Source organism: Mytilus edulis, chromosome 4 (assembly GCF_963676685.1).
Source record: "Mytilus edulis chromosome 4, xbMytEdul2.2, whole genome shotgun sequence".
Taxonomy (NCBI): domain Eukaryota; kingdom Metazoa; phylum Mollusca; class Bivalvia; order Mytilida; family Mytilidae; genus Mytilus; species Mytilus edulis.
The window spans coordinates 85,192,914-85,253,861 of NC_092347.1; the positions used below are offsets into that span (position 1 = coordinate 85,192,914).

Consider the following 60,948-nt stretch of genomic DNA (forward strand, 5'->3'; position numbering starts at 1 on the left):
GACTTGGTACAATCAAAAACCTGATAAAAATTTGTTCAAATAAGGCCTTTGAAAATAGTGGAATAAATTACTTTTGGAGTGTCAAAATTGGTCCTACATGATAAATTGCATGCTTATAATTGGTGCTTTTGATTTTTCTACCCTATATATATACAACTTTGCCTCATAGTCTTATTCAGAAAAATTCACACACCTCATTAAATGGGCATTTAAAAAAGTCAGAATGCGAATATATATATTCAAACTCTTTTAGGTCATTTTTTTAATAGCAAAAAACACAAGAACTATGTCAATTGGACGGACCTACTTTGATACCATAACTGCCCTTGAATTTTTACTAGATATAATTTTTGTCTCTTTGACATATTCCTCATTTCCATTCTCAATTTTAGTACACATTATTTAAATTACAAACATGTGTGAGTGTCGATATTTGTACAAAAATAAATGCTGAAAAAAGTATTCCATATAACAAATAAACAGCTACGCCATGAGTGCATGATACGCCCGTCACCTTTTTGAAACATTCGATAACTTCTCAATGTCATATCAGATATTTATAAAAATCAGTCAATATATATCATGTATATAAACAATACATCAAGGTTTCATGAGAACTGCAGAGAACATTTTTGAGTTATTGTCCGAAAACTGGAAAATACCATCTTTTTTAATGAGTAAACCCCTTAACTGAATAACATTAAATCGGAAATTAAAAAAATCGAAAGCGCGCTTACAACAATAGACATAAACTATTCAGCAAAGTTTCATGAGAACTGCTGAAAATGTTTTCGTGTTAATTTCCAACCAGGTGCTCCGCAGGGCGCAGCTTTATACGACCGCAGAGGTCGAACCCTGAACAGTTGGGGCAAGTATGGACAAAACATTCAAGCGTGATACAGCTCTGAATTCGGATTGTGATCAAATTTTTGACATTACATGGTTTTTTTTACACAAAACAAATGTCAAGATTTTACAAATCAATTAAGATTTCTTCTTCAAACTTATTTAAATCTAAAATTAAATAGTTGACACAGCATAGGTTTCTGACATAGAATGAAAGTGGTCTAATGAACTTAAAATTTTTTTTTTGCCTTTGAGCAATTCACTATGCTGTTGAATATTAATCCTCTCAAAAAAATGTTTGAAGAAATTTTCTTTTTATTTATGAAATCTGAAATGAGAAAAATTTAACCCCCCCCCCCCCCCCCATTTTTTTCACATCCCCGTTTCTCTTTTTCCAAAACTGATATCAATTCAAATTTCTAATGGAGTTTGCAACAATAACTACTCTTTTAAATACATCATAAAATATTAAAATGTAAAATAAAGTGCTTGTTATCACTGAATGGTAAAGATTAGTTGGTAGTAAAAGTGAATATACATTGTTTATTGTATAAAACAATAAAAAAAACTTCATCAGCAACATTTTATATTGGCAAATTTCCAATGAAGTTATTTACATAAAGTTATTTGCAAATAAAAATAGAAAATGACATCATAGTCATGTCTGGCAAATGTCCAACATACATTATCTAAAAACATTTTAGATAAGATAAGGAAAAAAAGCTTCATCAGCAACATTTTATATTGGCAAATTTCCAATGAAGTTATTTACATAAAGTTATTTGCAAATAAAAATAGAAAATAACATCATAGTCATGTCTGGCAAATTTCCAACATATATTATCAACTACTATTCTATACAAAGAAAGATAACTCCAATTGAAAATTAATTGCTATTGCACAATATTGTGCAATTAGATATTTCTTGCTATTGTGCAATACTGAGCAATTGAAAATTTCTTGCTATTGCACAATACTTGATATGGAACCCTGATTTGGACCAACTTGAAAACTGGGCCCATAATCAAAAATCAAAGTACATGTTTAGATAAAGCATATCAAATAAGCCCAAGAATTTAATTTTTGTTAAAATCAAACTTAGTTTAATTTTGGACCCTTTGGACCTTAATGTAGACCAATTTGAAAAATGGACCAAAAATTAAGAATCTACATACACAGTTAGATTTGGCATATCAAAGAACCCATTTATTCAATTTTTGATGAAATCAAACTAAGTTTAATTTTGGACCCTTTGGACCTTAATGTAGACCAATTTGAAAACGGGACCAAAAATTAAGAATCTACATACATAGTTAGATTCGGCATATCAAAGAACCCCAATTATTCAATTTTTGATGAAATCAAACAAAGTTCAATTTTGGACCCTTTGGGCCCCTTATTCCTAAACTGTTGGGAGCAAAACTCCCAAAATCAAACCCAACCTTCCTTTTATGGTCATAAACCTTGTGTTTAAATTTCATAGATTTCTATTTACTTATACTAAAGTTATGGTGCAAAAACCAAAAATAATGCTTATTTGGGCCCCTTTTTGGCCCCTAATTCATAAATTGTTGTGACCTCAACTCCAAAAATCAATCCCAACCTTCCTTTTGTGGTCATAAACCTTGTGTTTAAATTTCATTGATTTCTATTTACTTATACTTAAGTTATTGTGCGAAAACCAAGAATAATGCTTATTTGGGCCCTTTTTTGGCCCTTAATTCCTAAACTGTTGGAACCATAACTCCCAAAATCAATCTCAAGCGTCCTTTTGTGGTCATAAACCTTGTGTCAAAATTTCATAGATTTCTATTCACTTAAACTAAAGTTATAGTGCGAAAACCAAGAAAATGCTTATTTGGGCCCCTTTTTGGCCCCTAATTCATAAACTGTTGTGACCTCAACTCCAAAAATCAATCCCAACCTTCCTTTTGTGGTCATAAACCTTGTGTTAAAATTTCATTGATTTCTATTTACTTATACTAAAGTTATTGTGCGAAAACCAAGAATAATGCTTATTTGGACCCTTTTTTGGCCCTTAATTCCTAAACTGTTGGAACCAAAACTCCCAAAATCAATCCCAACCGTCCTTTTGTGGTCATAAACCTTGTGTCAAAATTTCATAGATTTCATTCACTTAAACTAAAGTTATAGTGCGAAAACCAAGAAAATGCTTATTTGGGCCCTTTTTGGTCCCTAATTCCTAAAATGTTGGGACCAAAACTCCCAAAATCAATCCCAACCTTCCTTTTGTGGTCATAAACCTTGTGTTAAAATTTCATAGATTTCTATTTACTTTTACTAAAGTTAGAGTGCGAAAACTGCGCAAGACGACGCAGGACGACGACGACGACGCCAACGTGATAGCAATATACGACCAAAAAATTAAAATTTTTGCGGTCGTATAAAAACTAGAAAATCCCCCCTTTTAATTAATAAAAATCCTTAACATGGAAACGTAAAATCTTAAATTTATAAAAATTAAAAAGGAGGTCATGTCAATAGATATAAACAATTCACCAAAATTCCTTGCAAATTTGTGAAAGGATTTTTGAGATATTATAAGAAAACTTGAAAAAAAAAACACCATTTTTATTGAATCAAACCCCATTACTCAGAAATTTAAAATCTAAAATTTACAACAACAAAAAAACAATAGGGAGTTCACGTCAATAGATATAAACAATTTCCAAAAATTTTATGTAAATTGGTTAAAGAATGTTTGAGTTAATGTCCGACATGTTGACGACGGACGGACAAGAATATACCAAATACATATCTAGATACATAATTCTGAAAACCATGTTCATAGAAAATGGAATTCATTACAAAGGATTATACCCATAATAAGAAATACTGGATTTGTCAAGGACCCGACTTATTTTAATATTTCATTTACTGTTATCTGTTTTTGTCCATTTTAATTCCTTGTTATCTGTTATTGGATGTAATGGAGGCAAATGAGGCAAATGCCTCACTTTTGAAACGACGACCAAACTTTAGAAGTGTAATTTTTTTTAATCATGTATTTCACATTATCAATATGCGAGTTTCGAGTTTCAAATTATCTACTGGAACACTACATACAGTGTGTCCAATCTGCAGTAGCGATTACAGCCTTTACCATAGCGGTGACGGTAAAAAAAAGAAGTGTTCCGAATACAAATCAAAATAAAAAATTTGAAACAAATCTTAATGTCGTAACAAAACTGGTTGAAGACGGGTTCTTCAAAGAGAAAAAAAGATGGAAAAGGTAACTCATAAGTATACACACCTCCTATAAGTATAATGGCTTATTACTTTCCTTGGTTTATTTTTGAATCCACAACACTGAACAACAAATGCTAATCGATAAAATAATTCATTGACCAAAAATATAATAATTATTTATAATTAATTTAAACAAAATCATGAAGCGCCTTTTCTATGGAGGTCTTTAATGTATAAGGCAATTCATGATTTTTATTTATCTTTAATAAAAGTATGAAATATATTTTTGGTATTGTTTGAATTTTTTTTTTTCGTGTTTCTTTTTTCTTTTTATTATGATCAGCAATTTGTTTGGTTGTATGCTAGCGTGTTCCATTGATTCTAGTAAGGTAGGTCGTGGGTTCGAGACCGGTAGGTCAAACCAATGACTTAAAAATTTGTAGAATAATGTGTCCAGTAGGTTGACATGTCTTCCAGCGGAATGTTTACAGATAACTTGTGATCACTTGTGACATTAGAACGTCAAAAATCCTGTTAAGTACAAATGTAACAATGTTGTAGCATATTTACCTGACAATATCAGGAATTTGGTAAGTTAGTCAAATTTTAACCGGAAATTGTGATTCTAAAATTTATTAAATGTAAACAACATCATGTCGAAATATTTAGGCTTGAAATACATATATTTTTGGATAAGTTAATGCAAGCGCACGAGGTGGATAGTGTCTTATACGATTACAGGTTTGTAATGTTTAACAACCATATTATATCAGTGTATTAACACGTTAATTATGAGCTTTGAAAGTCAAGTAGTTCGAGCATTTTTCTGAGTTAGTGTTAAAAAATTTCAAACAAATATTATTTACTGTGGTTAGAATTCATTAGTCGTCAGTATAGATCTATAGATTAACAACTTGTGGTTATATTGATAATTTAGAATCTTCCTTGAAGGTGGCGCACGAATTCGCAGCTAAATAACTCGATTGATGTGTCATTTGTATACAAGAGTTATATTCCTTTGAACTATGAGTCTATGTTTAATTTCATAAAGTCAATAAGTTGATTGTCTACCTTGAACATGGTTATAATTATATCTTATAGAAATAGTTTTTTTTAATGAATTTAATATCGTTACAAAATCTGTAATGTACTAGATACTCGTATTTTTCATTAGTTTATCAAAGAAATTTATGTATATGTCTAATTTCTTTTATTTGTTTTGAAATGTTTAAAATTAATATATACCAATATAAAGAATTATTTTGTTATCTTCTTTTTTTTTTTGTTCGTCAACTTCTGCAATGATCATTCTCAGTCACGTCTCAGTCATTACCGCTGAACGGACGTGCTGGGCCAGCTCTCCTTTACCCGCTATCTTCGGTGAGGGTTTACAGTTAGATGAACAACGGCATACTACTTAAGATGACAGAAACCAATCCATGCCGTACAGGTAGACGTAGTAGTTGGCGTACCCGCGTTAACATGCACTCCAAAACCATTGTATCATGGGGAGTTATATGCCGATTAACGTCCGAGGGCTGTATCCTAGGCTGTTGGGTGATACGACCTTCATTTCACTGCCTCACGGCTTTGGTCCTGATAACGCTTCCTGTCGTCTTTAGAACTACGTCCACCATTCATCTATCAGTACTCACTCATCGAGGTTAACGGGCTGCCAAGCTGACCAAACTGGCCCTGAAAGCAGCCGTTGTGAAGAAGTAAAATCCAAAATAGTAAACAAACCAAAATCAACTCACCAAAACCAAGATGGCGGCCTCCATTCGGCGTCCTTACTACCTGTTCCTGACCCACGACAGAAATTATTCAAACGCTCATCAATCGCCTTCGGGCACCGAGCCGACCGTGACTTCCATATATATATCCTCCGCAACGGTGCACCCGTGTCACACGGTAGTAAAATATAGTTCTTATATTTTTACATTAAAAGAGGAGTAGGTGAAGGGATATATTTACAGGCCATTATTTATCTTTATTAGTAAACTTTAAAACACTAAAAAAAACAAAACATTTGCTATGTTAAGAAAGTTTTAAAAAGGATGTTGATAAAAAAAAAAGATAATATACCATTAAGGTATAAAGGGGGAAATATTCTGAAACAAGTGACTATGTCACAGAAAAAGCATCTTCCCAGTATTCATGAAATTGCTTTCTATTAAAGCCATATCCTGGAAATTATAAAAAAACACTCTTTTTTCTTACTTTTAATTTGAGGTACAATATACTGGTGAAAAACATTAATTGTGTTGTCAAGAATACACTGTTTCATGTTGTGGTATCAAAAACTGTCCAACAGCATTCGTCATTCTACTCGTAAAGGCATTTGTTTCTAAGATCGGTATGGTGTATACCATTATGCCAGAACTCAAATGAAGCAGAAAGCTGATGTAACTTATCTACTTTACTCGATCCCTTAAGACAAATACGTGAAAGAAGTGTAATAACGCCTAACACAAACACAAAACAGTACACCATAGCCACCATTTTATTCCAGAAGCTTCTAACTGATGCCGAATGCTAGAGAGTAAAATTGTAATTGGGACCTACCCAAAACAATTACAACTTTTCTGAAAAAGACTATAAATGAAAACAGAACTATATCATCTTCCTATAATGATTGAATGTTAGGAAAATTGACCAGAGTTATCTTACTTTAATCACAGAGAGAGGAAAGCAAACAATTTTAAATTTAAGCCTAATAAACATTAAAACAATTTTCCATTAACAAATAAAGTTACCTTATTGAAATATAAGGACTTTCTTAGCTAATTGATTATTCAGAGACATATATACTTACCATATATATTCAACGAAATTCTTACATCTATAGTAGGAAATTATACTTTATATACTACCCGACACTTTTATCTTACAACAGAAAGTGCAAAAATATACACTTTTTTTAATCATACGCACAGAGACATATAATAGATATATGTCTCTGATTCGCGAAATAAAAAACAAAAGGAAACGTAAGAGGTCACTTTTGATAAAGGTAGGAATGTAAAAGAAATACATATACATAAAAGCACATAAGGGAAATATGTTGAACCTTAAATTTTTGTTCTCATTTTTCATTAGACAAAATTCTCCTATATATTAGTTCCATTTCTATTGTCAACTTTCAGTTTTATTAAAATATGGATAAACCTTATAATATTCTTTTACTCTTTTTTTTTTTTTTTATCTTTAAACTATTTTCTTTCTTCTTGTTAGTTCCATTTCTAGTTCCATCTTTTAATTTAAGTGAAAGTAATATAGATATAAAAACTTAAGTTCGAATGTATCATAACATTTTGAGAAATATATCTTTCTAACTCGTTTCATTAGACTGATTCGGTGAATTTCCTTGTCTATAGTCAGTCACGGCCTAGTCTTTCCTATCAACACACTAAATCGTGAGTTTATCTTCTAAGAGATACTTCGATAAATTTCGGTTTTCGAACGATTCTTCTATTTGGAAAAGTTTGAAATATTTATTTGAATTATACTTAGTAATAAGCATGTTTAATTCTCCATTGAAAATTTCTTTTTCTTTTCCCAAAAGTCCATTACCGTCTGTCTGACTTTCCTTTTTCGAACAGTTTTATTGTGCATGCGCACGAAAAGCAGACGAATAAGATTTGGGAACATGGTAACGACGACAACTGACATAACATTCAGGACCTCATTGGACTCGTCCGATGTAAAGTTTTTAATGTATCTTGAAATGAAAATAATTGATACTAACACAAGTACCTGCACACACAGAATCTGGATTATTATATGGAAAAATGCTATATGAACGGGTCGAAATTTGTCAATAACGTATTCAAACAAATCTTTTCTGACTCCAGGCACCTGTTCTTTATACAGAACATACTCGCCATTTTGAAATCCATACTGAATGGACAACGATTCATAAGACAATCCTAAAGGAATTGTGTTTGTCAAGGCCAAACATTCAGTTGCACAGCATCCACTGTTATTTTTAGTTTTGTCGTCGAGAAGTTCTTTGGCAATTTTAACTTTAACGAGTTTTTCCGAAGCTTTGATTGTCAATTCTAGTAATGCTTGATACTCGTTTTCAAATTCTTTCACCACAGTATGTACAAATAAAATAAACATAATGACAAAATAAATAAATCCGAAAGAACGACTGGGGAAAACGATCAATGACAAATAAAGAAAAAATATAAAATAGCCAATGATAGTGAAGGACTGCAGAATTATGATACTGAACATAAAGAAATAGAACAGACAACACAGAGGAAATAGTATGATCGCACATATACTGGATACTACTGGTATCCTTCTGTATGATTGCTTGAAGTAACGAACATATCCTCGCACGACAGACAAAATGAAGAGAAAAATCGGAAACCCATAGAAAATATACATTAACAGGGTTTCAAATATACACCAAAAGATGTAGATAATAAACAATGGCACACGAACAAGAAGTACGAGGCATCTGCTCATGTTACAGCAACTGCATAAAGCCATCATAATGGAATTCCATCTACGTACATGAAATAAAGTTATGAACTTCAAAAAGACTGGATTGATAAGCATGTAAATAGATCCTCGCATCACTGAATATACTTTTCTATATCTACTGAAGTTTAGACAGTGCTTTTTAGAGAATTTCTCTATTGTAGCTATATCTAGCATAAGGAGGGTTGAAAATGGCTTTGTGTCCGGTGGTAGACCTAGTTCCAAAATCTTAGAAAGATCTACGGGAACCAATATCACAATCATTCCAACAATGTTGTATAAAATAAGGGATATTACTGGGCCTCCAAACATTGGCAGGAACAAATCCCTGCTTTCTGTGAATCCACCGAGAAGTGACATAAAACCGCACGGTATTTTATGTTTGACTATCTCCTTGATGAGGCCTTGTCCAAGTCCATGATATATTAGGAGAAATACGTACACAATGATCGGAGTGAGCAATACAAACAATGTTCTTCTTATTCTCGAGACAAGGAGCGGATGCCTATCCCCAAGACCGAATAATCCAAACAATAATTTGGAAATTGATATCGGTCCCCTTTGTTTAAGAAACAGAAAATCTGTATCTTTAGTATCTAGACTCAACAGTTGGGTATCTGAATTCTCTAAATCTTCCCCAGAATCGATGGCGTGCTTTCCTATCTTTACAACAACAAGAGGGAAATACGCCATGACAATTATTCCAATGTAGTATGGCAGGAGCTGATAAATATTCCAGATATTTTCGTTTCTAATGTCACAAATCGCTTTCCTTTTCTCTACGAAATTACGGCAACATTTATAACCAAACAACTGTAGCGGAACACCTAGGTATTGGTTAAGCATATACCACGTGGAGTCTCTGAACTTTGAGTTTGTTGTTATATAACACCAATAACTGTACTCATAAAGGTCATTGAGTTTGAAAAGGTAATACTCTGACATGTTATACAAAGCATTGCTAAGTTCATGAATAGTGTTATTACCACCGAAAAGAATACTGCAGTTTTCAGGGTCTGTTTGAACATAGAGCGTGACTGGATATTTTAGACTGTGCGTGTCGAGTAGACCAAACGAATAAACAAAATAGTCTACAGGCCATGAAATGTAAAATTTGCCTCCTCCAGGAGGTACAAATGTCCACATCCATCTGTCCGGAAACAGGACCTCGTCCGTCGCGTTGAACGGTTTGTCGTAAAATATGAATTTTATATGAGCAAGCATTCCCTGTAGTATTTTTACCCATTTGGTAAAATATTCAGCCGACTCGTCCTCTATTTGAAATTTACATCCATTCCATTCATCTATGTTAGACTGTGTTGTACAAACCGAAGACAAAAACAGCAAGACGACGAATGGCGTCATCAGTACACTTTGATTGCTGTGATAGAAAGAAAAATAAGTTATATTTCCCTAATCTCTCACTTATTACACGAATACAAACAAGTTATTAATCGAACTAAATAATATACATGTATCAAAATATCAAACGCGTCTAAATTGGCCAAAATAAAAATACAAACGATTTAAATTTCCAATCAGACATTCTTTCCTTTCTACATGCTAAGAGTATATTGACTTTTGTTAACCAATTCGCCATCTACTGAATAATGATTTTGTTATTTTTGTCGATGGGTTGCTGTTTCATTGGCGTAACTCCTATGATCTCCTTTTCTGTATTCATTCTTTATAATCAATTGCAAACAAAAAACTACAGCTGAATTTTACAATCTTAATTTAAATAGTATTACAAAAATAAACTTACTTTTTTTCTCTGTTTATTTTGTTACGAATTGCTCAGAAACCTTTAAACTTGTAAGACCTTTCACAAGTATTTTATCATATGATATGTCAATCATTGTTTATCCGGTTTTAACCTATTGTTACATAAAAACAAATAGCTCGATCACCATGGATATAAGGAAATAATAACTGATATAATGAAGATCAATGAAAATGACATCCTTCAACCTCACCCCGGTGTGCATGAGTCAATTGTCAGTGTTTCCTTTGATACTTTCTGTAACACCAGTCTGTTACATTTAATTACTACGTTATAATTTAATATATAACAGCTAAGTAGCTATAGAGTGCGATAGAAAGCAATATGTAACAATGTTTTCATTGTCGCGAGTTTAACTAAAGATACCACTTTTATTAAAAAAAAAAAAAAAGAAGATGACCCATGTGGTATGATTGCCAATGAGACAACTCTCCACAAGAGACCAAAATGACACAGAAATAAACAACTATATGTCACCGTACGGCCTTCAACAATGAGCAAAGCCCATACCGCATAGTGAGCTATAAAAGGACCCAAAATGATAATGTAAAACAATTCAAACGAGAAAACTAACGGTCTTATTTATATAAAAAAAAAAAAACTGAACGAAAAACAAATACAGTAACACATAAACAAACGACAACCACTGAATTACAGGCTCCTGACTTAGGACAGGCACATAATACATAATGTGGCGGGGTTAAGCATGTTAGCGGGATCCCAACACTCCACCTAACCTGGGACAGTGGTATTTATATAACAGTACAAAATAAGAACGAACTATAAAATTTTATACTTGTCAAGATGTTCAACAATTTACATTCAATCTAATGAAAACTCTCTACCAAATAATTTCAAGCTCATAAGGAAACATAGATATATAGTATATACGATCATGTTATAAACATATTACTACTCACCAAGATACTTTCTAATGAAATAGAGACGATACCAGCTCGGATACCAAGAGTCAATAATTTTTTTTTATCAAAAGTCCAATAAAAACAGACATCACCCATCACCATGGCTAAATAGAAAAAAAAAGACAACACCACACATCGTTCAAGTAAATTCCTGAATTCTGAACTGACCGAATATATATAATTTAAATAGATAGACTTGTGTAAACCAGTAAAAACATTCCTGAAGTAGAAAGAGCAGTCAGGAATGTAATACCGAAAAATAAAGTAAAAGAAACGCAACCAAAATAAATTTGATTCGAGGCACAACTATACAGGTTCGTATAGGCTATAAGCTTGAAATTCCTGCTGCAAAGTGGCACCAATCGTGTTGCACATGCGAGGGAAATTACGGTACAAGTTGCATACGGAAATGTCACAATGATAAAAAATAAAGGTGATCGCTTGGAGTTGGAGAGTCGACTCCCTGGCTGGTTTTAACAATAGAATTGAAAACTGACATTTCTGTCTGCTTATCAGCAAATCCATTACACGGTATTTAGGAATGGGCCGGCGGGACTGGCAAAGTTTACCAGTTGTCGGCAAAGATTTAAAATAATGTGTCCGAGTATCAATTTTATTACAATAAGTTCACATCACTTGGCTTGCTCCTCGATTTTGTATAAGTCACCGTGTATAATTTCTACACTCTGTTTGTTTTTGTGAGAACTATCCTTGCTTAATCAATTCTCATTTATAACTCTAGTTCATGGGAAAAAAATCTTAAAGGTGAGCATAACATAAAGCCATAAGTAACTTTGATTTTTTTCTGAATGGATTGATTTTAAGGATGTTCGCTTCTCCGTTGTGTTTTAATATTTGACAGATATTCGGAATCCTCTGGTTAACATTTTTGCCCACTAACTCCTATTTTTGTTTTCAGAATTTTATAACATTATTGTCATGTATTTGAAAATCTTTGAAAATCCTGGTTAAATAAAAAATATGCCAATGTTAGATTTATTTGAATAAAGAGATAATAATTTCCCGTCAAATTTTCAATGACTCCGTAATATCTCGAAAACAAGCACACGGACCCTTATTTTTTTCTGCCTTTTTAATACCTTTATTTATATACATCAATTTATAATAGTCAGCTAGTCTTTTAAAAAGTTTATTATTTTGAAACAGAGTCTCCTTAAGCCTAGTAGTAGAAGCCCACACACATACATGTAATTATATTGGCGCTTAGTTACAATGCATTTGTCAATTTAATGGAATTTTATGCGAATGTCATAAAAGTGAGAGGTTTAGCTAGCTATAAAACAAGGTTTAAAATAATCCACCATCAGTTTCTACATAAGAAAATGCATGTACCAAGTCAAGAATATGACAGTTTTTATTGTTTTACTTTTTTCTTTGATAATAAAATAAATTCAGTTGTACTGTATCTCTGATAAATGTAAACAACGTCAAACTATAGTAGATGACCAAAAAAAACCGGAAATGCAACGTATTCGTTCCTCTTACGCATCACTATTAGACACGATTAGAGAGGTCAAAATATAGCACATAAACATTGAACTTCAAACCCTTGTGTTCTTTTTTCTTTTCTTTTTTGTTTGTTTATACTTCACAATAACAACAGCCGCTAAATGAAATTGAAAGGAAAAGTAGCACTTATTTCTGGAGGCGCCAGAGGTCTTGGTAGAGCATATGCAGAAGCAATATTAAAGGCTAGTGGGAAGGTAAATAATAAAATTTCGTGTATGCAGAATCCACAGTCGTTTGAATTTTAGTGATAAATAAACAAAAAAAAAAATAGAAAAAAAGTCGCTAGGACTTTTTTTATCACTAAAATTCAAACGACTGTGCAGAATCATACTATAAATAATTCGTGTTGGGGAAATCTGACATATAAAAAACGACAGATTGCCTTTCCAAAATAAACATTTGACTACCTGCAACATCAACAATTCTAGATGTAAAGCATTCAACAATTAAGGTAGATATTTTTTTTTGGAAAGGGAGGGGGGGTTATAGTAAGTAAGTAAGTAAGTAAATTTTAATTAGAGTCTGCATATATATACAAAATAACAGACAAAACATGAGCTCTGATGAGCTCTTTAACCGACTATCACATAAAAAAACGTGCAGCATCATGCAAATACTATCAAATAAATATAAGAAAAAAACCATGCAAGTATAATGAAAGCAAATCTATTTGATCTGTGAGCCTCCAGAGTCAAAGTTCATGTGGCAAGCGCCTCTATGTGCATTGAACGGGAGAGTCAGCAAATCACTTGAAAATCATAAAATAATAACAAACTAAAAGCATAAAAACAATAAATAAATCAATATAAGCACTAGCATTTATTGGCAAATAAAAATATTCAATAAATGCATAAAAAACAGAGCAAAAGTCCATTATAAAATCAAATAAAGAAATTTCAGCTTTGAGACAGCACTGGATGGAAACGACATGAACTGCAGTTGCATTTTTGACCCCCACACCAGGAATTTATATAATTCCTAAACTGGTCAAAAGAAGTCATGATTCTAGCCTCATTAGGAAGGGAGTTCCATACTTGTGCTGCCTCAAATCTAAAGGATCTTTTACCATAACTTGAGGTTCTAGGTCTAGGTACCTCAGCAGTATTCACATACCTAAAATTATATGAATTGTTTTTTATTACAATGTACAACTAAATGAGTATGCATGTAAATTATTATGTGTATTGTTTTCATTTTAACACCCTATCATCTGTCCTTTTAAGTATGACAATGTAGTACCTTACAACTTATTTAAAAACATATTTTTCAGGTATGTTTATGTGATATAGATTCAGAAGAAGGATTTAAAACTCTGAACAAATTTCAGAAAACATTTGGTAATGACAATGTAATGTTTGTAAAATGTGATGTAACAGACCATAATAGTTTTGAAAGTAAGTTTTTTTTACCATTTACTTTGGCTTGGGAGGGTTGTATTAATAATTTTTAACCATTTGAAAAGGGAAAAAGACACTTCCCCTCGCTCCTTTTTTTTCGTTTATAAATCATGGCGGTAAGTCAAACTTTTTAGATGTTACATAATAATTTCTAGAAATGTCATGGTGGACTAAAAGCAAAACCTTATAGAACTTTTAATAATAATTTGATGTGTTTGTCTCATACAGGCAACATGGGCAAGTCAACACAATTAACTTTTTTCAGGATCTTTGCGTAATTTCATTGAGAACATTGAAGAGGTCCCTTTGGGTCCAAGTAATCACATAATCAAAACAATTCAAATATAATCACATATAAATCATGAATCTTTTTTTTTTTTATATATAATGAAATAACCAATTAAGAATGAAATATTAAGTCTGGGAATCAAATAATCACATAATCAAAAACCCCATGAGGAGGCTCATTAAAGAAAGATGTTAAATTGCTGTTATTGGGTAAATATTCTATGAAAGGGATCAAAAGACAAAACCCTTATGTTACTGGTTTGGTAGCTGTATCTTTCAGGATACATCTCTGAGATTCAATAATTTAAGCAATTATGTAAACTTTCTTTATATATCCTGTAAAGCCCATGACATTTTCAAACCAGAGGATGTTCTCAGCTTTAATCTCATTCAAGGGTGTAAACTCGTCCAATGTTTCTGCTGCTACAAGGGGTTGACATCTCAATTTTTTTTAACCACAACAGATTTTTGCTACTGTCCCAAAAATCAGGAACCTCTAGCCTTTGTAGTCTTGTGTGTTTTTTTTTTTTTTTTTTTTTAAAGTTTGGAGTTAAGTGTGGCATTTATTTGGCTGAGTATATTATTTAGGGGCCTTGAGCTTAAGCTGACCACTTGGTATGGGATTTATTGAAGACCAATTTGTAGCCTTTTGCTATTTTGTGTTCTTCAGTTGGGTTTTTGTTTAATTGACAACTTTCCATATTTTATTCTATTCTACAACATCTTTAGAAGGCTTTTACATTATATAATTTTTTTCCCAGATGTATTTAAGCAAGCAAAAAGAAAATTTGGTGCATTAGATATTGTGGTGAATAATGCAGGACTTCTTACAGAAGATAACGTGAGAAAAACAATGATGGTTAATTCAGTGAGTATAATTTATTCTTTATTAGTCAGAGTCAATGCTGACATGCTTAACACCACCAGATTCTGTATGTGCCTAATCTTAAGTCAGGAGCCTGTAATTTAGTTGTTCTTGTTTGTTGCTCATGAAGCCATGTACAGTTGCTGTATCATACCACATCTTCTTACTGTTATATTGAATGAAACTGTGAACTTTGAGATTTGACAAAAAACTTGATTAAATTCCTTCTTTGGACGTTCAGCTATATTGTTTTATTAATTATTTTATCATGCTTATCTGATATGTAAAATGTGTATATTTCTGTTCTTTTCCCCAGATAGGTGTCATAGAGGGGACACAGTTAGCTACACACTATTTAAGTAAGGAATCAGGAGGACAAGGAGGTGTTGTGGTCAATATTTCTTCTACTGCAGGTAAGATATGATAAAGTAGGATTCAAATAATATAATTAAGAAATAATACTTGCATGCCATGCTCTGTGCTCATTTTAACATGAATCGACATTATATTTGTCGATATCTTTATACTGAGCGCCAGCTGAAACTCAGTGACATGCAATTTCGATCGTGACTAAATGATACATGCTGAATAATCTAAGGAATGTTTCATTTTACTTGATAAGTCTTTGCAGATAGAAAATGAGAATTTCACAGTATAATTCAGCAACAATATTAAATCCTATTTCCTTTACAAACTACTGGAATGTTATTTTCACCAATTTATTTTCAGGTTTAACACCAGTATTCTACATGCCAATTTATGTAGCTTCTAAATATAGTATTGTAGGATATACAAGGAGTGTTGCTGTAAGTATACCTCTACAAGAAGCACAGTAAAACCTATATTATCTAAATATAGTATTGCAGAATATACAAGGAGTGTTGCTGTAAAGTAAACTCTAGAAAAAGCAGTTTAACCTAATTATCTAAATAAACCCTTGGTCTACAGAGTTGTGAATAGAAAGAAAAATCTGATGTCTGTCACTGAACACCAATTTCTCAAATAACGGAAAAACCATGTTGATAAACAAGATGTAGGCTTTACATCAACAAGACAACAACCTAACATAAAAATAACTTACATATATAAGTATGTACAAGGCAATATTAGGTCCTCTACAAACACTCACAGGACATGCACTTGCATGTGTGGCAGAGTTAGCTTTTAACTTCTTACAGACAAAGAGTTGAACATGCTATTTTTCTATTCAAACTTTTACAAGTCTCAGACTCTCTGGAGCTTGCACCTCAAATATGAAACAAGTTACTACCAGATAATTTGCATGCATGTTAGCATTGATTTTGTGCTCAGTTATGGCTCACAATAAATAATTGCAGTGATTATTCTCTACAGCAAAATCCTGCCAATAAAGAAAGAGGGATGAGATATACTTGTTTATGTCCAGCTTTTACTGATACTACCATGTTTGATAAGAAATGGTCAGATGAGGGTGAAGGACCACCACCAGGGGTCAGTGAAGAGGAGAAGAAAGGGGCTCTACACCTGATAGAGGCAACAGGGGTTAATACGTAAGTAGATACAATGAAAACTGCCAAAACTTTGTGCTTGGTAAACAACTGCAAGAAACTCGTCTTAATTTTTTTTCTTCATAAGGTAGAATATACATAGAATATCTATTGGTAATATAACCTGTAACGGAAATAATGAAAATCTGATCTAAATAAAATCTTCTATCCAAATGTAGAGGAGTAGAGGAAAAAAAAGATTTTTCTATTCTCAATTTAAGTCTCCAATAATTTTTCATTGTATTATGGTATGGGTGCGTCATTGTCTGTCTTGAGTCCCTCATTTGGCAACGACCTTAGTTATGGTAGGTTAATTTATTTACTTTATAGAACTTTATTTTTATTTCAGAGTAGAGGAAGTGGTCAAAGGATTTATGTTGTTACTAGAAGTTGATGACAATAATGGTGCTGTGATGACAGTCACGAAAAACCATGGTGTTCAGTATCGTCATGGGAAACCATTGAGCCATAAATTATAACTTGAAAACGAGAATATTTTAATCAGATGAACTACTGTCATTACTAATTGAATCCTTAAATTGATTTGATATTTTATATGCAAATTAAGTGTACAGACTAGACTACTCAAGATATTATTTAGGTCTTACTCTTACATGAAGATTATTATTGTTGAAGGCCGTACGGTGACCAGTTGTTAATTTCTGTGTCATTTTGGTCTCTTGTGGAGAGTTGTCTCATTGGCAATCATACCACATCTTCTTTTTTGGAAAGTTTGCTATAGCTTGCTATTGCTACTTTCCTTAGGCGTCGGCCTCAACTTCCGGTGACAGACTATCCCAATGTTCTGCTCCAAGATAATGTAGTACTAGTGCTAGTGTTCGACTTCTGATTCTTGGATACTTTGAGTTGCTACTCTTTTGAAAAGATTACAGCTTGAATAAAATAAGGAATGAATGTTCAACGACAATTCAGATGAATTTAGCTTCATATTGAAAATAAGTATCACAAACACTACTTTGCGGATCGGCCATTGGCTGAAGAGAAAATCAAAGAAATCTACGCGAGACGGCGTTTCATTCATGAATATTTCATGAATGAACATTTTCCCGCACTATTTTTTACTATGTACGATATTTACAACTGTTTATTATTGAATAAGTAAAAGCCCGAGTGCATCGAAAGAGTCCGGTATGCGAGAACAAGTTAATATTTGACAAAATTGTCGGATAATTGACAAGTGATAATGGTTTGATTTATTTTAACAATACACAGGTGATAGAATATAAAATAATCGATAATTATATGGCTTATGTCTCACGCCAAGGACGATTAAAGGTAAATACCGGCTTATAGAAATAAATAGAAAAGTGCATTGTTTTTGTCAAACTGACATCGATCTGAAAGTTTTGATGCCAAAAATCATTTGAAAACTTTTAATTCGTTAAGTACTAACTGTTTCACATTCCAATGTGGATATAAGGACCTTCACTCGTTCAGCATGTTCAACTGGATCATAATGACAACAGAAAAACATTGTCTTAATGACAATTAGTATCATAGCATCCGTATAATTTAAAAGCAACTGAGTCATCAACTACTTCTAACAATATTATAGTTCAGTGTATCAAGACCGAGATCAAGCTAAAGACAAGTGCTGTAGAAATTATTATAATGATTTAATAACATTTGTCCATGTACTAGCAAAATGACTTTCTTAGTGCTTAACAATGCAGTGGCGGATCCAGAACTTTTTATCCTCACTTTATTCCTGGGGCAGTATGATTTTTTAAGATTGACCTATAATTAATAATGTGTCCCCACAGAGGCAATGATTAAATAAATGGCTTAAAACAAAAATCTCAAATGTCATTGCCTCAATGGCAATTACGCAGCAGCAACTAAAATGTGTTTCAGGGTTATAAGCACGTGTACCTCAGATCAACATTGTATGAATCTAGTATATATAAACTTTTTTATTCCTGAGGTCATACTACTATTGTTATGCCCCCACCATATTGAGTTTTATCCTTGTTTTTTTTCTGTAAGTATGTACGTCTCTTACTTGTACGTACGTCCATACACCCCAAAATTGATTTCTGTTCTCTTACTTTAGTTTGCCTGAACCAAATTTTATGAAACTTATACGCAACCACAAAACACAAGTCAAGTTTGAATTTTGTTGGCGTCACTTTTACCATTCTAGATGTAAAGGGGTGAAATTTTCAGTATGCCCTATCAAGTATATATACCTTAATATATAAAACATACATAAAAAGGGTCTTTAGATTTAGAAGTATAGATATATAAGAATGTGTCCCCAGTACACGCATGCCCCATCTGCACTATCATTTTCTATGTTCAGTGGACCGTGAAAATGGAGTAAAACTCTAATTTGGCATTAAAATTAGAAAGATTATATCATAGGGAACAACTATAATACTAAAATGACGAGGTCCAATTTATCAGCCGTCATGGGGTAAAAACGACAAATCAAAGAATTCAATTTTATATATATCTAATATAGGACAATGGTGTTGATTAAAAAAAATTACAGCACTCTTCCACATAATTAATATTCACCTGTTACCTATTACTTATCGGTACGTTTCTCATCTGACAGGCGCACCACCAAACAGTGTATTTCGGATTTTGCCATGTACACGGGTCATAGTCACAGGGTTGACACTACTAAATTCAATCATTGTCAAATTGGTCCCTATTGTAGTATTTTAAGCAATAAGACTTTCTAAGATGACAATACGAGTACTAAAAATCTGGACTTAAAATAAGATTCAAATAAGGCGTTTAGGTACAGTTTTCATTTATTTATAACTAAATTAATAAATATAGGACCATGCTGTTGATTAAAAAATACTCCATTACCAGGACCTTTTGTTTTCAATTAATATTACCAATAATTGATAAGTTCCAGGTCGACTGGTTCAAACAGACTGATTTTGAAAGCAGAGAACACTGTGCATCTTATAATCGGCATGACTTTATCAGATGGCAATCCCAATACTAAAATAAGGCGTAGGCATGAACCTGAAAAGATAATCTCACCAATTGGAAAAATGGTATTACAGTCTGAAGACATGAAGAGGTCAACAGATATTGATTCTGATTATATAGAGTCTCAATTTGAATTCCGAGGGTTAGCAGCCTCAAAATCACCACCAGAGTATTGGAAAAATCTCGGAAGTTCAAAGACTAGATCAGAGGAACAAGCATTTCAGGGAAAGACTATCATTTTGGAAAAAATACAGCAACTTAAAAAGAATACAACATTAGCTTTCACTGATGGCTCCTGCAAAGGAAACCCAGGTCCATGCGGGGCTGGGGCAGCTATTTTAATATCAAACAGCACAGAACATGTGGAGTTAACACAGCCAGTTTCCAATAGAGGATCTATTTTATTAGGGGAATTAGTAGCTATCAAGCTGGTAATAGATTTTCTTATAATTCCAAACAACAGAAAAAACACTGAATCCATCAAAATTTTCTCAGACAGCCAATCAGCAATTGGAATTTTGACTTTAAATTGGAAATCAGATAATTACAGCAAAACTATTCATGATATTAAAATCGGTATATTGGCACTAAAATCTGAAGGAATCATTGTTTCCATTGAATGGACCCCTGGACACGCTGACATACAAGGTAATGAACTAGCAGACCAACTAGCTAAAAAAGCAGCACAGGAGGCAGAAAAAATACAAAGTATTCCAGTATTTACTAAACAAGATATACAAAAAGGAGCTAAAGACAGTGTTATGTTAAAATGGCAAAACAGATGGGACACCAGTGAAAAAGGAAGGAGATATTATGCCTTTCAACAAAATGTTAAGAATACAATTCCAAAAGACAAACCGTCAACTGAAATATATAGAATAACTACTAGTTTAAGAACAGGATATTGCAATTTAAATTCATATAAATCAATGATATGCCCAGCACTCATCGACAAATGCAGCTGTGGACAAATAGAAACAGTTGACCATTATCTTCTGGATTGTGAAAATTATGAGGAGGCTAGAGAAAAACTCCGCTCTGCACTCTATTTCATAACATCAAAACTAACACTTGAATCAGAAGTACTATTAGCAACAACAGAAAATGATAATTACAAACATCACATAGAAGATATTCAAGATTTGTTAGGGGTTTTTATTAAAGATACTGGAAGGTTCACAAAATAGTTAGTTAAGGTTTTATAAGGGTTAATTATTTATTCTTTTTTTTTTTTTTTTTTTTTTTTTTTTTTTTTTTTTTTTTAATTATTTAATTATTTATTTAGTTTCTCTGCAGTGCCACATCAAAAATGTACTAATGAGTTTAATACAATAGAGACATAAAATTACCAGAGTGATTGAAATTACAGATAGAGATTATAGTGTCAAGTTGACACTTCTAAAGACTAAAGACTATATACTTTAATTCAGTCACAGACCCGCGATATCACGGGTGTGTTCTCGTGTGTACTAAGTTTCAAATTAATTGGACTTCAACTTCATCAAAAGGTATCTTGACCAAAAACTTTAACCTGAATGGGACAGACGAACGGACGGAAGGACGGACGGACGGACGAAGGGACGCACAGACCAGAAAACATAATGCCCATAAATGGGGCATAAAAAGTGATTTTTGGAAATTGCTGGCGAGACAATGGTTTAGTTTGAAAAATCAAAACAGTGATTTGAATACATATTTAAAATAATACACGTCAATAACCTATTTGAAATAATACACATATACAGTTGCAAACTTTCCAGAGGTGCTATCCAGCACTTTGATTATGTTAAAGGAAGGGGTTTAGGTCTGTCCTAAGGGGAACAACTCTCTGGTTTTTCTGAAAAGACTCCATTAATTATCAGATGCTTGTTTAACAAGGGATTGAAAAGTTACTTTACTGCTAAAATTCTCTTATTTACAAGTAGAAACATTAGAAGATTCTTTCTGGTACTGAATACATTCCTTAAGTTTCAGGTCCCAAGTTTTATATGAATCTTAATAAATTCTTTGTATTTTTTATGCCCCACCTACGATAGTAGAGGGGCATTATGTTTTCTGGTTATCAAGAGTTTTCATGAATAATTTCAAGGAATGCCACTCATAGTTAGATCGACATGAGCAATACACCCTTTCTATGATAATACACATACATAATTATCACTGTTAATGATGCTAAATACAAGTTTCCTGTAAAAATAAATATCAAGGTTTATCCTTATTATTCCAGGAAAATCCAGCACAAGTTTGATAGAATTTTCCATACTATTTATATGTGTATAATTAGTCTTGTAGAAGACACAGACACTGTCCCTGTCTACCACAGATGTGGTTGGTTGTTTTTTTATTTTGGTTAATTTTACTTATATTTTGTGACAAAATATTTTTTTTTATAGTAAGTAAAAGGTTGGATATAAGTTTCTTGTAGACTCCTTTGGTAGATGAATAAATTAAAGGGTAGAATTAAAGACTACTTATCATACCAGTAATATCATTGATAATGATAAAAAGAAGTATTTGCATTCTGTTTTCAGAAAAAAAGTACTAGCTTTTGTCCATATTTAATGAAAAGGTACTTAGAGCAAGCCAGACTCTTTTTGAATGAAATATCAAATATGTGTATCTTGCTTCTGTTCTCAATCTTATTTTACCCAAATTTTTATTACTGTGGAGTCGTTAGATTTTGTTGTTTATCTTTTTGTAAGAATTTCCTTGAACTTTCAGGGTATGAGTGCATTACAAAAAATATTTTCTTTAGGTTTGTATGTAAATTTCTTTAGGAATCCATAAAAAATTACAATTTTAACCAATCCACAAATAGTAAATTAATCCACAGTATTCAAATATGTTATTTACCTCATTGTATTGAAATAACTGAGCCACAAAAGATATCCTATTCTATCGTTTCCTGTAATTTGAAGTTGATTTTATCTAGATATATTTGTTAATGATTATTTTGAAGTATTTATTGTTAATAGAATTATGCAATGTGAAACATTTTATTTTTACAATTTTTTATACAGAAATAAAGATATTGATCATTTTCTGTTGGAAGTCATGAATTATTATTTTCTTCTATTTTAAATGATTTTTTCAGTTTGTTCCTATGTTGTGCTGCAATACCAATGTCCCAGGTTTGGGGAGGGTTGAGTGCTAGTACTGTAATCATGTTTAATAACTCAACATCTTGTATGTTCTGAAATTCAGTGGTTGTTCTTCAATGCTGTCTTTTATATCTGTTTTTCCATTATTTGAAATCCTGCAACAGTTTTTGTGTTGTCTGTGACAAAACAAAAGTCGCAGTAAGCGAGACATAGGTATTACTATCTGGAGGCGATAAAGAAGGAGAGACATTTCAGCTTGTGCACTCTGGTTTCAATTGAATTGTTTTGCACCTTATCCTGTCAAGTCCTTTTATAGTTACCAGAATAATTATTTTTCATTATAGAAGTCCTAATGATGACATTTAGTTGCTTGCATCCATGTAATAGTGTTTCTGGTTGATAGTCTTAGGTAATCATACAACTGATACAAGGCACATCACCTCTATTGAAACTTGGCTTCCATGATAATTCTAATTATAGCTAAGGTCTTTAAAAATGCTGTGAAACAAACAAAAAAGCCAACAAAAACCAACACATTGTTAAAAGTAGGTTTCTAATGTCTGATTTTGTGAGTGTCAGTCACAGTTCTCCACAACTTGTAAAAATTTGGGACAATTGTAAGTCTGTCCTATGGCATTCATATTTAAGTCGACTGCTTGATATCTTTTTCTCTTGTTTTTGCTGTGTTTTTATGGTTTAGCACTTAATTTTAGAATTGATTTTATATGCAAGATATATTGTCCTAACAGTTTTTACTTATGGGCATTTTTCCATCAAAACAATAATTTGTTAGCTGAAGTATAAGTAAGGTGCACTCATCACTTTATAATGCGTGACTCAAATCTTAATTGCACATGATTGCCAGTTATCAAAGCTTAAGGTCAGTGGTACTCTACTGATACCCCAGGCATTCTTCCACAACAAGAACCGGCCACAATGCTATAGCCAATATCATGAAAGTGGTGTTAAACACCAGCAATCAATCATTGCTAGATAGCTGTTTCATGCTCTTTGAAAGTTAAGCAATAACAATGTCTTCATTCTTGTTTGCTTGTGTTGTTGAGTCAATGTTTCATGCAACTCATCAGGAAACTGATGTTCAGTAGTTGTTGTTTGTTGATGTGATTCATAAGTATTTCTCGTTTCTTGTTTTTTACATAGATTAGATTAGACCATTGGTTTTCCTGTGTGAATGGTTTTACACATCATTTTTATTAGGACCATTAATAGCTTGCTGCTTGGTGTGAGCCAAGGATCCTTGTTGAAGACCGTACTTTGATCTATAATGATATTACTTTTACAAATTGTGACTTGGATGGAGAGTTGTCTCATTGGCACTCATACCACATCTTCTTGTATCTAGTTAATAAGATTTTAAGATCAATAACTACAAATGGTTATGCAATATCTAAATATATATTTTATTTTGATCTTTATATATGATATCTACAAATGACATAATAACACTTCTTCAATTTGTTATAATAAACAATTTATAGAAGTCTTCCTTAAATCAAGACATGTACAACCACATCTTGTAATTGAATTTTGCTCCATATGGTCAATTCAATTCAATTCCATGAAATTAACTGTTTATAATACCTTTATTAAACATAACAAAATCCCAAAATAAAATTGTTAACAACAAGATGTAAAATTCATCACAGTTCAACATGATTGTATAAATGGTAAAAAACACTATTAGATTGCATTATACACATAAAATGTATGTGAAAATATTAATAATACAAAGCTTTAATATTGAGGTAACTTATAATGTGTCTTAAGTTCAGAGTACAATAAAAACACCTTAAAGAGTAGTGCTAATATTGAATGTCTGTGTGTTGATATGTTCTTTAAGAATTCTTCTGTGTAAGTGCAACAGTAACCTGTAAATATATAAATAAAACATAAATTAAGGTAATTAAATGGTGTACCAATATTTACTACAAGGAATGTTTAATTGCCTGTACCAAGTCAGGAACTGTTCTGTTCCAGAATGCTTTTAAATGTTTTTGTTCCTCATATCAGAAGGCAGAAACTTCTGTTTAACAAATCAAATAAAATGTGTTTCAGAAAACAAGGCATTTTTTTTACTTTCTCTTCCAAACTAGGGAATTAATGAACATTGTACTTCATATTATTTTAATGTTATTTCTGCAAAGCAAAATGCCCTACATAATGATCACAGTCAGAGATTATTCTACACTGTGGATCAAACTTAAAAACAGTCAGTTTAGCAGGGAAGCTCTTGATTCCTGTACTATGTTAGCATTACTCTACATGTATTTCATAGACTGCTTAAAATGTTTCAATGAATCAAGAAAGCTCTTTATTCCTTAAAAAAATCAGGTTTATTCATTCAATCAGCTGGATATATTATTGTTGCTAAAGGTTTCACACTATGACTTTGAAATGACCTTCAAGTTTGCAATTAGTTCCTGTCTGACCATCAGCCAATACAGAATCATCAGATAATCACTCCAATATTTTATAAATAAATTTTGAAATTAAAAGGGTACAAATGGCAGTTTTTTTTCACTTAAAAGGGCAGAGCCTAATAGTATTTTTGTCTTCAAATATTGGAATATTTATTATTCTAAGTGCAATATAACCATTCATCATACGGAAATAAATTTCTTGTCTGAAATCTAAACCATATTTAAGAAATAATTGATGCAAGCTAGACTTTATTGTAGTTTTAACATGGGTAGGCATTATATTTGTGATTATTTTTGCCCGAGCGATAGTTAGGGCTAAAATAACACGAATATTATGCCTACCCATGTTAAAACTGCAATAAAGTATAGCTTGAATCAATTATTTCGATTCTGATTAGGACAATTAAGGTAATATCTATGTCCATATAGGCTCTTCCATGAACCTCCTTTTTTGTCTGAAAACAAGCAAATGACTGGCAATGTGATTTTTCAGAGGGAGGAGTTTTAAACAGCCAGCATGAACGGTTGTCGTATCTAGGTCAAATATGTCAATTTCGAATTGCCACACTTTGCAGTCATGATATTAAAATGAATAAGTAACAACATGTGCATTAATTAAGAGTTTGGAAGTGTTTTAAGTTAATGATATTATGAAATGCATGCCAATTTGATAAAGTTCATTATTTTGCAGTAGTCAATATACACAATTTTATTGGATTTAGAGCATGGGTTATTCACAAAGCGAAAGAAGCACGTCATTTTAGAATGATTTATACTTTGGAAAAGATAGATAAAATGATGATGTTTGTACTGCAAGATAAACAGTCATATATCATGAACATATATATTAATATTATTCTTACTTCCAGACTAATTGAACTAATTTTCTGTTTTTATGCTGCCTCTAAATTAACACCACATGAAAATAATGTACAGAATGATCTCAAGTAAAAAAGAGTTAATCTCAAAATGATTACAACAATGTTTATACTTACATTTTTAACTTCTGTATATGCATGGAGTCCATATTCTCCTAACTCTCGGCCTTGTCCCGACATCTTATATCCACCGAACGGTGCTGCAGCATCAAACACATCATAACAGTTCACCCTATTGTAAAAGTAAAATTAAAGTAAGGAATAATAAATTTACAAAATTTTGAATTTTTTGAAATACTAAGGCTTTTCTACCTCAGGCATAGATTACCTTAGCTGTATTTGGCAACACTTTTAGGAATTTTGGATCTCAATGCTCTTCAACTTCGTACTTTATTTGGCTTTTTTTAAAAACTTTTTTGGATTCGAGCGTCACTGATCGAGTCTTTTGTAGACGAAATGCGCGTCTGGCGTATATATAATATTTAGTCCTGGTATCTATGATGAGTTTATTTACCAGGTATTCAATCATTAATTTGCGCAATCCAACTAAAAAACACATCTTTTGTGCACACCATTTTCTTGGAAAATGCCTGTCCCAAATCAGGAATATGGCAGTTGTTTTTCATTCGTTCCTTTGGTTGGTAACGTTTGATTTTATCACTTTTTATGGGTTTTCCCTTTTTGAATAATCATGGCTTTCAGTATTTTTGTAATTCTTTTATTTCAAGAATCTGCCAGTGTTTGGGTATACTCTGGTTTTATATTGTAACGAAGGAGGGAATTTGATGTTTGGCTGCCTACAAACTTACACGGGGGGTTCACTTCCTATATACAAGGTGATAGGATGTGTTGCTGGAATAGGTTACCTTTTCAGGCTTAAAAATATGTGTATTGGTCGGAAAAACAATCAGATATATATATATGATATGGTCCATAAAGTTTCCATAACTTCGTGTCATCTTTCTTGGTGTTCCTGGCTGTGTTTTATCAACCAATTTTCTCTCTTATGGCTCTTTTGTATTCCACTGTAACATTACGCACCAAACAAAACACAATCAATATGAGAAAAGGTGACATTTTTACCTACGCAATATATGAAAAAGTATACATTTTTGAAATCTAAATTATATGAAAAGGGTGAAGGTAAAAGAAACCCAGCGGCACTCCTATCAATTAAGTATTAAAGTGGGGGGCCCAAAGCAAACTTACTTGCCAGTTCTTGGAATATTGTTACCCATAGACTTACCATACAGTTCCTGCTCGGAGACTGTTGATTAGGTAATTGGCTTTATCCAAGTCTTTGGTGTGAACAGCTGCTGCCAAACCATAACTGTTCTTATTTGCTCTCTCAATCAGCTCCTCAATATTCTTAAACTTCATAATTGGCATCACTGGACCAAAGATCTATAAAAGTACCATATAAGAAATGTTCATATCATTTAACATAACTACACAGTGATCAAACTAATGTGTAAGAATATTGTGTTTCTTTTACTTTTGTCAATACTTCCATAGAATTATAAAGTTGTTTTCTTAACAATTTACATTCTAGCTTTCAAGCTTACCCAAAAGATTGTCTAGCATATATCAGATTATATGAATGCTTGGATTAAATAGTTTAATCTTAAAGAAAGTCAGACACATGTTTTAATGTGATTGTTTTTTTTCCTACCTCTTCATTAGCAATGGCCATATCATCATTGACATCAGCAAAAACTGTGGGTTGAATGAAGTATCCCTTGTCCCCGATACTAGCTCCACCTGTTGTCAGTTTTGCTCCTTCTTTCTTTCCAATATCAATATACTTCATTACAGTATTAAACTGATCCTGATCAATCTGTTAATAGAAATATTTAAAAATACAAGGTCATCATTGTATAAGAAGCATAGAAACACTTCTGTTTTCAAATTTTTTAATGTTTCAAAGGTGCTGCCTCAGATAGAAATTAAAGTTATGCTAATAAATATCAATACATACAACTGTTAACTTATTACTGGATGAAAAAAAATCTCGTTTGAAAGTGTGTGACTGTTTGAAAATTTAGAAATCACACATTTTTATGAAAATCTACAAAACAGACCAAAATTCAATTTCATTTTGTATCTGAATGTTCCAATATCAATCAAAGGCTTATACATGTACAAGTTAACGTGCACTTTTTTAAATATCTATTTGATGCAGCTCATATGTGTATTATTACTTTGATTTATAAAAATTTACCTTAAGGATAAGGTATTAAATCAAACTGTGACTATTATTCTTTTGCTTTTCATAAAAGATGGAAACTATTATTTGTGTATTGCAAGTTACTACTTAGTGATCTAAATAATGAGCTAAGATCCTCCTTAGACAAACCTGTGGTCCTTGTTCTGTTGTGTTTAAGAATGGATCGCCAACAGTCCTTTTCTTTGCCCTCTCTGTACTACGTTCTACAAATTCATCATAGATCTTTTCTTCTACATACACTCTAGTTCCTGCGCAACAACACTGACCCATGTTGAAAAACAAGGCAAAATGGGCATCTTCAACAGCTTTCTCAACTAGTAAAGAAATTTACAACTTTTATTATTTTCATTTGACCACAAAATTGGCTCTTTTGGAGTACTGGTAATTATAAAAAGTTTAACATTTGTCATGCTAAGTATACGGTGTATACCCACAATAAATGAATAATAATTCAAAGTTCTTAACATGAGAAGGGTTTCCGACAGAGTAAAGTGTGGCTAAAATCCTTGTCAGAAAACTTGATGGATAAAAAGACAAGATAATCGGAAATAAAATTATAGCCACAATTATAAAATTTAATACATTTTGAAATTGAAAGGGTTTTACTTTGAAATCATGAGTCAACCACTTCCTGAATTTTTTTATGTTTTTTTCAGAAGATTCCCACATGATTGTTTCTAGTCTTGTTTATGGCTTCTGTGCTATTATAGCTCCAAAGTCAGTCTGTGCAAGAAGAATCTAATTCTGTGCTGTTATAAAATATTTGGCTTTTTTTTTGTCTATTTTATAATACTTGTCCCTTATATGTAAGCTTAAAAGAGCTGTTTATTTACAATATATTTTAAAGTACATACTATTAACATCAGAGAGTATGATATTTGGACTCTTTCCTCCTAATTCAAGGGACACTCTCTTTAAGTTAGACTCAGCTGCAGATTTGGCAACTATTTTTCCAACCTTAAATAAACAAAGAAAATTTTCTGCCTTTTATTTCATATACTAATATCTTGTATTTTGTTTAAGAGGAAAGCAAAAAAAAAAGTCTTTTGGTCATTTGATTTGTTGGTTTGATACCTCATTGGACCCTTCTTCTCTTAACATTTACATGATCTAAAAAGGTGATAGGACTTGGCATTGAAATAGGTCATCTTTTCAAGCTTGAATATATGTGAATAGGTCAGGAAAACAATCAGAAATATATTATTAGGTAAAAAAAGTTCCCATATAACTCCTTCGTCTGTCATCTTTCTTGGTATTCCCGACTGTTTTTATTAACCATTTTTTACTCTTTTGGCACTTTGGTATACCATTCTTACAGTACATACCATTACACACCACATGAAGCGCAAACAATACGGGAAAAGGTTACATTTTTACATATGCAATACATGAAAAAGAAAACATTTTTAGAATCTAAATTATATAAAAAGGGTGGGGTAACAGAACCTCAGTGGCATCCCCTATCAATTAAGTATTGAAGTAGCCCCTCCTAGAGTAAATACAAACCTCTGTTGATCCAGTAAAGGCAACTTTGTCTATGTCTGGATGATTGGCTATAGCAGCACCAGCAGTTGGACCATAACCTGGTACAATGTTCAATACTCCTGGTGGAAACCCTGCCTGTAAATGTAGTTAATTAAAACTGATTATAATGTCACAGAAGATTCCATTCATAATGTATGCTGCTGTCCACAGTTTTTTTTCTACAAATTTTCAAAGATCTAAAAAGTTTTATTCCAACAAAAAATTTCGTATCAGATACATAAATACACGTTTATTTCATTTTTGCTTAATATCAATCTTGCGGATGACTAGAGACACCTAACATTTTATGTTTGAGATACTGTTTTAAATAGTTTACATTAGACATTACATTGGGCACAAGCATCACTAAAGAGACATTATAAAATGTTGAAATGCACATCTGGTGCAGTAAAATTATTATATATTACCTCTGCTGCTAACTGAGCCACATACAAAGCTGTCAGTGGTGTCTGTTCTGCTGTCTTCATTACAACACAGTTACCCATTGATAAAGCAGGTCCTAATTTCCATGCCTGCATCAGCAAAGGAAAATTCCACTGAAAATAAAATCAAACATGCATATCAATGAACACAGCAGACATTTAAAATTTAAACTAGATGTGTCAAAGCGACACAAATGGCCAAGTCTCACAAAGTTGAAAAATCTGCAATTTAAATAACACATGTGGACACAAACATATCAAAAACCAGCTCAAAATCTGGAGGCGTATAGAATAAAAGTCTGTTTAACTGTGATTTTCAACAATTTTCGAAGTTGTAAACCCTTATTTCTGGCAAAACATTAGCAGAGCAGAACAAAATATAAACTTGATCTGTAACTCATAATGAGTAACTCACATACCAAAATTCAGCCAAATATCTGAAAGCATTTAGAAAAAAAAGTCTGTATAACTATGATTTTCAACAATTTATTGAAGTCCAAAGCCCTTAATTTCGGCAAAAATTAGTGGAGTGGTACAAAACTTTAATTTGATCTGTAACTCATCTTGGTTAACTCACATGCCAAAAATCCTCCCAATATCTGAAAGAGTTTAGAAAAAAGGTCCGTATAACAGTGATTTTCAAAAATTTATCAAAGCCCAAAGCCCATAATTTCGGCAAAAATTAGCAGAGTAGAACAAAACTTAAACTTAATCTGTAACTTATCATGGTCAACTCACATGCCAAAAAACAGCCCAATATCTGAAGGTGTTTAGAAAAAAACTCTGTATAATGGTTTGTTGTAGAATGACGGAAAAACTGAATTTCGGAATTACAGAATTTCAGAATTACGGACAAGGGTAAAACTATATGGCAAAGACAATGAATTACAGAATTTTGGAATTACGGACAGGGGTAAAACTATATGGAAAAGACAACGAATAATAGTATTTCGGAATTACGGACAAGGGTAAAACTATATGGCACCAACAACTTTGTTGCGGGGCCATAAAAAGGACAACATGAATTCTGTTGTCTCCCCTGATTTGAATTTATGTGTGCAAAAGTGATCTCCCCTGTAAAAATATCATTCTAAAAGTGCTGGAAAATATATATAAAGTATGTGTACCACTAAATTCACAAAAACACTTAATAACTCTCCAGCTTTTATTGGTCATGTTTGGTCAACATGTTGACAATTTGAATTAGATTGGTGTCTTTAGGACAAGGTATTAAAAATATACACCAGTCAAAGGGGGTGTTCTAGTTGAAAAATAATATCACAAAACTGTGAAATAAGCATAACAAACTTGATACCAGATACCCATTTAGACAGGAGGGGTCCCTTCCTATACATGTATGCAAAGACATGCCACCATATGGCATACCTGTATTTTTAAATATATTAATGGGGTGCAAAATAAAGTGTCCAAGAATTAGTGGTTTTCATCTTTTGATGAAATATTTGTCTATATGCTGTTCTTTCCTTTATTTCAAATTAGGATGCAAAAATATATATATAAGATAATTGAGACATATATGAATGGGTCACTGGCAAAAGCCTTCAATATATGAATATGTAATAATTACACCATGAGACTAATTTTCAAATGAACTTACAGGAATAATTTGTCCACAGATGCCTACAGGTTCATGTCTTGTGTAGCTGTAGAAATCACCACCTATAATTGAAAGACATCTTCACAATCTAATGAAACTAACATTTTTATATCAAATGTATACTTTATTTCTAAACCAGGAATCTCTGTTATAGTAATATAGTAGTATCATATAATATATCAACTCACTGGTTAAAGTACCAAGGGAGAGAGAAACCTATGGACTAAGAAAAGATCCCACCGCAACCAACAATCAATCAATCTTACTTATTGAAGCATACAATTCCATTTCTATAATATCAAATGAAAGGTCCACCACATAATTATTCCAGACAATAATGCTTATATTTTATATAAAATTCTATTCTGATATTAAATAGAAAACTAAAACAAACATTTTTAACAATCTTATAGGAAAAGATTATATGATTAAAGATCGAACATGATACATTATTGGCTGTTTGTATTTATAAAATAAGCCTGGTTGAAGTTCAAAGCCAAATATTAATTCATGAAAAGCAACATCTTTCCAGCATTAAAATATCAGCCAGGGCACTGTCAATGGAATTTGTGTAATTATAATCAGAAGCATGAACAATACTTGTATTGACAGGATTTTGTAAAAATATGGGATTGAAATACATGTTTATATATGTCCTAAACTATTGAAAATAAAACCAATGTTAATACCAATAAAGAAAATATTCAATGGTTTCACTGCAATGTTAAGGGTTCAATAAATCATATTTTTTTACCTATACATCTGGAAATAATAAACTGAAAATATGTTGTGAACATTTTATGAAATCATATGCTACAATGTCCAAATATATGTCAGTTAAAAAGAATTTTACCAATCGCTTCATTAATTAGTGGTGTATTTGTGACATCAGAAATGTAACTGAAGATTTTATTTATAATTTGGCAAAATTTATGGGAATTTTCTGAAAAATTCATGGTGGAGACCTTGCCCACAAGAATGTTTTCTGAAATATTTTTTATATACTTGTATTTTTATATACTTTAATCTTTACTTTTCAATCAAATTTTCATTGGACAAGGGGTGGCTCCACATAAAAAATCAGGAAAAAAAGTTGAAAAAAGTGACAATTTTCTAGAAAATGGACTAATATGAAATCTATTCCTAGTTCAGGCTAATATATTCATAATATATGAAGCAAATATATAATTTTTCATATCATACTTTCAAAAACAATGTATTTAGGAATACATTCATATTTGATTTACTCAAACAAATGAAGTTTAAAAATACATGGGTTTATACATTGTTTTAATGAATGAAGAAACAGGTGCTCTTGAGGGACATACAGATTATAAGTTTCCTCTTTTAACTCACTATATATAACCGTTTTGACTCTGAAATGTTAGAAAATATATAATACAAAAATTAACGGTTTCACTAAAAAGCAGTGTCTGAACTAAAAATGATCATATTCATCATCAAATAATTTAATTTTGAATGTAACACATCTTCTAATTGGCTGAAAGTTTTTGCCTATCTGCTCATAGACATAATTTTGTTATGTGACCATGACTTTATTAATGTTTTTTAATAATTAACTCTTTAAAAAAGGAATTTAAAATTGAATTATAAGGAATCACATTATCATCTTTTCAGTCTTTTCACACTTTTAAATAACCGGCTAAGTCAGAGTGCACCACATTTTTTTATGTTGTTTCTCGTAGACAGAAAGCTTTTCTTGAACAAAATTTCAAAAACAGCAAAATTATAGACTCATTTTAAGATGTCCTGTATAATTAGATAAGCTTTATTCAAAGAGATATTTTACTGTAAAAGGGCTTATACAAAGATGTTTCTATAGTAAAAAAATATTTTTTAAGGTCCTTCCCTTAATGTAAAAACAAATCATAAATGCCAATTAACTTACAGATAGGAATAACCTTTCCATGGTTTTTGTCTGCCCATCCTGCATAGTACCTGTGTTAAAAAGAAGAAAAACACATCTAAGTAAGGTAACTTCTGTTATTCTAAATATTGCAGTCAAGACAGGTGTATCCTGGAAATAATTACTATTCTCAGCTTTTATTTAATTGGTCATCAATGATGTCAGGCAAACTCTGCCAATGACAAAACACTGGTAATTATTTATTGTTGGGAAACCATATCTGTTTTAACAGTTATTAAAACTAATCTTAAACCATAACATTTGAATGTGTCTGTACCAAGTCAGTTACACCATCACTGGTGGTCTATAAATTTTGCAATACCAATACTATAATCATACCTGAAGCATTTGATGGAGAGTTCAAGGTCAGCAGCAAAGGCCACTTGATAAGGCTTTCCATTGTCAAGAGTTTCCAAAGACTGAAAATATAAATATTCACTTTATAATGATTATAAGACGATAGTTTTGTCTAGAAATATGACTCTGATATGATTAAAGAACCTTAGTGAGCACGCTCACATACCCCACGTCCCCACATTGTCATTGGAGAAATTAAATAAGTATAAGAAAAAAAATTGTATAAGAAAAATATTGAATAATAATTTCCTGTCAATATACATAGTATGTCCTTATTATCTATAAAATTTCATGAAATTCTGTTGTGTGTTTTCAGAGGAGTTGAGATGACAAACTGTTGCAGAAGTACATTGAAGCAAATAAGTTCAAAGGGGCATAACTCCTAGAAAAAAAATTGAACCGTAATTTCCTGTTGATATGCACATCTACATAGTATGTCCTTATTATCTACAAAGTTTCATGAAATTCTGTTGTGTGGTTTGAGAGAAGTTGCGATGACAAACTGTTGCAGTAGTACATTAAAGTGAATAAGTTCAAAGGGGCGTAACTCCTAGAAAAAAAATTGAATCGCAATTTCCCGTCGATATGCACAACTACATAGTATGTCCTTATTATCTGAAAAGGTTTCGTGAAATTCTGTTGTGTGGTTTGAGAGGAGTTGCGATGACAAACTGTTGCAGTAGTACATTAAAGTAAATAAGTTCAAAGGGGTGTAACTCCTAGAAAAAAAATTGAATCGCAATTTCCCGTCGATATGCACAACTACATAGTATGTCCTTATTATCTGAAAAGGTTTCGTGAAATTCTGTTGTGTGGTTTGAGAGGAGTTGCGATGACAAACTGTTGCAGTAGTACATTAAAGTAAATAAGTTCAAAGGGGTGTAACTCCTAGAAAAAAAATTGAATCGCAATTTCCCGTCGATATGCACAACTACATAGTATGTCCTTATTATCTGAAAAGGTTTCGTGAAATTCTGTTTAGTGGTTTGAGAGGAGTTGCGATGACAAACTGTTGCAGTAGTACATTAAAGTAAATAAGTTCAAAGGGGCGTAACTCCTAGAAAAAAAATTGAATCGCAATTTCCCGTCGATATGCACAACTACATTGTATGTCCTTATTATCTGAAAAGGTTTCGTGAAATTCTGTTGTGTGGTTTGAGAGGAGTTGCGATGACAAACTGTTGCAGTAGTACATTAAAGTAAATAAGTTCAAAGGGGCGTAACTCCTAGAAAAAAAATTGAAACGCAATTTCCCGTCGATATGCACAACTACATAGTATGTCCTTATTATCTGAAAAGGTTTCGTGAAATTCTGTTGTGTGGTTTGAGAGGAGTTGCGATGACAAGAAACAGGACTGACGGACTGACGGACGGACGGACGGACTGACGGACGGACGGGTCAAAAACATTATACCCTCCGCAACTTCGTTGCGTGGGGTATAAAAATAGCAATAAAACACTGTTCCTATGCTTTTTTGTGTGTTTTTTGCTGTGCATGTACTGAAAGATACCCCATGTCATTTGTTTTTCTATTAAACTCATTAACATATAATTGTACAACTTTCTGATCATCAAAATGATATGAGGTTAAAAGTAAGGTATCATGTATCATAATTCTCAGTACACTTTTTAGCAACACAAACATAAGGATAAAATATCTACCAATTTAAAATAAAAAATGAGGAACAAAAATAAGAATTAAGAGTACCATATTGTACTAGTTACTACCTGACTACAGTAAAGAAAAGGCACAATAACTTATTTTAGTATTATTATATGGTTAATGGATGGGAATCTTTATTATTTTCCATATAAACGACAATAAAGACAACAACACCCATCAATTACCGCATGGTGATTAATTTATTGTGGTCGACATGTTTCGCCAACAAGCGTGGCGTCTTCAGGACAATATTATACATGAAATCAAACAGTGAAGTACAAATTTTGCGGTTGTGCGGTTTGCCTGAACAATAGAGGTTGTTATGATGACGTTATAGATATAAATAGAAAGTGAAAGTGAAAGTAAAATAAGAATCTAGTATAGTTAAAAGAGAAAGTTAGTCAATAAAGTTATTAACGATGTGGTTATCTGCTATTCTTGCACGTCTGTGTAGTGGTCCTCATAGAAGTTTCTAGTGGTAATAATGTAGAAATGATGGAAGTAGCTCATAAAATGTCAGTTCATTTCCAAATTGGACAACACCCCATTGGCCATCCCGTACCAATTCAACTGGCTTCGCTCCGAGGGAGGTACTGCTTCCATTGAGTTGGTAAAAGGTGAAGTGTGTGATCGCCGCAATTTTGGGAATTGTAAATCTTGGTAGATGTGTTCATAAAAATTAACTTTGCTAATAAAATGTTCGTGGATGAAGCTTTTCTTTATAAATATGTTTTGTGGTTTATGTGGTTCATCTTGGTTCTGGTTCCTTCCTTTTTTCTCTAAGTAAAATGCCTGGTATTCCGAATTTCTTTGACTCTGTGTACTTATGTATGGTATGTAAATCTTCAGTGATGGACTGCTTCTTCTTTGTATGTTTAAATTTTGGTGGTTGCTTCTGTTTCCAAATCTCTCCTCATTTTTTCTCCTAACTGGTAATTTTCGGCAACGGATCGAGAACTCTTTAAATGGTCCGGTATTTCGTTCATGCTGTGTGGTTGTTAGGTACAACGCTAGTTTGGCAAAGGTGGATCCTCTCGGATGCAGGGGTTCACAGTAAAAAAGTAAACTTTAACTTGGTAATGGTGAACCAACACCTGAAGTGGTTATCGTGCGGTTGGGTAATAGCGGGTGGATACCACTCGGTATTCACAGTTGTCTTTCACTATAAAAGCAAATAAACGACAATAAAGACAACAACACCCATCAATTACCGCATGGTGATTAATTTATTGTGGTCGACATGTTTCGCCAACAAGCGTGGCGTCTTCAGGACAATATTATACATGAAATCAAACAGTGAAGTACAAATTTTGCGGTTGTGCGGTTTGCCTGAACAATAGAGGTTGTTATGACGACGTTATAGATATAAATAGAAAGTGAAAGTGAAAGTAAAATAAGAATCTAGTATAGTTAAAAGAGAAAGTTAGTCAATAAAGTTATTAACGATGTGGTTATCTGCTATTCTTGCACGTCTGTGTAGTGGTCCTCATAGAAGTTTCTAGTGGTAATAATGTAGAAATGATGGAAGTAGCTCATAAAATGTCAGTTCATTTCCAAATTGGACAACACCCCATTGGCCATCCCGTACCAATTCAACTGGCTTCGCTCCGAGGGAGGTACTGCTTCCATTGAGTTGGTAAAAGGTGAAGTGTGTGATCGCCGCAATTTTGGGAATTGTAAATCTTGGTAGATGTGTTCATAAAAATTAACTTTGCTAATAAAATGTTCGTGGATGAAGCTTTTCTTTATAAATATGTTTTGTGGTTTATGTGGTTCATCTTGGTTCTGGTTCCTTCCTTTTTTCTCTAAGTAAAATGCCTGGTATTCCGAATTTCTTTGACTCTGTGTACTTATGTATGGTATGTAAATCTTCAGTGATGGACTGCTTCTTCTTTGTATGTTTAAATTTTGGTGGTTGCTTCTGTTTCCAAATCTCTCCTCATTTTTTCTCCTAACTGGTAATTTTCGGCAACGGATCGAGAACTCTTTAAATGGTCCGGTATTTCGTTCATGCTGTGTGGTTGTTAGGTACAACGCTAGTTTGGCAAAGGTGGATCCTCTCGGATGCAGGGGTTCACAGTAAAAAAGTAAACTTTAACTTGGTAATGGTGAACCAACACCTGAAGTGGTTATCGTGCGGTTGGGTAATAGCGGGTGGATACCACTCGGTATTCACAGTTGTCTTTCACTATAAAAGCAAATAAACGACAATAAAGACAACAACACCCATCAATTACCGCATGGTGATTAATTTATTGTGGTCGACATGTTTCGCCAACAAGCGTGGCGTCTTCAGGACAATATTATACATGAAATCAAACAGTGAAGTACAAATTTTGCGGTTGTGCGGTTTGCCTGAACAATAGAGGTTGTTATGACGACGTTATAGATATAAATAGAAAGTGAAAGTGAAAGTAAAATAAGAATCTAGTATAGTTAAAAGAGAAAGTTAGTCAATAAAGTTATTAACGATGTGGTTATCTGCTATTCTTGCACGTCTGTGTAGTGGTCCTCATAGAAGTTTCTAGTGGTAATAATGTAGAAATGATGGAAGTAGCTCATAAAATGTCAGTTCATTTCCAAATTGGACAACACCCCATTGGCCATCCCGTACCAATTCAACTGGCTTCGCTCCGAGGGAGGTACTGCTTCCATTGAGTTGGTAAAAGGTGAAGTGTGTGATCGCCGCAATTTTGGGAATTGTAAATCTTGGTAGATGTGTTCATAAAAATTAACTTTGCTAATAAAATGTTCGTGGATGAAGCTTTTCTTTATAAATATGTTTTGTGGTTTATGTGGTTCATCTTGGTTCTGGTTCCTTCCTTTTTTCTCTAAGTAAAATGCCTGGTATTCCGAATTTCTTTGACTCTGTGTACTTATGTATGGTATGTAAATCTTCAGTGATGGACTGCTTCTTCTTTGTATGTTTAAATTTTGGTGGTTGCTTCTGTTTCCAAATCTCTCCTCATTTTTTCTCCTAACTGGTAATTTTCGGCAACGGATCGAGAACTCTTTAAATGGTCCGGTATTTCGTTCATGCTGTGTGGTTGTTAGGTACAACGCTAGTTTGGCAAAGGTGGATCCTCTCGGATGCAGGGGTTCACAGTAAAAAAGTAAACTTTAACTTGGTAATGGTGAACCAACACCTGAAGTGGTTATCGTGCGGTTGGGTAATAGCGGGTGGATACCACTCGGTATTCACAGTTGTCTTTCACTATAAAAGCAAATAAACAACAATAAAGACAACAACACCCATCAATTACCGCATGGTGATTAATTTATTGTGGTCGACATGTTTCGCCAACAAGCGTGGCGTCTTCAGGACAATATTATACATGAAATCAAACAGTGAAGTACAAATTTTGCGGTTGTGCGGTTTGCCTGAACAATAGAGGTTGTTATGACGACGTTATAGATATAAATAGAAAGTGAAAGTGAAAGTAAAATAAGAATCTAGTATAGTTAAAAGAGAAAGTTAGTCAATAAAGTTATTAACGATGTGGTTATCTGCTATTCTTGCACGTCTGTGTAGTGGTCCTCATAGAAGTTTCTAGTGGTAATAATGTAGAAATGATGGAAGTAGCTCATAAAATGTCAGTTCATTTCCAAATTGGACAACACCCCATTGGCCATCCCGTACCAATTCAACTGGCTTCGCTCCGAGGGAGGTACTGCTTCCATTGAGTTGGTAAAAGGTGAAGTGTGTGATCGCCGCAATTTTGGGAATTGTAAATCTTGGTAGATGTGTTCATAAAAATTAACTTTGCTAATAAAATGTTCGTGGATGAAGCTTTTCTTTATAAATATGTTTTGTGGTTTATGTGGTTCATCTTGGTTCTGGTTCCTTCCTTTTTTCTCTAAGTAAAATGCCTGGTATTCCGAATTTCTTTGACTCTGTGTACTTATGTATGGTATGTAAATCTTCAGTGATGGACTGCTTCTTCTTTGTATGTTTAAATTTTGGTGGTTGCTTCTGTTTCCAAATCTCTCCTTATTTTTTCTCCGTATCTGGTAATTTTCGGCAACGGATCGAGAACTCTTTAAATGGTCCGGTATTTCGTTCATGCTGTGTGGTTGTTAGGTACAACGCTAGTTTGGCAAAGGTGGATCCTCTCGGATGCAGGGGTTCACAGTAAAAAAGTAAACTTTAACTTTTATTTTCCATATAATTAACAATTACCCTTAATTCAGAAATTATTGCATGCATTTATTATTACAATTTTGTTATTTCAAACTAAAATGCGATTTTACTTTTTGCAATATTAAGAAAAATCCTGTTTAATTCATATAAAAATTTTCAGTATGTGAGTTTAAGTTATTGCAATTAGAACCCTGTCGCATTCATCGCAATAATAAAACATCACAAAATTTTCTGAATTAACAGTAACCTATGAGGGGAGGTGCATGACCCCAATCCCCACAAACAGACCAGTTACCAAATATCAAAAGCCTATGTTTAAGAATTAAAATATATATATATTCTAAGCACATAAATATCCTCAAAATTAGATAAATTATATTGTGATTTTTTTATTATATCTTTACTTGTTAACCATGTCAAAGTGACAGCTTAAAATGGCATTCATGATTTTGCACAACTACAGAATTGTAAAATATCAACATGATTATATTTTCAATTATACTGAAAGTCAGCATTAAGGTTAATGCTCTTTCCTGCCTATCATTATGATATCATTATACCGGAAAAACTCTCATCAAACACTTGCCTTGTTAAAGAGTAAGATGAAAATTTTATCACCCTGTAAAGTAACATTCAATATCTAATCTTGGGAATCTATCTTAGTAGTACATTTGATAGTCACAATGACTGCTAAATGCTTAACACAACCCCTAAGGCCCTTAAACTATTAAAATCCAACAACCATCTTATCCTATATACATAAACATTTAACTTTTTATTAAAATGAAAAGTTTTATTATCAATAAATTTTAATGTATTTTATATTTAAGTACACAGATACCACAGCGATGTTCAACCAATCAGAAAATAAATAATTTGCCCTATAATGACTACTATATGGCAATAAAGTCTAAACATATAGCAATAATAGTCCAACTTTATAGTAATAAAAGTCCAACTTTATAATATATCAAGAATCTGTCCATACTACACGAATGCCCCACTCACAATATCATTTTCTATGTTCAGTGGACTGTGAAATTGGGGTCAAACTCTAATTTTGCATTAAAATTAGAAAGATCATATTATAGGGAACATGTGTACTAAGTTTCAAGTTTATTGGACCTCAACTTCATCAAAAACTACCTTGACCAAAAACCTTAACCTGAAGCAGGACAGACGGATGGACAACCAGATCCACTGACCAGAAAACATAATGCACATAAATGGGGCTTAATAAAGGGTGCATAAGAATATGAAGATGTGTTTACTAAGTTCCTTCTTCCTTGATACTTATATATCCATGATGGTTGACTCTTTATGAGCTTTATGTTTTGTGATTTTGACTTACAGCTAGGTAACCTCAATCTCTCTCTGATTTTGACTTACAGCTAGGTAACCTCGATCTCTCTCTGATTTTGACTAACAGCTAGGTAACCTCGATCTCTCTGATTTTGACTAACAGCTAGGTAACCTCGATCTCTCTCTGATTTTGACTTACAGCTAGGTAACCTTGATCTCTCTGATTTTGACTAACAGCTAGGTAACCTTGATCTCTCTGATTTTGACTAACAGCTAGGTAACCTTGATCTCTCTGATTTTGACTAACAGCTAGGTAACCTCGATCTCTCTCTGATTTTGACTTACAGCTAGGTAACCTCGATCTCTCTCTGATTTTGACTTACAGCTAGGTAACCTTGATCTCTCTGATTGTGACTAACAGCTAGGTAAGTTAACCTTGATCTCACTCTGATTTTGACTTACAGCTAGGTAACCTCGATCTCTCTGATTTTGACTTACAGCTAGGTAACCTCGATCTCTCTCTGATTGTGACTAACAGCTAGGTAACCTCGATCCCTCTCTGATTGTGACTAACAGCTAGGTAACCTCCATCTCTCTCTGATTTTGACTAACAGCTAGGTAACCTCGATCTCTCTCTGATTTTGACTAACAGCTAGGTAACCTCGATCTCTCTGATTTTGACTTACAGCTAGGTAACCTCGATCTCTCTGATTTTGACTTACAGCTAGGTAACCTTGATCTCTCTGATTTTGGCTTACAGCTAGCTAACCTCGATCTCTCTGATTTTGACTTACAGCTAGGTAACCTCGATCTCTCTCTGATTTTGACTTACAGCTAGGTAACCTCGATCTCTCTGATTTTCACTTACAGCTAGGTAACCTCGATCTCTCTGATTTTGACTTACAGCTAGGTAACCTTGATCTCTCTGATTTTGACTTACAGCTAGGTAACCTCCATCTCACTCTGATTTTGACTTACAGTTAGGTTACCTCGATCTCTCTCTGATTGTGACTAACAGCTAGGTAACCTCCATCTCTCTCTGATTTTGACTAACAGCTAGGTAACCTCGATCTCTCTCTGATTTTGACTAACAGCTAGGTAACCTCGATCTCTCTGATTTTGACTTACAGCTAGGTAACCTCGATCTCTCTGATTTTGACTTACAGCTAGGTAACCTTGATCTCTCTGATTTTGGCTTACAGCTAGCTAACCTCGATCTCTCTGATTTTGACTTACAGCTAGGTAACCTCGATCTCTCTCTGATTTTGACTTACAGCTAGGTAACCTCGATCTCTCTGATTTTCACTTACAGCTAGGTAACCTCGATCTCTCTGATTTTGACTTACAGCTAGGTAACCTTGATCTCTCTGATTTTGACTTACAGCTAGGTAACCTCCATCTCACTCTGATTTTGACTTACAGTTAGGTTACCTCGATCTCTCTCTGATTTTGACTTACAGCTAGGTAACCTTGATCGCTCTCTGATTTTGACTTACAGCTAGGTAACCTCGATCTCTCTCTGATTTTGACTTACAGCTAGGTAACCTCGATCTCTCTGATTTTGACTTACAGCTAGGTAACCTCGATCTCTCTGATTTTGACTTACAGCTAGGTAACCTCGATCTCTCTCTGATTTTGACTTACAGCTAGGTAACCTCAATCTCTCTGATTTTGACTTACAGCTAGGTAACCTCAATCTCTCTGATTTTGACTTACAGCTAGGTAACCTCGATCTCTCTCCATTAAGTCTGCTAGTCGGTTCAATAGAAGTCCTCTGTGAGCAGCATCCATCCTTCTCCATGGTGATCCCAGTCGGAAAGCCTCTTTTGCTGCATTAACTGCTTTATCTACATCAGCCTGTTGTAAAAGATGACCAAATTATAATCATACATTCTACTTATGTCTTTTTCCACCTCTTTTTGTTCCATAAAAAGTATGCCTAGCTATCTTTATTATGAAATGAGATTAGATACTTAATCATTTCATTCTTATTCAATTAATGGTCATGATAGAAGTATATGATCCTGAAAAATTTCAGCAAATAAAACATTTCTAAAAAAATTGATTATGTGCATTGTAAACAAATAATTAAGAAAAGAGTGTGATATGGGTTTTGCTCATTGTTCAATGATATCGGACCAGTCACTATTACTTAGTTGGTTCGTTCCAGGTCATCTGGTCTCAAAACTTTTATTTTGTTTTGTTTTGATAAAATCTCTGTGATTATCATTTTTTCTATCAAACCTTAGTGATTACCCTGTCGCCTTCAAATCTGTTTTAGTAATCTTCCAGTGTTTCCTTCAGATTTTTGTAATTACCCTGTATCCCAGGCCATTCAATAGGAGGCGGTACCCGGTACTTTTATTCTCCTATGCTACTGATAAGTATCGCCTGAATTCAGGAATTTTTATATAAGATGTTCATTGAATACATTGAAAAGTACCACCTACAAATAGGAATGTACCGGTCAACATGAAAGATAATGAAACCCCTGGACTCTCCTTCAAATCTCTCCTATTACCCTACCTCCTTCAGATTTCTGTGATTACTGTGTCTCCTTCAAATCTCTCTTATTACCCTATCTCCTTCAGATTTCTGAGATTACCCTGTCTCATTCAAATCCCTCCTATTATCCTACCTCCTTCAGATTTCTGTGATTACATTGTCTCTATCTAACCTGTTGTTACCTTGTTTCATTCAAAATTTATCTAATACAGTTGTCTATGTCATGCAAAACATGTGAATACCAAAGAGAACTTTGTGAATACCTTGTTTTATTCAAACATTTGTGAATACCTGGCTTCATTTAAAACCTTTGTGATTACCTACCTTATTTCATTCAAACATATGTCATTACCTTGTCTTCTTAACCTTGACTCCTATGAACCTGTTATAACCTTTTCTCCATAACCTTGACCCCTTTTAATCTGTTATTATCTTGTCTCCTTCAGCCACATAACAGATGACCTTCTCTCCATAACCTTGACACCTATGAACCTGTTATTACCTTTCTCCATGAACTTGACCCCTTTGAACCTGTTATTACCTTGTCTCCTTCAGTAACTTCATAGATGACCTGCTCTCCATAACCTTAACCCATATGAACCTGTTATTACCTTGTCTCCCTAACCTTGACCCCTATGAACCTTGTCTCCCTAACCTTGAACCCTATGAACCTGTTATTACCTTGTCTCCTTCAGCCACATCACAGATGACCTCCCCTGTTGATGGATTGATTGATTGAAAGGTTTTTCCACTGACGGAATCTACAAACTCATTGTTGATGAAAATCTGAAAATATAATTATTTTTGTTTCAAGTTTTGTGTCTTTTAAATTCATTACACCCCATGTAATGAATAAATCATTACATGCATACTTAAGTACATTAACAGTATTTTTCTTCAGACAAAATAATCAGCATTCCTTTTCTACAAATGCATACCAGACCATTAAGATTTAACTCTTAACCTTACTAATAACCTTCAATATCACTAACCTAGAACAAACCTCATTCATACCCAGACTATAAATGAACCCCTAAAGTAAGAGAAGAAAAAACTGATTAAAGTTTTTTGGTGATCCTGTGCACTTATCAAAATTAACTGAGCATGAGTGTGAATATGTTGCTTGTTGAATTAGCATGTTTAGTTGTTGTAATCGATATTTTTATTCATAAATTCACTTATGGGTGCATTATATTTGTGCATAAAAATCATTACATTTGCATGCATTATTTTATGATTAAATTTCGAGAATATATCACGATTTATTTCTTCTTATATTATGCATAATATAGTAAAAAGATCAGGATGTAATAACAAGTACAAAAAATATGGGTCTTGAATTTTAAATAAATTAGCGATTTGGTCCAATTCAATAATGTTACTAGTAAATAAAATAGTATCTTTGACACGTACTGTAAAACTGAATTTAATTCAAAAACCCTTAATATAAAATTGTGCATATGTTACACTTTTCTGAATTAATTAAATAATTCATCCCAAAATTAGTACAACACAGGGTTGAAATCCAATTAAAAAAATGCAGTTGGGCTGTTCAAACAAAGCATTTACTGTTCTATAGAAATGCATAACAATATACTGTTTTAGTTTATAATTATAATAATATACTCAGGCACACATTGTGTGAAACAAGAGCATCATGATATATATAGTATACAAAATAATAAATTGGTCAATAAATATGACAAAGAAATCAAAACACAACAGTTTTATCACTACTGGTGAAAAAGAGGATTTCAGTACATTCAGGACAGTACTATCGTGCGTAGAATAATATGATAAAGAAATGTCTCGCTTTTTTGTAATTTTGATTTTGATTATGTAAATGTTGTTTTTGAGTCATAACATATGTACTAACCAGCATTCTATGCTTGACTGACAACTGGCAAACATGATTTTTTACTTTGAACTCAGTCAGCCATCATTCCTGGGACATTTGTACTCAATATTATATCATTGTAAACCAATATCATTCTTAAATAAAATTAAAACGACCTTCATGTTTAACTACCAAATAGACCATGGAGACAAATTCTAAATATAAGGTATACATGTTTATGAACAAGAGTGCACACCCTGAAATGTCTCGCCTTCTATACTAATCATTGATATTATGTTGATAGTCCTAAGTATAAAGCTAAGCTTTATTACAACTGTCACATAAACGTAACATTAACCAAGATAACTAAACAAAAACCAATGAACCTTGAAAATGAGGTCAAGGTCAGATGAACCATGCCAGGCAGACATGTACAGCTAACAATGCTTCTATACAACATATATAGATGACCCATTACTTATAGTTTAAGAAAAATAGACCAAAACACAAAAACTTAACACTTTGCAATGAACCTTGAAAATGAGGTCACGGTCAAATAAAAGCTGCCCAACTGACATAAAGATCATAAAATATTTCCATACACCAAATATAGTTGACCTATGGCATATAGTATTAGATAAAAAGACCAAAACTCAAAAACATAACTTTGACCACTGAACCATGAAAATGAGGTCAATGTCACATGACATCTGCCCACTAGACATGTACACCTTACAATCATTCCATACAACAAATATAGTAGACCTATTGCGTATAGTATGAGAAAAACAGACCAAAACACAAAAATTTAACTATAACCATTGAACCATGAAAATGAGGTCAAGGTCAGATGACACCTGCCAGTTGGATATGTACACCTTACAGTCCTTCCATACACCAAATATACTAGCCCTATTGCTAATAGTATCGATCTGAGATATGGACTTGACCACCAAAACTTAACCTTGTTCACTGATCCATGAAATGAGGTCGATGTCAAGTGAAAACTGTCTGACAGACATGAGGACCTTGCAAGGTACTCACATATCAAATATAGTTATCCTTCTACTTATAATAAGAGAGAATTCAACATTACAAAAAATTTGAACCTTTTTTTCAAGTGGTCACTGAACCATGAAAATGAGGTCAAGGACATTGGACATGTAACTGACAGAAACTTCGTAACATGAAGCATCTATATACAAAGTATGAAGCATCCAGGTCTTCCACCTTCTAAAATACAAAGCTTTTAAGAAGTGAGCTAACACCGCCGCTGCCGCCGCCGGATCACTATCCCTATGTCAAGCTTTCTGCAATAAAAGTTGCAGGCTCGACAATAAACCAAGTACTTCCCAACTAAAAGACTGTGCTGGTTTTAACTATCTAATAATTTAAAGTTTATTTAAAGAAACATTGCATTCTTTCTGCTGAATCACTACAACATAAATGTCAGCTGCAGATTAATATCATTTTAAGCTGGGTTTTTATAAGCCTGTCAAAATTTTGATGGGACGTATTATGGTATACAAATGTCCGGTGTCCATCCGTCTGTCTGTCTGTCTGTCTGTCCGTCCGTCCGTCTGTCTGTCCGGCGTAAACATGTCGCACCGTAACTTGAGAACGACTTATCCAAATTTCATGAAACTTAATATAGTTGTCTCTTATGATGGTCAAATGATCTGTATACTTTTTGGTTAAAATAAGATTTAAACTTTTTGAGTTACGGCTCTTTGTAACTAAAACAGGGGTGTGTTTTTTTTTCACATGTCGCACCGTATCTCAAAAACTTTTCTTGATTATTGCTTAAAACTTGACACACTTTTTAGTTATATTAATCTTAATATCTGTATACTTTTTGGTGATGATTCAAAATTTCATTTTTGAGTTTTTGAGTATTTTGTAAAAAAGGGGGAGGTTTTTTTTACATGTTGCGCCGTTTCTCAAAAACGATTTATGATTATTGCTTAAAACTTTACACACTTCTTTGTTATATTAATCTAAAGATCTGTTTACTTTTTGGGGATGATTCAAAATTTCATTTTTGAGTTATTGAGTATTTTGTAAAAAAGGGGGAGGTTTTTTTTACATGTCGTGCCGTATCTCAAAAACGATTTATGATTATTGCTTAAAACTTTACACACTTCTTTGTTATATTAATCTAAAGATCTGTATACTTTTTGGTGATGACTCAAAATTTCATTTTTGAGTTATTGAGTATTTTGTTAAAAAGGGGAGGTTTTTTTTTACATGTTGCGCCATATCTCAAAAACAATTAATGATTATTGCTTGAAACTGTACACACTTCTTTGTTATACTAATTTAAAGACCTGTATACTTTTTGGTTTGATTCAAAATTTTATTTTAGTGATATTTGTAAAAAAAAAAAAACAGGGTGGGGGGGGGTTTCACATGTCCCGCTGTGTCTCAAAAACAATAAATGGTTATTGCTTAAAACTTCCTCAGAAACTATTTATGATTATTGCATATAACTTCCACACAAGACGTCGGGCGTATCATGCGCTCATGGCGCAGCTGTTTTTTTTATTTTGTGAAAGGAGATGTGATACATGTAGCAACCAAAAACTAGAGGCTCTAAAGAGCCTGTGTCGCTCACCTTGGTCTATGTGAATATTCAACAAAGGACACAGATGGATTCATGACAAAATTGTGTTTTGGTGATGATGTGTGTGTAGATCTTACTTTACTGAACATTTTTGCTGCTTACAATTATCTCTATCTATAATGATTGGCCCAGTAGTTTCAGTGGAAAATGTAAGTAAAAATTTGTAAATTTTAAGAAAATTGTTAAAAATCAACTATAAGGGGCAATAACTCCTAATGCTAATTTGGGGACCTGTTTTAGGCCCCTGATTCCTAAACTGTTGGGACTTAAACTCCCAAAGTCAATCCCAACCTTCCTTTTGTGGTCATAGACCTTATGTTAAAATTTCATAGATTTCTGTTTACTTATTGTAAAGTTATTGTGCGAAAACCAAGAAAAATGCTTATTTGGGCCCTTTTTGGCCTCTAACTCCTAAACTGTTGGGACTAAAACACCCAAAATGAATCCCAACCTTCCTTTTATGGTCATAAACCTTGTGTGTAAATTTCATAGATTTCTATTTACTTTTACTAAAGTTAGAGTGCGAAAACAAAATGTCTTCGGACGACGACGACGCCAACGTGATACCAATATACAACCAAAAAATTTTCAATTTTTGCGGTCGTATAAAAACGGCAAAATTTCCTTAAAATTACCAAATTCAGGGGCAGCAACCTAACAACCAGATGTCCAATTCATCTGAAAATTTTAGAGCAGACAGATCTTAACCTGGTAAACAATTTCAAACCCTGTCAGATTTGCTCTAAATGCTTTGGTTTTTGAGTTATAAGCCAAAAACTGCATTTTACCCCGATGTTCTATGTTAAGTTATGGCAGCCCTCTTGGTTGGTAAGTTTGGTCACCGGACACATTTTTTAAACTAGATACTCAAATGATGATTGTGGCCAAGTTTGATTTAATTTGGCTCAGTAGTTTCAGAGGAGAAGATTTTTGTAAAGATAACTAAGATATATACGAAAAATGGTTAAAAATTGACTATAAAGGGCAACAACTCCTAAAGGGGTCAACTGACCATTTTGGTCCTGTTGACTCATTTGTAAATCTTACTTTGCTGAACATTTTTGCTGTTTACAGTTTATGACCCCGTTCACACTAGGACATTTTTTATCGATTTAAACTAGACCGGTTCACTTTAGATCGATTTAAGGGCCAATGTGAACGCTGTGAATCGATCTTCAATCGGACTAAACTAAAACACCAAAAGAGGTAGTTTAGTTTGAATTGATCTAAGGTAAACCGATCTTACTTTAAATGTGAAGGCAGAGATCGGTTTAAACTAGTACGATTGAGTCGAAAATAACTTATGCGCATGTAAAGCGGCAAAATTATCCCAGACGTTCGTTGTTTAATCCATATTTCTCTGTTAACAGGCCTTTAAAATAACTGAAAACATGTTGTCTTAGCCATAGCATAGATTTGCGAAATCTGTGTCTTTTTTCTTAGATATTGATTTTTTTCTCTTTTCAGGAACCACAGTATTTTGTCGTGTTGTAACTTTGTTGCTACAGTTATTTTTTTCAAATTTAAAGAATACTACAATTACACCGGTATCAAAATTTTAACTTGTGATTCAAGATAAACAATAACTTTTACTTTCTTTCAAGTATGTGTATCAGTGTATTATACATTAATTTGATAAATCAGTTCTATTTATACACAATGTTTACAGTTTTACGGGTAAAAAGGTTAGATCGATTGCGTTTTTAATTGTAATGTGAACGCAGTGGTTCAGATTAGACCGATAGGGATCGCTATGATTAAGGATAATGTGAACACTAACTGGTTTTATTTAGATCGATCCAAATAAGATTGATTAACAAAAATGCTAGTGTGAACAGGGTCTATCTCTATCTATAATATTCAAAATAAAAACCAAAAACAGCAAAATTTCCTTAAAATTACCAATTCAGGGGCAGCAAACCTACATTTTGTAACAACGAGTTGTCAGATTCATCTGAAAATTTCAGGGCATATAAATCTTGACCAGAAAAACATTTTACCGTAGTCAGATTTCCTCTAAATGCTTTGGTTTTTGAGTTATAAGCCAAAAACAGCATTTTACCCCTATGTTCTATTTTTAGCCATGGCGGCCATCTTGGTTGGCTGGCCGGGTTACCAGACACAATTTTTAAACTAGATACCCTAATAATGATTTTGGCTATGTTTGGTTAAATTTGGCCGAGTACTTTCAGAGGAGAAGATTTTTGTAAAAGTTAACGAAGACAGACGACGGACGACAAGGGACGCCAAATGATGAGAAAAGCTCACTTGACCCTTCAGGCTAGGTGAGCTAACAATACAACAACAAAAATCTAGGTCAAAAAGAATGGCAGACAAAAATTTGTTGTACACAAATATAAAAATTCATTGTAATGTAACAAAAATGAGAATAGCAAATAAAAATCTGCTGCACATGATAGCAAAACAATTGATTTGATTGGTAATAGGGAACACAGTTACTATTGTATCTGAAGTAATGATAGTGAGTTAGTGGTAAATAGGGTCACAGTGTACAAGCTTATTTTTCTTGTACCTTCCTGAAACAATAAAAACTAGAGGCTCTAAAGAGCCTGTGTCGCTCACCTTGGTCTATGTGAATATTAAAGGAAGCAGATGGATTCATGACAAAATTGTGTTTTGGTGATGGTGATGTGTTTGTACATCTTACTTTACTGAACATTCTTGCTGCTTAAAATTATCTCTAACTATAATGAACTTGGCCCATTAGTTTCAGTGGAAAATGTTAGTAAAAATTTACAAATTTTATGAAAATTGTTAAAAATTTAATATAAAGAACAATAACTCCTAAGGGGGTCAATTGACCATTTCGGTCATGCTGACTTATTTGTAAATCTTACTTTGCTGAACATTATTGTTGTTTACAGTTTATCTCTATCAATAATAATATTCAAGATTTATATGACCAAAAACAGCAAAATTTCCTTAAAACTAACAATTCAAGGTTAGCAACCCAACAACGGGTTGTCCGATTCATCTAAAAATTTCAGAGCAGATAAATGTTGACCTGATAAACAATTTTACCCCATGTCAGATTTGCTCTAAATGCTTTGGGTTTTGAGTTATTAGCCAAAAACTGCATTTTACCCCATGTTCTATTTTTAGCCATGGCGGCCATCTTGGCTGGATGGCCGGGTCACCGGACACATTTTTCAAACTACTAACCCAAAAGATGATTGTGGCCAAGTTTGGATTAATTTGGCCCAGTAGTTTCAGAGGAGAAGATTTTTATAAAATATTACTAAGATTTACGAAAATGGTTAAAAATTGACTATAAAGGGCAATAACTCCTAAAAGGGTCAACTGACCATTTCAGTTATGTTGACTTATTTGTAAATCTTACTTTGCTGAACATTATTGCTGTTTACTGTTTATCTCTATCTATAATAATATTCAAGATAATAACCAAAAACAGCAAAATTTCCTCAAAATTAACAATTCAGGGGCAGCAACCCAACAACGGGTTTTCCGATTGATCTGAAAATTTCAGGGCAGATAGATCTTCACCTGTTTAACAATTCAACCCCAAAGTCAGATTTGCTCTAAATGCTTTGGTTTTTGAGTTATAAGCCAAAAACTGCATTTTACCCCTATGTTCTATTTTTAGCCATGGCGGCCATCTTGGATGGTTGGCCGGGTCACTGGACACATTTTTTAAACTAGATACCCCAATGATGATTGTGGCCAAGTTTGGTTTAATTTGACCCAGTAGTTTCAGAGGAGAAGATTTTTGTAAAAGTTAACGACGACGACGGACAACAAGTGATGAGAAAAGCTCACTTGGCCTTTTAGGCCAGGTGAGCTAAAAACATCTAACTATTATGTCACAGTGTGATGAGACAAAAGCTCCATAAACATATTTGCACTTTTGGTATTTAGCTTCAACTAGAGGCTCTAAAGAACCTGTGTCGCTCACCTTGGTCTATGTGCATATCAAACAAAGGACACAAATGGATTCATGACAAAATTGTATTTTGGTGATGGTGATGTGTTTGAAGTTCTTACTTTACTGAACGATTTTGCTTCTTACAATTATATCTATAATGAACTTTGCCCATTAGTAACAGAGAACTATATTTGGTAAAAATTTACATAAATTTACCAAATTAATGAAAATTGTTAAAAATTGACTATAAAGGGCAATAACTCCTTAAGGGGTCAATTGACCATTTAGGTCATATTGACTTATTTGTAGATCTTACTTTGCTGAACATTATTGCTGTTTACAGTTTATCGCTATCTATAATAATATTCAAGATAACCAAAAACGGCAAAATTTCTTTAAAAATTACCAATTGGAGGGCAGCAACCCAACAACCAGTTGTCCAATTTATCTGAAAAATTCAGGGCAGATAAATATTGACTTGATTAACAATTTAACTTCATGTCAGATTTGCTCTAAATGCTTTGATTTCATAGTTATAAGCCAAAAACTGCATTTTACCCCTATGTTCTATTTTTAGCCGTGGCGGCCATCTTGGTTGAATGGCCAGGTCATTGGACACATTTTTCAAACTAGATACCCCAAAGATGGTTGTGGCCTAGTAGTTTCAGTGGAGATTTTGTAAAAGATTACTTAGATTTATGAAAAATGGTTAAAAATTGACTATAAAGGGCAATAACTCCTAAACGGGTCAACTGACCATTTCGGTCATGTTGACTTATTTGTAAATCTAACTTTGCTGAACATTATTGCTGTTTACAGTTTATCTCTATCTATAATAATATTCAAGATAATAACCAAAAACAGCAAAATTTCGTCAAAATTACCAATTCAGGGGCAGCAACCCAACAACCGATTGACCGATTCATCTGAAAATTTCAGGGCAGATAGATCTTGACCTGATAAACATTTTTACCCCAGTCAGATTTGCCCTAAATGCTTTGGTTTTTGAGTTATAAGCCAAAAACTGCATTTTACCCCTATGTTCTATTTTTAGCCTTGGCGGCCATCTTGGTTGGTTGGCCCGGTCATGCCACACATTTTTTAAACTAGATATCCCAAAGATGATTGTGGCCAAGTTTGGTTTAATTTGGCCCAGTAGTTTCAGAGGAGAAGATTTTTGTAAAAGTTAACGACAACGGACGACGGACGACAGACGACGGACGACGGACGCCAAGTGATGGGAAAAGCTCACTTGGCCCTTCGGGCCAGGTGAGCTAAAAATAAAGCTCTCTGAAATGACCTTAGATCTACTCTGTATAACCTTCCGACGTAAAGCAACAATCACTTCAATTGTGACGTCAAATTTTTTGAATTGTGATGTCAAAGTTTACAGGTACTTGTGTGATTTTATGTAATGGCGGACAAATTTGCATACTAGTGAAAATATGTCTATTATGTGTTACTGATGGACTCAAAGATGGTCAGAAAAGACCTTTTGTTCAAAACAAATTTGATGCAATGGCATAAAAAAATAGAAAAAAAAATTCTCAATTTCTTTAGATATTAATTAAACTCCAGAAAAGTGTTCTGACACACTTAATCTATAATATTGATAGTATAGTTTGGATGAATAGATTGTAATTTTTTTCAAAATTAAATTTTTCACACAAACTACTGATATAATAAGTTTTTGTTAACATGAGATAGTAAGTTGTAATTATAAACAAAGCAAACAATATTGACTTGAAAATAAACAAATATAGTTTCTTTGTCATCATGTATTTAAGTAAAAAAGAACTCCCAAAACAGATGAGTGTTTTTGGCCTTGTTCTTCCTATTCAAACATTGGATAAGGTTATATCAATATATGAAATAAAGTAGGAGGAGACAAAAGCAAAGAATCAATATTTTTACAATGTTTGCTTATAAATACATAATTTTGTCATACAGTGAAAATCCCACAACAGTTTTTATCTAAAAAATCCTATTTACTTTTTTGAACTAGATGCAATGAGCTCTAAGATGGAGATAGTCAGCTAACAAAAGATTGAACATGAATAAATGGAGAAAAAAAAAACAATTTATTAAACAATATAAAAGAATATAAAATGTGACTTGATATTTTACTGACAACACAATTGGTAATATTTGCTTTTCCTTCATTTATTTAAAATAAACTTTATAATAAACAGATAAAGATGGCTGACAGTAATGATTTGCAATTTGTTCCTTGCAAATTTGTTCTCTCCCTTGAATGGCACACCTCCCCCTCTTTCCAAAAAAAGAAAAGAAAGTAAAGAAAAATATGTGTGTACAACTGAAGACAAGGACTGGACCTGTTTATGGATTAGTCATCTAACTGTTTAACAGCTGTTTGTTGCTGGACCTGTTTATGGATTAGTCATCTAACTGTTTAACAGCTGTTTGTTGCTGGTCCATAAATTCTATGTTCTGGTGTTAAAATTTCTTGAGAATTGGTTTAACCTGGAAACAGTATACCTATATATATATATATATGTTCCTGGTTTAACCTTATTTGAATTAAATTATCATATGAACAGAAGACATATGGATGAATAGACAAACAAATCAGAGGTGGATTTAGGGGGGGGGCGGGGTCGCCCCCCCCCCCTTTTTGGGAAAAAATTTAGTTGCTTATATATAGGGAATCACTAAAGCGTGACTGGAGCAGGCCCCCCTTTGGTCAGTCAGGTGGCCCACTCTTATGAAAATTTCTGGATCCGCCACTGCAAATGGACTGCATTACTATAATAAATCCTGTCAATGACACAATGTATAATTGAACTCAGTTGGAAAACAGATTGACACAATAGGCACACACAAAAAACAACATCATGACAGACTATCAAAGGACTGAAGAAAAAGGTACTGATCTAATGTTTAATGTCGATTACAACTTATAAATTTATAAATCGTGCTTGCCAGGCCAGTCTATAAAAAATCCAATCACACAGATGTAATACCAAGGATTTCTTCTTCTTCTTTAAGTTTTCCAGTTGAATAAAGATGATTTGTATACATGTAGTTAGACAATACTAACTACCGGTATACAAATCCTTGGTAATACTAACATAAAACAGTTTGAGAAAAAACATGACATTGTGCAATGACAATAGCTTGATTAATAATAAGGCAGTGGCTATTTGACCGGCACCGGCTAAATAGCAAATTTGCTATTTAGCCGGCACCGGCAAAATAATTTGCTATTTAGCCGGCTCTGATTAAATTATACCTCACTGGAATTTAAATGTAAGAATAATAAAATTTTTATTTAAAAACTTTTGTTACTGTTACCCAAACACTTAAACTTTTAAATATCAAATTCAATATATTCTAAAAATCAAAATACAACTCTCCTTTAGAAAAAAAAAAACTAAATACAGGCGCGGATCCAGAGTGGGGGTTCCGGGGTTGGAACCCCCCCTTTTTTTTGGACGATCAATGCATTTGAATGGGGACATGTAATTGGAACCCCCCCCCCCCCCTTTTTAAAATGGCTGGATCCGCCCCTGAAATATGGGTGAGTACTTTTCAACCTAAATAGTTGGTCAGTATATAGTGTGATAATGGATGATACAACACCTAAATGCACAATTCAATTCCTACAAAGTGTTTGCATTGGTTATAGAAAATTATAAAAAGGAACATTTTGTTCAGCTGTGGAAAGAGGGGGGGCAAGGGGTTTAACTGTTATGCTGTTATGGGGCAATTTAATTCTTTGTTATCTGTTATTTTGAAAATATATTTGCTGTTAGCTGTTATTGTCTTATTCTTTGTTAGCTGTTATTGGGCTATTAGTTTTTTTGTTATCTGTTATTGTGGTAATGTATTTGCTGTTAACTGTTATTGAAAATTGGAATGTTAGCATTTTTTTTTTGACATTCAATATTCGGTATAAATTGAATATCATTGGACATTGGGGTCTACCACTACTAATATGTTTGTCCCGTATTCAGAGAAGGATTCCATTAACATTTACCCATCACAGAAGTGAGGTCCAGGACAATTCAAGTATATCTTATGATTATCCTTTGTAATAAATTCCATTTTTTTATGAATGTGTATTTAGAATTATCTTAATTTTTTGTATGAGAATAATGTTCCTTGTTTCCCGTACGAACATATTAAATTAAAACAATTCTTAATATGACAAAAAGGAAAACATATGGCCAGGATATCTGACAAGGATCTCAATTAAGGACTAGGTCCTAACAACCAGTTAACCTTTTATATAATATAGTACATAGACTCAGCTCTGTGATTCTTTTCAAAGCAGAACCAAATGCATTGTACAATGAAAGTTCCAACTATGTACTTGTGTCCAAAGCTGCACATAACTCATTACAAACAAAGATTTCTTTCGTTTCAAGCCATTGTTTCCCTACTAAACTATGTATTCTACTTACTAGTACACTTGGTACAATCAAAAACCTCAGCTGATAAAAAATTGTTCAAATAAGGCCTTTGAAAATAGTGGAAAAAATTGCTTTTGAAGTGTCAAAATTTGTTCGAAGAACTTGATAAATTGCATGCTTGTAATTGGTGCTTTTGATTTCGCTACCCTATATACCACTTTGCCTCATAGTCTTATTAAGAAAAATTTACATACCTCATTAAATGGTCATTAAGAAAAAGTCAGAATATTCAAACTCTTTTAGGTCATTTTTTTTATTAGCAACAAAGGGAGCTTCAGTCAATATATATAAACAAAACACCAACGTTTCATTAGAACTGCTGAAAGCATTTTTGGGTTATTTTTGAAAACTAGAAAATACCACCTTTTTCTAATGAATAAAATCCATTAACTCAATAACATAAAATCTAAAATTAATAAAAATCGAAAGGGAGTTTACAACAATAGATATAAACATTTTAGCAAAGTTTCATGAGAACTACTGAAAACATTTTTGTGTTAATGTCTGAAAACTGGAAAATCCCCCCTTTTTAATTAATAAAACCTGTTAACGAGTCGGAAACGTAAAATCTAAAATTTATAAAAATTGAAAGTGACCTCATGTTAATAGATATAAACAATTCACCAAAATTATTTGCTTTGTGAAAGCATTTTTGAGATATTATCAGAAAAGTGAGAGAAAAAAACACACCAATTTTATTGAATAAAAACCCATTACCCAGAAACTTAAAATCTAAAATTTATAAAAAAAAAAAGAAAAAAAAAGGGAGCTCACGTCAATAGATATAAACAATTTCCCAAAGTTTAATGCAAATTGGTTAAAGAGTTTTTGAGTTAATGTCCGACATGTTGACAAAAGACGGACAACAGTATACCATAATATGTTCCGTAAACGAGCGTATAAAAATATTATAATATATTAAGTAGTAATTTAAACACATTCTAGATAAATTAATTAATACTAAAAACATAGTCATAGAAAATCGAATGCATTACAAAGGATTATATCCGAAATAAGAAATACTGATTTGTCAAAGACCGAATTATTTTTATATTTTATTTACTGTTATCTGTTATTGTCCATTTTAATTCCTTGTTATCTGTTATGAGCCAAATCAATTTGCTGTTTTGCTGTTATTGGGACCCCCCTTGCCCCCCCTCTGGAAAAGGCCGGGATGCACGTACCATCAAAACCATGAAATATCGAGCATGTTTCGCATATATTACTACCTCCAAATATGAAGAAACGTGGAAGGCCAAAATGTCTGATCCAAACTGTCATCGGTCTTTCAGAAAAGCGTACCCCCAAAAAAAACCAATTGTTTACCCTTTCAGAAGAAAAGTTCTAAAGAAATCGGATTCCTTTTATTAGACTGGTTTCTTGGAAGCGATTTGGCAAGAAATGCTATTAATAACAACATTTTAATAACCGAGGAACAAGAAGAAGCAAGACCTCAACTTTTAACTTCCATGCTTTTAATCATTTATTATAAAATTATAAATTATTTATTTATGAACACCTTCAATATTTTATTTTTGATTGTACTGTATTTTTAATGCTTAATATTGTGATGAAATGATTTTAAATTATTATCAATTTTTTTTTAATTCTCTACAAATCACATAAATGAAAAGTTTTGTTCAGTGCCGGCTAAATAGCAAATTTGCTATTTTGCCGGTGCCGGTCAAATAGCAAATTTGCTATTTTGCCGGTGCCGGTCAAATAGCAAATTTGCTATTTGCCGGTGCTGGTCAAATAGCAAATTTGCTATTTAGCCGGTGCCGGTCAAATAGCCACTGCCTAATAATAAAACTTAACAAAATTAATAAATGTATTTTTTGAATCTTTAACGGTCTGACTGTTAATTTAAAGAACTTATGATTGACCTCCACCTCCCCCAAAATAAATCATGATAAAAGTTGAACTTCTGTAGTTTTAAAACTAAATCAATTTTTATCACTCAAATTTCATTAACAAAAAAAAAACCAATGACAATTGGATGTAGGTTTTAATGGTTATAAATTTGTTTATAAAATAAGATCAAATAAGACATTTAAGAAGTCAGACTTTGACCGCGGACCTCAGCCGCGGACTGACAATATTTGCTGTGTGTCCACCTTTCCCATTTTTACGTTATTTATTTTAAAGAATTCCAAATAATCACCAGTATCCGGTTGATAATCAATAATAATATAAATTCGTGTAAATTACGTTTTAAAAAAACAAAGTTAATATCTTCCAAAAAAATAATTGCAACACAGCATATTTTTACTTACACCTGCATACTGAACGTCTGGCTTCGTTATAGGCTCTGGGACACTTGACATACATGATGACTGATACTTCAATGCACAATTCACCAACCGACGTGCAAATCTTGTTCGTAATAGTACTGCCATATCGTTTAAACTCCGTAAAGCAAAAAACAAAACAACACTACCTGTTGGAGAGGTCAAGGTAATTGGGTATTTCCTCCGACGTCCGCGTTAATTAACTGTCGTCTACAAAACGCGGGAAATTGAATTACACAGAATCACATAGATGCAAGGACGTATATTAGTGTTAGTGTATGTTAGTTATACGTCCTTGCATAGATGCAATTCGATTTCAGAATGATTACTTTCACTTTTTATATGAAAGTAATTTCAGTTATCTGTTTAATTTGTATTACGTTTTATTTATTGATTTTATATTTTTGGTTTTTCCAAACTTACCTTTAGGATTCCTTTAAGGTAATCTGCCCTCTTATACGTTCTCTGAGTATACATATGTCTCTGTAACCCTTTTCTCCAAAAAAAATTAAGTGTAAAATTAATCTTACGATAAAAATATTTAGTTGAATTGTTAAGGAATATTTTAGACTTACGATAAATATTTTGGTTCTTTCAAATATTTAGGATAAAATTAAAAATGATTTGATTAATTTCGTGCTTTTTATTCCTAACTAAGAATGATCACAATGTCCATAATCAGAACCGTGTTTACAGGTATCCCTCTTTTTACCCCTTTTCTAATTTTGATATCCTAAACAAAAATTAAAAAGATCAAACTTTCAAAAAGCAAAATAATCAAAACTGCACGCTAAGTTTAGTACTTTTAAAGTTTGATCAAATATCTGAACTATCAAATTTAAAATCTATATTTAGGATTTTCAAATTTTAATTATTTGGTAAAAATTTCAAAATTTCAAAACTTTAAAAAAAAAATTGGAAATTTGATATTTAAAACTTTGATCGAAATTTCAAAAATCTAAAATTTAAAAACTTTGAAATTTTGAATTGATAATTAGTGTTACACGGACCTGTTATACACCAACAGTCACTGTGCTTAAACGGCTGTGGGTAACAGCCCAAGATGGAGCCGCCTTGCGTCAGTTAGGGACTTCTCTTCAATAGAATAACAATACCATGAGGGGGAGGACAGGGGTAAGGGAGACAGGGAGAAAGGGGGTAGGAGAAAGGAGAGGAAGGCTGGGAGAAAGGAGAAAAAGTTGAAGAAGGGAGAAAAAATAAAATATCTCTCCTTTTAAAAAATGATCTAATGTTTCAAGAAAAAATATCTCAAAAGGAGATGTTTTATTCTTATGGGAGAAAGGAGAACGGGGGTAGGAGAAAGGAGAAGAGGGGTGGGAGAAGGTAGAAGGTTACCCCCTGTCCTCCCCCTCATACCATGGATGCAGCAACAGTGGCGGATCCAGCCATTTTAAAAAGGGGGGGTTCCCAACCCAGAGTAAAGGGGGGGGGGGGGTTCCAACTATATGCTCCCATTCAAATGCATTGATCGGCCAAAAAAAATGGGGGTTCCAACTCCCGGAACCCCCCCCCCCCTGGATCCGCCACTGAGCAATTAAACCACTGAATTAAAAAGTTGTATTAATCATTTAGGGAAACCACTAAACTTAACAGGTGATTAAATTCTACAAAATAAACGACCACAGCACGATTTGAAAAAACGCTTAGGCTGTCCGTAACTTAAAAACAACTTGTCCGTAACTTTTTTCCTTATACCAATAGCAATGTCCGTAACTTTCAAAGAATCGACATACGTAGATGTAATGTTTTACCATGTTATGATAGAGATTGCATCGAATACATAATCAGAAATGACGTAGATATAATTCATTTGAATTAGAATGAAGGACAATATTGGGAATAATATATCTGTTAAACTCGGGTCTGATTTTTAT

The 60,948-nt window shown here is 33.0% G+C and overlaps 3 protein-coding genes and 1 long non-coding RNA gene across 5 annotated transcripts; 2 read left to right on the forward strand and 2 right to left on the reverse strand.

Annotated features, from left to right (window-relative positions):
- Positions 1-7,233: 7,233 nt before the first annotated feature.
- LOC139520832 (uncharacterized) lies at positions 7,234-10,562 on the reverse strand. The gene is made up of 2 exons (XR_011663961.1): positions 10,316-10,562; positions 7,234-9,931 (listed from the first exon to the last, which is right to left on the reverse strand). It is a non-coding gene; the product is annotated as an uncharacterized lncRNA (long non-coding RNA).
- Positions 10,563-12,786: 2,224 nt separating this feature from the next.
- LOC139520844 (15-hydroxyprostaglandin dehydrogenase [NAD(+)]-like) lies at positions 12,787-17,593 on the forward strand. The gene is made up of 7 exons (XM_071313833.1): positions 12,787-12,980; positions 14,057-14,180; positions 15,233-15,339; positions 15,653-15,749; positions 16,066-16,142; positions 16,690-16,865; positions 17,212-17,593. Exons 1-7 carry the CDS (start codon positions 12,888-12,890, stop codon positions 17,339-17,341), a joined length of 804 nt encoding a protein of 267 aa, XP_071169934.1. The 5' UTR covers positions 12,787-12,887; the 3' UTR covers positions 17,342-17,593.
- Positions 17,594-19,816: 2,223 nt separating this feature from the next.
- LOC139521576 (uncharacterized) lies at positions 19,817-21,022 on the forward strand. Its single transcript, XM_071315052.1, has one exon. It carries the CDS (start codon positions 19,817-19,819, stop codon positions 21,020-21,022), a length of 1,206 nt encoding a protein of 401 aa, XP_071171153.1.
- A 3,311-nt stretch (positions 21,023-24,333) lies between these two features.
- On the reverse strand, positions 24,334-59,344 carry LOC139520845 (aldehyde dehydrogenase, mitochondrial-like). 2 transcript variants are annotated; one of them, XM_071313834.1, is made up of 14 exons: positions 59,039-59,344; positions 44,644-44,748; positions 43,174-43,314; positions 34,334-34,413; positions 33,977-34,026; positions 32,068-32,129; positions 30,435-30,563; positions 29,989-30,102; positions 29,337-29,439; positions 28,612-28,796; positions 27,928-28,092; positions 27,502-27,659; positions 26,373-26,487; positions 24,334-24,825 (listed from the first exon to the last, which is right to left on the reverse strand). In XM_071313834.1, the coding sequence occupies exons 1-14, from the start codon at positions 59,159-59,161 to the stop codon at positions 24,793-24,795; spliced, it is 1,563 nt and encodes a 520-aa protein (XP_071169935.1). In that variant the 5' UTR covers positions 59,162-59,344; the 3' UTR covers positions 24,334-24,792. The 2 variants fall into 2 exon arrangements, with proteins under 2 accessions (XP_071169935.1, XP_071169936.1); XM_071313835.1 differs by lacking the exons at positions 44,644-44,748; positions 59,039-59,344 and adding an exon at positions 44,395-44,425.
- Positions 59,345-60,948: the final 1,604 nt, after the last annotated feature.

Coding starts and splice junctions, on each gene's coding strand:
- LOC139520844 (XM_071313833.1), top strand. CDS start 12,888: ATGAAATTGAAAGGAAAAGTAGCACTTATTTCTGGAGGCGCCAGAGGT. Junction 16,143..16,689: donor GATATACAAGGAGTGTTGCT/GTAAGTATACCT, acceptor TATTCTCTACAG/CAAAATCCTGCCAATAAAGA. Junction 16,866..17,211: donor GAGGCAACAGGGGTTAATAC/GTAAGTAGATAC, acceptor TTTTTATTTCAG/AGTAGAGGAAGTGGTCAAAG.
- LOC139520845 (XM_071313834.1), bottom strand. CDS start 59,161: ATGGCAGTACTATTACGAACAAGATTTGCACGTCGGTTGGTGAATTGT. Junction 34,414..43,173: donor GAGATCGAGGTTACCTAGCT/GTAAGTCAAAAT, acceptor TTATATTTTCAG/TCTTTGGAAACTCTTGACAA. Junction 28,093..28,611: donor CAACAGAACAAGGACCACAG/GTTTGTCTAAGG, acceptor TTCTATTAACAG/ATTGATCAGGATCAGTTTAA.
- LOC139521576 (XM_071315052.1), top strand. CDS start 19,817: ATGACTTTATCAGATGGCAATCCCAATACTAAAATAAGGCGTAGGCAT.